The following is a 67,545-nucleotide window of genomic DNA, read 5'->3' as shown; positions in this document are numbered from 1 at the left end:
TAAATGATGGAATGAAAGAGCATCTATTATCCTTGCCAATTGAACTGTAATCTTTCTAAATGGCTGCACTATTTGGCTGTCTTCTCGTTTATTAAAATTTTACTACAAAGTCTAATAATGACAAATATATAATATTTGAAATAGAGAAACCAAAACATTCCAAGGGACATTGGCCCCCCAAAGGAATCCCCTATAATTTTTGAATAATGTGTGCTAAGACCAAGGTTGCTTGAAATTTTGCAATGATTACACTTCCACAAAATTTGTTCAACGACATAAAATGGTTTTGATTTACAATACCTTTCTATGAAAAGTAGTTCCATGTAGCTGCTTGGCAAGTATTTTAGTAGGCGCTCTTTAAAATTTAGAGGTATTGATATTTGTTTTGAGTTACTAGTCTTCTAGCTTTATTTTTCTTATTTGTTTTAAATAATTAACTAACTATAAGCTCTTTGTTAGGATATTAATATTTGTTTTAGAGTTACTAGTCTTATGTTTTTTTTTTTTCCATTTATTTTAAATAAATAATCAACTCTAATCTCTTTTTATTGGCATAATAAGGTAAAAGCTAAGAAGCATAATATATAGAGAAGACAAAACATATAGGTGACAAATATATATCCACCATTCTAAAAGATGATTCCAAATCATCCACTACTAATTAAAATTATATGAACCACCTACTCCTTAACATATAATTTATATAAAGCAGCAAATAGCTCCATAACCATAAGCGAATATCTCAATCTCTTTTTTATTTGAGAGGGGTTGCATGTTTAAAAGGTTCCAAAGAAAAAATATGGTTTTCCTTATAGGCTCTCATCTTTTTCCAATGCATTGGTTCTATTGTGTGTGGTGGCTAATTCAAACTTCTTCTTTATGCAATCTTGTGTAATTACATAAGATTAAAACCATAAATATATATATCATGAAAATTTGGACCAGCAGCTATTGGGAAGAAAAAATTCTAGAGATAGGTAGGGATGATTTCCAGGTTTTGCATCAACTGACAAAGAATATTAATGCACTATTTATATCCATTGTCAAGTTTCAAGCCAAACCTTGGTTTTTTTTATTGAAAGCACAAGAATGGTCTTTCAACAAGAATGTATGGTTTTTCTCAAGAGGAATGGGTTGAAAGTCAGGAGAAGGGGCACTACCACAAATTCATAGCACATTACAACTGCATGACAACAAAGCTTCAAGTGGTATGTGGTATAGTCTTCAAGGAAAAAATGTTTAGGCCTCATATATCTTTCATCACCAAAAAACTATTTATGGCCTTATCAAGTGGTAGCTTTAGTAAGGAGAGAGGAGACGAGTGAGAAAGAAACACAATATAAAACTTTTAAAACTTAAGTCAGAAACAAACTTCTTCTCTACACCACATAACTATTTTGTATATTCTTGACCAATTTATTTTAGTGAAGGTTTTAAATTTTCCCATTTGACTCTTTTATATTTCTTCTACTATATACAACAACCAAGCCAATGGCCAAGAGATTTTGTTAAGGAAAATAATGGAAAAGAAGAAGTCACTAACTAAATCAGCATAAAGGATTGCTGCTACCACCAATTCGGTAGCACACAACACTATCAAATACCAAATTTGGTGTTAAATCCAAAGTCTATAAATGCATTGTGTCTTCTAGAAACTAAAATGTTTCAAAGAAATGTATATATATTATACCATCAAGTAATAGAAAAAGCTTAGAATGATGAATTTTTAACATTAAAACTTTAACAAAGGGTTGGAGAATCTCTTCTACTCTCACGTAGTATAAAACAAATGGTTGTACCAGCCTTTGAGTTTTCCATTCCAGTTTCATCCTCATCAGACTCTTTTACAAAGCTTAGAAAACCCAGTCTAGTTTTCATCCATGTTTCACTAAGCAGATTAATCTAGTTTGAGTGACAATACAACATTTTAAAATGTCTAGAATTGTTATTCTTGGGCACTAGTGAAGTTTAAAGGGTTTTCACAAGTCTATTAAAGATCAGTTAAAAAGATATGAGGCTTTCGATCAGTGCTCCTCACTCAATCTAGATATAACCTAAAATAGTTGAAATACATAATGGAAAAGAAAGAGGAAAAAGTACCCACTCATGTTCAATCATTCAATATGGGATGATAGACATTTTTTATTTTTAAAATCAAAATTCACCATAGTCCATATAACTAGAAAAAAATTAAGTTGCAAGGTACACTATACAAGTTCAAGCGGAGTTAAAGGAGTTAAAGGCATTGGAATAGGAGGACATATAGTAACATGAATAGTCTCAAACAAATGTGGGTTAGAGTAGCTATCAGGAGGCATACAGGCTATGATGTGTAGAAGGATAAGTCAAGGAATAAAACAACTTTTCTCTTTAATCTTTCAACATTCATACACATTGAGAAGAAAACAAAATGCAATAATTGCAGACATTCATACACACCGAGAAGAAAATGTAATTCAATAAGTGCAAAGAAAGCCAGATTTGGAACTTGGTTGAGATAGTTGCTAACTACTCTCAAATTCTTTGCATCTCCCTAACAATTCATCGCTGAAAAATTCCCTACTTCAAACCAAACAATACTATAGAATTATGAAAATGCAATGATAGACAATAAGAAACAAACAGTTGGCACAAAACAAAAAGATCCGACTTACTCTGCAAGTTTCATAGTTTCAAACAATGTCGAGTTACAATGAATGGGATGCATGTATATCGGGAGACAGTTACAGAAAATGGTTTCGGATGGCATTGTTATCGCACATACAGTTGCACTAGCCTTTAATTAATTTTTTAAAATTATTATTCTACAACATATAAAATTAAAAATCAATAAATTAGAAATGTCTGGCACCCTTGATTTTCTCATCATGGTCAATAGGGAACATTGGATTCTACCACTTAAAACCAGATATTTCACAACAGACTAAGACATAACAAGGATAGTTGCAACTATTCAGGCATGAAGGCTCCTATTAGAAACCACTTCCATGATTTAAGCCCAATATGCTGAAAACACATATTATATTTCAAATTCATTACGTAGTCCCATCTTAACATCCAATCAAAACCAACTGAGTAATAGGTCTTTTATTTATTTTTTTAAATGATGAGTTACATAGATTTGAAATGTTGCACAGTTTGAGTGAGTCTTGTATGAGACTAAAGTAGCCTCTTGGCTAATTAGTACTTGCCCATAGGCTAAGTACTATTGTGACACTTTATGGATTTACTCCCTTAATAGGTGATTAAAACTACATCTTTCTACCAATCAAAATCTATAATTTTTTCTATTTTATTATAAATTTGATATTTCCCATTGTATAACTACCATATTTTAAAATTTATAATTTTTTGAAAATTACTTTTTGATTATGCGATTAGCTTAGCAAATTAAACTCTTATACACAATTTTTGTCAAAGTATATGGTAAATTAGAAGTAAAGTTGCAATGGGTTAAAAATTTGAAAAAATCTAAGATCATAAACTCTTTGACTAATATTAATATTCAAAATCATTAATATATATTTTTAAAATATAGTTTTGTTTATAAAATAGTAAATTATATATTTTTATTTTAAAATTTAAATTATTTTAATGTTTTATTTTTATTTTTCATAAAAATTATCAAAATATATCTATTATAGTATAATAGTGTTTTATATTTATATTTATATAATTATATAAATAAATATCAATAAAAATTATAATTATAGAAAATATATTTGATTTCTTCCAAATAAGATGTAGTTTATCATCATAATATTTTGTGAAATATTAATAGTTAAATACATCCAATGAAAAGGAACTAAATTTGTATATAATTTATTATAAAAATTATAATTATAATTAACTAAGTACTAAAGACAAGTACTTGGCCACATATGTGGAACTTGTTGCATTGGCTTTCCTGTATTATTCAATTAGTTCACCGATTAAAGATGACTATTTTTGAGCTATTTAATTTTTTGTTATTTATTTATAAATTTTATATGTTAAAGATATCATCTTTCTAAAATTTAATTGGTTAATATGATTTGGTCTTATATGACCCCTTTTTCTTGAGCCTTCCACCATCTTGCTTTTCTTTAGGAAGATTTTTGAGATAAATATTTTGATATTTTGATATTTCATGTGTAGTTGACAAATGCAATATATATAAGATTAAAGTTAATCTTCTACTATCTTTGAAATTACAACATCAAAATCAATCTAATTAATCTTATAAATTAAACAATTTTCATGAACACCTTACTACAATTTGAAATAAAACTCATACAAAATTAAGATTTAAAAATAAAGTAAAAAATCAATTAATCTTTGTTATAATTCTCTAATGAAAATCAATAATTTATGTAACTAAATAATCCACTTGAACATAATCTTTAAATATTTCATTCGAAAAATAACATAAAGATAACTTCTTAAGGTTTAAAGTCTAACCATTTCACACTTTTAGCTTTCTCATACTCATAAGAGATCACATACTGTGATGAAAATAATATTTTCACACTTGAATCCACAAACAAAATTGATTTTTGAAAATGTAATATTTGATTTTATATTTTAACATTTTTTCACATTTTAGATATATGCAAATTTTTTCACAACTAATTATTAATGGTTAGATAATCTAATAATATACAATCTCAAAAGTTCAAAATATATAATAACAATACACATGAACAAAAAATATATTCAACAAATATTTTACATTTTTCCTTTTAATATTTGAAATGGAGTGAAATTATTTTTCATTTAATTGAGCCTAAATCCGATTGACAGTATTGTTCATTTTTTTTCCTAATTTTCATATCTTAGATATTAAGATTAAATTAAACTAGTGGTTAGAAATGATAAATGAAACTATATAATTGGATATCATTTATCATCATTTTTTTGACTAATGACTAATTTATCTACTTTCATTTGTTATAGAGAATATTAATTTATATACAAAGTAAAAACTAATAATTTCAACCAATGCTAAAACTTTAGTAGAATTGGATGGGCAACGACAAATTTATTATTATTAAACTTTTGTGTTAAACTTAATATTTAACAAATATATCAAATTGCAACCATGTCATAAATGAATTTGGTAAACCTTATTTTAAACTAATTTTTACTCAACATTTATCTTAATAAAATATTTAGACAATTTTGTATGATAATATTAGTAAGATACCTATCTTTTATAATATAGAATTTATTTCAAGATTTTTATTTTTACTTTGACCAATATCTATTTAACGTATTAGAATAGATTGTTTTTTGTTAAAGTATATTTTTTGTGGGTTATAATATGAATGAGTAGCATCAAAGAAATCTTTGAGTGTTTGAAAATAAAAAATAATGGATGGATTATTGTATTTTTGCAATTAATGCCTAAAGAAGAATAAATAATGTCTAGAAAAATATTCGAAACTAGAATAGGAAATTAGTTGTTGGTATGTATGTTTTTGATTAGATAAACAGGTTTTACAAGGATCCTAAAACCCAATAGTTAAAACATATAAGGCTGATAATAAGCGTGAAAGCTGAGCCAAAAAAGTATAAGTTTAGAGGTTGATAATAAGCATAAATCCAAGCCAAAAAGTAGAGTTATAAGAAAAGACCAGGAAAAAAGACAAGTAAAACCAAGGCCTAAATCTAGAACAAAGGCCAAAAGACAAAGAAAAACAAAAGAGTAGGCGAGAGTTATTCCTCGCTCTTTCACTTCAGCTCTTGCATAACCTGAGCAGCCTCGAAGGCCAATTGGTTCTCCTTCGCTTCCAGCTGTTGTGCCCTTTGGTCCCCTTGGTCCTGATCAGGAATGGTGTTGTCCTTTGCAGAGTTGTCCTCCATTTTGGCTTCATCCCTATCTTTTCCTTCCTCATCATCCTGCATTTGTCTATCTTTGATCTAGCCTGTAAGAGAGATGATGTTGTTGTTAATGGAGCTTAACAAAGAGAACATCTGATTCACAAGGTTGTTGGTATGTATGTTTATGGTTGCATCAAAAGAAGAATAAATTGTTGGAGGTAAAATTATTTGTCTTGTTTGATCATATCAAATAAGTTTGTATCTAAATTTTCTTTAAAAATAATCATATTGGAAATTCTTTAAAAAATGTTGAATTTAGATTAATTGAAATGGGGAAGCAAGGTAAAAGAGTGTTAAAGGAGAATGCATGTTTTTTTATTATTATAAATGATTCAGAAGAAGAAGTAAAAAAAGAAGAAAGATAATATAATTTTAATTTGTGAAGATAATTCTTTGAAAGAAGAAGTAACATAGGTAAGGTGCAAATCTTTAAATGAGATTAGTGTTTATATAGATACAAATGAAAAAATAGAACAACAATTAATTTTTTTTTATGATGTTAAGAAAATAAATGATGAATTAGAGGAGAAAATAGAGAGACTATAAGAGGAGAATGAATTATTAAAAGATGAATCAAATCAACCACTTAGGGTTCATTTGGTTGCTAGAATAGGAATAGGAAATTAGGAATATGTTTTCTATTTTCTATTCGGCATGTCAATTAGAATGGGGAATATGAATACATATTCCCATTTTACCCCTAAAATGAGCTTATGTCCATTCCAAAATATAGTTATTATTGGAATAGCCATACTTATTCCCAATATGCATTCTTATTCTCAATTCCTATGCCATCAACCAAATAGGACCTTATTGTAAGAAAAGCACGCATAAAGACAAAATCATATGTGGTGTTTCATGTAGTATAGATTATTTGGATTTACCAATCAATAAGTGTGACTATGGTGAAGCTATTTGTGACAAAGAAAGTAAGAAAGAATATGAAAATGTGGCATCAAATACTATTAGTTGTGATAATAAGAATGTTTGTTGCAATATCATGAAGAAAATAGGTTACAAAAGTAAAGGGTTGGGAAAACATGAATAAGGAAATATATAACCTATTGAATCAACAATAAGACCAAAGTATGAAGGACTAGAGTATACAACATATAAAAGAAATGATAATCTTAGTGCAAAAAAAAATTGTTCAATGTAAACAGTAAATGTAACATGTTTAAATTGTAACAGGAAAGGACACACAAAAGAAAAGTGTTGGGAACAACATTTATGCAATCTTTGTGGTTTAAAAGGTCATTGTAAAAAGAAATGTTAGAATAGAGAGTGTAAAAATAAATCTATGGAAAAGTTCTTTAAAATAGAGTTTGGATGGAGCTATGGATCAAGTTGGAAGATGATCATAGGTATGATCAAAGGTTTATTTAAATACAAATATTAAAGTGTGAGCAATAATAATAATCTATCAAAGTGTGAACTCTCAAGAAAGATTACAAATGGTTTGAGAAAATTGGATCATTGTCTAGCAATACATCCATTAAAACTAAGATTTCATAAAATCTAGAGATAGTTTTCCCATCAATGGGATAATATTTGTGTCACATCTTTGAAGGGTTTGTGGTAAGCCAAAACAAATTGTTTGGGTGAAAAACCTAAAGAAAATACAATTGTATTAGTTGAGGGAAATGCCAAATGGTTATGGGTGAATTGATTAAAAATACAAAGCATAATGACAAGAGGAATAATTTTTCCGAAGTGATAGTGATAAGGGGAACCAAAATTCTATGTTGTAAATGGGTACCTAAGAAGACTTAATGTCAAAACCCATCTTATTTGAATTATGGAAGACAATTATTTAAATTTATTGTTGTAATAATTTCTCCCACATAATGAGACATTAGTGGTAGAAATTAAGGGGGAGTGTTGAAAAAATTCACATAAATAATTAGTTACAACTAAACTACAATTCAACTCCCACGTTGGTCAAAATTTGCAAATTGCTAGGTTTTCTTAATCTGCACATTTCCTAAAATCTTTGCATTAGTTAGACACATCTCATGTGGATTGAGCCTTCTCTCATCATGCAATTTTTCATGTGGAGAATTAGTGTAGAAATTAATTTGATTTTACCATTTCAAATTCTAGAAGTTGTAAACTCCTCTACAAATAGAAGCAATGTAGTTGCACAAATCAATCAATAAAAATCTTTTCTCCTCCCATATACCTTTGAAAATATCCTATCTTATGCTACTTTTCATATTTCTTTAGTTTATTTTTTTCTAAATTTGTTAATATTTCTAAGTATACAAAAAAATCAAGAGTTGGAGTTTTACTAAATATGAATTAAAAATTCTTTTCAAATACTTTACATTTGATGACTATTTACATGTATTAATATTCATATTTTTTTTAAAATTTAATAATTATAAAATAAGCATCATATAATAAATAGATGAATTTTATTTTATTTTATGTACAGATATATAAATATAATATTTTTTTTGAAATTAATTTAAAAAATTAAATTATTCATTTATTTAGATACATATAAAATGCTTGAAAATCATTTTCTTATTTTGAACACATATTTATAGAACTTTGTATAACAAGAGGGGATGAAATACTCATAGGTTTGTCACCATGCATACTAAATCATATGAAATAACAATGTATTTAATTCAATCTAACTAAACCTGTTAAATATCAACATCATAAACAATCTAACAAAAAATTGTTTAATAATAAGCAACCCTTTTTAAAACCAAAACCATCCCCATATATAAATCAACTCTTTCTTTCTAATCTAATCATTTATCATGTACCACTTTAAATGTCTATTTTTTCTGAACATGTACCACTATATATCTATAGCTTTAAATTTTTCTTATAGATTCACTTGTAAGTAACAAGACATTTTATTTAAGAAAATTCACACAATCATAGATGTCACAATCATATTGTATCATTGTATAATAGTCCAATTATAATAAAATAAAAAATAGAGTGAATAATTAATATGCTAGAGAATTTGTCCTCTAAGATCTAACATAATTAACTAAAATACCAATGTTGGAAATTTCCGGTTTAGTACTATATACATCCCAAATTTACTTACCTCCACTAGAATTTTCCTGTAAAGATACTTTATTTAAAACCTCTTAGGCTAAGAGCCCGATCTCATCTCTTATGATGTTAGAGTCTTCCACTCAAAAAAACTTAGTATCTAGTGTGCTTATTGAAAATCGTTCAACTTCACTAAAATAATTTTTTTAAAGAAAAATGATATATAAATTATTGACAATACAAAAAAAACAAATATTTCCAAGTGAGATGTAAATATGTATCCAGGATACAACATTTATAAGGCTGAGTCAAATTCATAAAGAATAAATCTATCTTGATGATATAACTAATCTATGTTTTTGCTTAAAATTCAAGGGTGAGAGATTTTTTCATCCATAGTGAAGACTACTCATTAATGAAATAATAGCTTCCATTAAAAAATATAGTTATAGAATGATTTATGATTCTAAGCTATATTCGCCCCTTTAGTACCAAAAACTATATCTATATAATTTTACCATTATATAGAGAGAAAAATATACTACTATAGGTCAAGCCTATCCAAGTTTCCCACCCTTACTCGAAAGCCTCAAAAGTCTTGAGAAAACCCTCACAATGATCACATTGAGCTTTAATTCTTAGTATTAAAAAATCTATTGTGAAGCTATGCATTAAGAGACCATGTAAGATTTTGTTAGCCTTGTGAAAATTCCTATTGCAGTGACTAATTATTAATCTTCTATCATAAATGATTATTAAACTGCCAAAAATAAATTCCTAGCTAATATTGGAAATTAACACAACTAAAACTTCACTTATAAAATATGGAAAGAAATTCACAACACAAAGAACACAATATTTTTTGACAAATTATTCCTGTAAAAACCCCTAAGGGAAAATCGGCTCTACAGATGAGGGAATTATATTCACTTCAAAAAATCAAGAGATACAAAATTTCTTTCCTTTCACTAGCAGAACTTAGACAACCTCCTAATTTCTCCTGTTGATATTTCTCCATTATTATCCCCAACGCTATCACTATGCCCTTGCTAACACTGCAAGACTATTTTCTATCACTGCAAACTCATTTTATAACACTACAAATGCTTCTATAAAACTTGTTCTCCAAATGCACCCTCTTTTATACTACTCCTATTGGAAAACCAATGGTCAAGATTGATTCTCAATCAACAGTCGAGATTGAGAAAAACTTAACAACACTAATCAAGTTAGTTTCTAGTTGCTTCTAAAAGTGGTCAATTAATTAACTAATATTTGTCCTAATTCTAACAATTTTTTTAGTAAAACAATTATTTTCTAATTAACTACATATGGACAAAAAACTACCCAAGCTACCAAAACTAACACTCCCTCTTAGCGAGGAAGTTGTTTTACATGAAACCTAACTTATCTCTAAAGAAGATGAAATTTTCCTTCCCTAATTCCTTAGTCAAAATTTCTACTACCTGCTTCCCTATAGGTATGTACTATAGTTGAACAACACCACATTATACATAAGCTCTGATGACAACTCTTGTAATTGGGATTATATTACTAGGTATAGTTATTACTATTGTCAAGAGTATGGACATGTTGCTGAAAATTGGATAAGAACACATTTCAGAAGTGACAATAGTAGATGGTTAAGTCAAACTCGATGCTTTAGCTATTTGAAGACTGGTTATATAAGCATAAATTGTCCAACAAGGTCAAGAACACCAAGCAGTGATTTCAACAAATGCAAAGGAAAGGAAAATGTTGAAGAGATGAAAGTGCAAATGAACAAAACATAGAAGAAGAAGGAAGATTGCAGTACATCAAGTTCAAATGGGATCATTTCACCCAATGGGTCAGGTGATCACACCACCCATAATTAAGCAATTAAGAAGTATGTGTGGGACTAATATTTAGATTATATACCGTACATCAGCTTCAAGGATTTAGTTCTGAAAAGATTGTATATGCATGAAGAAAGATGCAAAGTGTTATTTAGAACCTGGAAGAAATCTTTAAGTTTTGTCAGTTTGCATGTCGCTGCCGAACATGAAAAGTTTTACTTAAGCTGCTAAGTGAAATTTAGTTGATGTCAAGCTATCATAGGTGATAGTGTTAGCTAATCTCTTAGTTTTTGTTGAATGTGAATAAAATTACATTAAAGTTGTGTGAGTTGGAATTACTATTGAAGTCGAGATTACAACTATGTAAGCATTGAGAGTTAATTGCAAAGTTTTAAGGGCTATATGATCAATTTTAAATTCATTTGACATCATTCAAATTTGGAGAGAGCATGAAAAAATTAAGGAAAATTGAATAGATCATTCCAAGCATTTGCAAATTGGATTCAACCACTGTTGGACACCATTCAACAGATTTGCAAAGGTATTTGTCATGTTTCAAGCTACATAGTTTGAATTTTTACAAACCCTAGGTAATCGATACGGTGTCTAGTTCTTCTACTATTAAGGTTAAAGAGGGAAAGGAAATTTTAAATGTTCAATTAATTAGTAATGATATCATACAACAAAACTTTAGGACAATTTGTGACATTGCATACAAGAAAGACCTATCTAGTGTGCTGTCAATGATACCACCAAATGTTTTATTAATTCAAGATGTAAGATGTTGTTACACATGTAAGGTGGGTAGCATAGGTGACATGGAGATCAGAGACCTATATGGAAAATTATGTGAAAATAGAATATTGGAGGAGGAATATAAGATTGTAGAAAGAAAAGGCTTAACTTGTGCCCTAAATTTCCCCAACACTTTCAAAATAGAGTGGATAAAGATTATTTTGAGCAAGATTAATGACAACTATATGTGGTTAGAGGATGGACCTACCAAGATTACCAAGAGGATTGTGTAGAGGGTAAAAGGATATCCAACCCTAGACAGACCTAGGACCATGAGAAGTGATGTAAAAGAGATTATTGAGAAAAATATAGGGGCAGTGTGGAATAAGGGAGGAATGATACTTGACACCATCATAGATCCCCTAATTTATTTTGTAGTACACAAATTCTTTCAATCTAGAAGATTGAACAATGTACCTTGTATTGTTGTTAATGTAAGCTACAAGATAGTCAAGAAGGATCATTCTTATGACCTTCCGAGTTACAATTACAACTACGATAATTATGGACTTGAAGACAACCTCTGTAATAAGGAAGAAGAACAAATTTTTTAAGAAGCTCAAACAAAAATTTGGTGAAGGAAGAAGAAGAAGAAAATGAAGAAGAAGATGATGATGAAGGTAAAGATGTAGTTTCCCAAGCACCACTAGCCATAGCTCAAGGTCAAGGAGAAGACTGAGGTGGAGTGGAAGCATAAATTGAAGAAGGTGTTGAGGGAGATGAATCTAATGATTCACCTATAGCCATAGAGAAGAAGAGGAAAGATAAAGCTCCAAAAATAAGAAAACCAAAGAAGGTATTCAATCCTACACAACCTAAGCTTGTAGTTCCTACTACCAGGGCCAACACAAGAGCTATTGTTAAGAAGGATCAAGAAGTAGAAAGGCAAAATGGAAAGAGAGCTAGGACAACTAGCAAAAAATGCGAGTCTAAGAAGAATCAAAGGAGAAAGTACTTTTCTCCAGCCAAATTAGATGAAGAAAGGACAAAATCAAATGACAACATCCAATTCAAAGTGGGAAGTCATAGTCTTTCTTCTGATTTGGACAACTTGTGTGAGAATATAAAGAATAATGGTGACTTATTTGGATTCACACATGTTGAGTTTGATAAAGTTGGAAAGGTTGACATGAACCAAGTAGAAGAGTCCATATATGCCATGATGGCAACATTCAAGAAGACTCCAATTGAGCTTGCCAACTTTATACCCAAGAGTCTATATGATAGAGTTGAGAAAAATAGTAGTTTAGTCTCAATACAAAAAGACAAATAAGAGAGACTACACTAGCAAGTGTGATGCTAGAATTGGATAAGGAAAAAATGACAAAGGCTAATAAGAAGTACACAGGGAGATTTGCTCCTAAATATAGGGCATTCAATATTTTGCAAAATAACTTTGAGGATGTTACTTAGAAGTCCATTCAGATATGGAAAGTAATATATGGACTGATAACACCTAAGGTAATTGAGTAAATACCTATTGAAGTAGGTGAAGACAAAGGTGAAAAAGAAGTAACTGAGGTTACTAAAGATGAAACTAAAAAAGATACACATGTGGAAGGCACTAAAAATAATATAGATACATAGGAAACAACTAAACTTGATCATCAAACATAATAGATTATACCAGATATACTAGTGTCGAGTGCTAGTCCACAACATGGGTTAGATGTAAACATAGATATAGTAAAGATCAAGGATGTTTTTGAGACTATATCTCAGAACATCAATCCCCTAACAGAGGAAGATATGAAGAAGATATTACTAGATTCTACCACCAAGGTACAACTATGGAGTCATCTTGTATTGGTGAGTGTGGATGAGATTGACAAGGTAGAAAAGACATCTATAGAGGAGGGAAAAAAGGACATAACTCAAACCCCTCAATTCATAGTGGTACAACCTACATTACCCATTGTAGTGTATCAAAGGAAGGAGACAAATATTAGCACAATGGTGTAAAATGTGTTAGTATAAGAAGTTTTCATAGAAGCATAGGAAGGGACACAAGTTCAAATAGGTCAAGAAGATAGTCTTGTACCTACAACAAAAACTAAAGGTGCAACTAAGATTGAAAAGAAAGAACAAGATAGGACTGAAGAGTTAGTTCTGACTACCAAGCCTAAGGAGCAATCAGCAATATAAGCATTGGTTACTTTGCTAGAAACTACTACTCCTCCAAGTCAAGCTCTCCGTAGGACGAGTGTAGAAGCTACACCATTGTAGTCATCAAGGCCTAGTCCTAGAACATCCAAGGTAGATGAAATTACATCATTTGGTGATGTTAACTTAGATAAAGTGATTATGTTTCCAAAGTTTGATCTTGTAAAAATCACTATTGAAAAGATGAGCATACTTCAGGATGCTCTTGCATAGAAAAAGAACCAAGAATTTCTCAAAAGGGAGCATAGGTAGAAGCAAGCATTGTAAGATATCAAGAACATCTTTCTTGATGCATTCAAGCTATCTGCACCTAAAGAAGACAAGCCTATCATGGAGTAGTTCAAAAACATAGTAGAAAAGATTAATAATATAGACCTAGATTCAAATTTAAAACTACTTGAATGGTCTGATAGAAAATTTCAAAGCAAAGTCAATGAAAAGATATCCATTGTCATTGCACTTAGTCAAGCTGAATTAGCAACCAAGATTAACAATGTAAAGAAATCACTTCTCAATTCTCTAGCTCAGAGTCAAAATCACTTCAAGAATTTTATGAAATCCCAAGGTCAGTTGGTAGCCCTACATGCTCAAGATGCAAACACTTGGGCTACATTGATCAATATCTAGTCCATGTTGACCCCACACATGGAGACACTACATAAGGAACAACCCTTTGTAGAGACAATGATGAAGAAAGATCCCCATCTTTCTACACATGAAGGCTTATCTCACCTTGCTACCAAGTTAAATATCCAAATCAAATAATTGGAGGTAGCATGTGATAACTAGGATGTAGCTCTAAAGATAATACTTGAGGTCCATAAAACTTTCTTGGATAAACCCACTTTACATTTATAACCCTTTGACATAAGTCTCAAAAAGGGGGATAAATAAGTAAGGCGAGAAATAAGTTTTGGGGAGAAATAAGAAGAAGAAATAAGGAAATGGGAGAGAGATATTATATATAACATTTTTGAGAGAGACAACAACTCCAAGGAAAGAATGAATTCAATTTTGGGGGAGACCAAACAAAGGGGGAGTCAAAGATAGAAATGGAGTACATCACAGTTTAACATATGTATATTTACTCAATAGGAGTATTGGTTCAAATTTAGAACAACACAATCAACATAGGGGGAGTCATATGATTTTGAGGTATGACTGTTAAGTGAAGTTTTGCAAAATTTTAAAATTTTGAATTTTTTTACATATGTCAAATAGAGGTAGCCAATATCTAAGTGATGCTCATAAGTTAAGATCATTCATGCATGACAAGGTGTTTTTTCCACTCATGTCAAAGGGAGAGATTGTTGATCTCAGATTGGTTTTGACATATGAGTGTTTATACACTTAAGTCATTTACAAGTCAAAACGTAGTTCATGCCAAACAAGTAATACATGTCAAGCATAACATGTTAGATAGTGCATACTGAGTGAGATACTCAGTAAGTGCCAAGTAAAGAGTTAGTGTTGAGTAAATAGTTAGTGCCAAGTCACTCAAGTACTAAGTAGTTAATATGTTCTAAGTCCTTCAGTTGCCAAGTGACAACACTGAAGTTGCAGTTGATGCCGAGCATCAAGGACTTTAGATGCCAAGAAAAATAATTTATGACATAGCTTTTTGTAATGGCACAAACTAATAAGTAAACCATTTTAGAGCCAACTTAAGGATTTTTTTACAAAAGAACAAATTTTAATTGAGAATCCCTATGCAGTACATGCAACCAATTAGTTAAATGGATCAATTAAGTAGATAGATGGATGAATTTCAATCATTGATTCATACCTAGCCCTAAGTCACCTAGGTCTTCTCAAGGAGGAAAAACCCTAAACATTGTATAAATGTAGAATGTGAGAGAAGAGAAAAGTTTTCATGCAATACTGAGCATTTATGGTGGCTAAGAAGTTCTGAATTAAGATAAATTGTAGAATATTAGTTAGAGGAGAACAAAGGAAAGGAATTAGAGGATAGAAGTGATACATTTGATTAGAGAGGATCAAGTACACATCAATGAAGAGGCGATCTATTATCTAGAAACAAAGTGCTAACTAAAAGATGATTGCTAAGACATTCTAATAGGTGAATTAGTTAAATCTCTTAACAGAGTAGTCATAACAGGCTTTTGTAAATCCTTTAATAAGGTTATTACTTCTTTGTAAGTTGAATTCCTTTGATTAGGTACACTTCTAACAAGGTTTTGAAATTCTTCAACACGGTAACATCTAACAATCTTGTAAGCCTTTAATAGGGTAGGCCTTTTATAAGGTAGATCATGTTTCATGATCAAACATTGTAACCTTCATTAGATACACTTTACACATGTAGTAGTGAAGATTTGTGGGTGTCATCCCCACCCTAGTTTTAGCTTCTCATTGGAGGGTCTCTGGGTAATCATATCTTATGTCATATGTGTTGAATGTTTATTTGTTTTCATGCGATAGATGTATATGCTTAATTTGGTATTCTAGTTTACATGCACAATTGTAAGATGGATATGTGGTGAATGATTTTATGGTTGATATTTTGAAGTGCTGATTCACCCCCCTCTCAAAGTTAACTTTTCCTATTGTATTTATAACAATTATTCCTCTATTTTTTGGTCAAATATTTTCAACCAATTGGGGGGATTCTTGAATCTTTAACACTAACACCCAACAATTCATCTTCAATTGAAAGTTTTCCTCTCACCATCCTCTCATTAGAATCATGTGGAAAGCCATTTCCCCCTATATTTGCTAGAACATCTAGAAATAACGTAATAAATGAATTTTAGATAGAATTTTTCTCCTCGGAGGTTATTACCTACATAACTATGGGTCTTATAAGGTAACGTTCTCTCAACTAGAAATGGAAACTTCCCTCTCTTTCTACACAACTTGATAGGAAATGGGAACATATTTTAAATATTTCCCACTTAGTTTTAAAAAATTGGATAATACTAAGGTTCTACAAAGGAAAGGCACATAATGGAGATCACCTCCCACAAACTAGTGGAAAATTAATTTTGATAGATCTAAAAGAAATGCAACTGTGACTACGAGGTTGTTTTATGGGATGATAATGGTAATTGTATCAATGATTATATAAGGAAATGTGGTAAGATGTCAAGAAATATGGTGGAGGCCATGGTCCTCTTTTAGGGTTTGGAAAAAACTATTAGCATGTGTGTTCCTAAATTGGTGATTGAGGGAGATTCACTTCTTATTATTGAGTTCATCAAAGGGGTTAGAAGGATGAGTTGGCACACAATGACACTAATTAGGGGCGTGTAGATGTTGCTGACTAGGTTTGTCAATGTTTTAATTCAACATGTGTACTAGGGGGGAAACCCAGTAGTGGACATCCTAGCAACATACGAGCATGGAGTCATAAATCAATGTACTTGCAAAAGGGAATGCGATCTTTTGACAATGATTTTATCTCTTGTAAAAAAAGAAAAGAAAATGTTGTCATGATGACCTTTTCAAATTAGTTGAATAAGCTGATTGGAGATGAGTTGACACCTTTTACAATGGCTAGCCTTGTAATGATGTATTTAATTTGGACTATATTGTCAATAAGTACATTATTTATTAGTCATTATGATGAAGGCATGTTCAATACCAAAGGCAAGATATAAATATATTTTTTACAAACCCAAAGTTTGTGACTTTTTAAAAATTTTGAAGTACACTTAAACATCATTTAGAGAATGGATATTGACAGGGTGGTAAGTGGATATGGGAGGGTGGATATGGGGAGGTTGGGAATATAATTTGTTTCACTTTTGTGATAAATACAAGTGTTAGCGCATTGTTAAAGACCTTAATACTATTGTGATTTGGTGTAAGTTAGGAAAAAAGTGTTTTGTTTGGTTTCCTTACCTTTGGTAGTAGGGATTATTTAGCTATGGGTATGTTAGAAGCCTTGGAGGATTTGGTGGTGGAGCTTAGAGATGAGGAGGCTATGGAGAGTAATCTTGCTCATATTGAGCCACCAAGGATTGAGGAAGTTATTAGAAGTGACAAAGCTACCAGGACTTATCTACGTGAAGGTGGGTTGATTCCTTTTATGGGAGAAAAAGGTTTCTAGATATTTTTTTGAAACTTGGAAAGACAAAACGATTAATGTTAATGGGCTCTCATTTGAAATCACTAAGGATTTCATTGGTAATGGCCGCTGGCCTTGTCTTGGAAGAGAAGAATTTGAGGAAGCAACTGAGGGTTGTAGATGAGAATATCTTGAGGAAATTATTTTGATTTGATGAGGCTCCTATTCATTTTTGTGGTGGGTTTATATGAGAGAAAATATCTAAGCCATGGAACATTACCTAGTATGCTATAATGAGGTACATTACTCTTGAAGATGGATTCAAGGTTTTATATTATTGCCACTTTCCTATTCTTAATCACTTTAGAAATAAAGAGATTATTTCCTTTCCTTATCTTCTATGACACTTCATAGAGGACTCTATCTAGAATGTGTGAAAGGACAAGGATGAGGGTAAGAGTTATGTCATTTACCACCAAGCCATGTAATGTTTCACCTCTTTAGGTTCCATAAGGGTCTTAACCCTTAGGCACAAATCTTAGCCCCATCCCCACAAAAAAATCTTCTACCCCACACACCTCATTCCCTTTTGGTTAATCCATGGAAAATAAGGGCCTCTCTTCCACTGTGATGAAGATTAAAATGAAAAAAATGAGGTTCTTGATGTGGACATTTTTCGAGCCACATGTAGAAAGAAAACCCCTAGGAATAGAAAAAAGATTAAGAGAGAAGAAACACTCTACCCCCTACCCCCTCTCCCCACCCTCACCATGTCATTATATTTTTCCTAGTTTCAACACACTTGATAATACTGAGAAGAAAAATTAGCCTAGGTCTAAGAGGAAAGCTACAAAGAGGAATTATGGGAAATAGGATGAGGAGGAGACTGCTAGTGTAGACAAAAGTGAGGATACCACTACAACTGGTTTATAAATCCCTATGCCATCTTATGTGTCAAACACCTTCAAGTCTAAAGCTAACACCCTAGATTCTAAGGTGGAATATGAAATAGGGGATAGAGGGATGATCATCTCCCCAATTAGGAACCATTGAATAAGGGCACTAGGAATTTGTGTGAATGATGATAATGCCAGACTGGAGGAGACTATCACTTCCTTGACTAAGAAGAATGAGGACATGGAGGATAAGTTTGATTGAGTGGAAAACTTCTCAGCGCGTGTCATGTATTTTGTGGCCACTTCACTTCACCTCCTATACGATGATAAGGAGGAGCTAAAAGATGTGAAGGAATTGGAGGCTGCATAGTCCCTCTATGGCTTGTTGTTGATGAATGGCTATGGGTTTTCTGGAGAATTTAGATAATAACAAGAAGGATAGTTAGCTCCTAGGCCTTTTTCTTTTTATTTTTGTGTTTTAATAATTATTATTGTCTATTGTGCCCTTAAGGCCCTTTTGGTTAAAACTTGTTGGACATTTGTTATGCCCTAAAATTTAAATTGGGAAAGTATTATAAGTAATTTTGTTAATATATTTTAATCTTTGAATGTAGTAGCTATAGATATATAGATATGTTTTTGATTAAGTAAAATAGGTTTTATAGGGATCCTAAAACCTGAAAGTATTACAACATATTAATAATTAAAGTTTATAGAAAAGTCCAGCTAAAGCAAAGTAGCTTAACAAAAGCCAACCATAAAATTTGCCTACAACTAGAAACAAAAAAAATAGTAAAAAAATATCAAAAAGAGCCAAAAACACTAGGAAAGAACAACATCCTAACTATTAATTCTGCTTGTCAAGAACCTACAGGGACTCTGTAGCTTCAATAGTTATCATGTTGTTTGCGCCCTCCTAGTCCTAGTTCTGAGCATCCACCTGGTCCTTGTTCTAAGCATCCACCTAGTCCTTGGTCTCTTTCAAATTGTCCTTAGCCTACTTATTATCCTGGTTATCCTTCTCTATAATTTTCCTGCCAAAACTAACATTGATCAGCGATTCACCCAGGCTGTTAATATTTTCATTCAGGATAGTCAAGGTAGTGATCGCCTAATTCGCAAGGTTGTGGTGGAAAAATTCCATTTGTTGGACTCTTTTTTCAACCTTTTTGATTATGTCCTCCTGGTCAGCCATGTGATCCTGGGCATAGATATGTGGTTGTGTTTCATCTTGGCTTCTATCTTGATTAATGTTCCCCTAGTTGTTGCATCTATATTGGTCTCCTTCCTGGCCTTTTCTCCCCTTGAGTTCTTCAATTTCATGGAAGAACCATTTGATAGACTAGAATTTGTCTACCATGATGTTCCTAGCATTGTTCAAAAGGTTAAGCCCAATTTCCCTAGCATTATTTGAAATCATTACTAGACTGAGGTCAATGAGGTCCTCATAATGGATTTTCCCATCAATGTCCTCCATCACTTGAATGTTCAAAGGCTCCCTGACGATCCCCAATTTGGCTTTATTCAAATTAAAATTCCTCTAAGACCTCCTCCTATTTTTTGTAACCACCTCCCCACACTCTTTTTTGAGAATGTCTACAGTTGGGAAAGAAGTGGGGCCAGGGCTAGGAATCTTATCTTTAGTGTGAAAGGCCTCTTCAACTTTCCTTTTCTTAGGATTCCCTAGCACGTCGACAGAATCCTCCTCCTCCTTTTCACTATCCCTCCCCTTCTTTTCCTCCTTCTCATCACCTTCTTCATTCCCCTCTTACTCCTAATCAATGTCCTCTTCCTCCTTACTATCCTCCTCCACCACTTGAGGCTCAGGCTTACGGAGAATGACGGGTAAACCCATTGGGCTCTTTCTGCAAGGGATGTAGACTGAGGGTTTCCTATCTTCTTTGGATTTGGACTCATCTTCCTTCAATTTTATGCTTTGCACTTCCTCAAAATTTGAGCTCCCAGTTTCCTCGAATGCACCCCCAACATCATCAAGGGATTTTCACATGGTTTGAGCCTTCAGATGCTCATAAACTAGGAGGAGCAATCCCTCATGAAGGGCAGGATTAGTAGTGGCTTTGCTCTTAAAACCCTCGATACCCTTGCTCATGCAAGTAAAAAGATTGAAGGGAAAAGAAATTTTAATTTTATGCCTAAAGTGATTAACAAAGATAAAATGATGCGTTCTTATCCTATCAAATCTAGGGTCTAGGGAAATATACTCAATGATGATCTTGAGAACATACCTCCATAGTTTTTTTATAGACTCCATGTCATAGTATGTCTCCACCTTGATGAGATTATTTAGCTCCTTTTCATCCTTTACAAAAACTTTAACAACATTTTTTGACATTTTCTTATCTCTAAAAAAATTGGTTCCTTCCAGAGGAATTTCAGCAACCCGAGCTGTCAACTTTGCATTAACTTGATGGAAGACCCCATCAATTTTGACTCTCCCATTTTTCTAGGAGTCCACCATGACCTTGGTTATCCCTACATCAAAACCATGAAGCTTCTCCAAGAATTGAGAAATCCTGCCATTTTCCAGTTTACGCCAAACCTTCAATTTCTCCTTCCAGTTCCCCACCTCTCCTAATGGCTCCCTTATGTTTCTCTCTCCCACCATGATTTCTTCTACAACTAAAATCCCCCCTGCTCACAATTTTCTTCTAGACCTTTTCTTTCTTCAGATTATGAAGTACAAAAATGTTATCAAGAATACCATTATTAATGGTAGTATTCAAAATAGCCCATAAAACATGTCGTATGTACACGCTATTATGATAAAAGAGTTTTGCATAATTTTTAATAACTCCCCCTCTTACGTGAAATCTTGCAAATCTTTCCATCATTTATTTTGAATATTTCAAGTACTTTCATGGATGCAATCTTGCAATAGGAAATTATTTATTGTCACCTAAAAGATGCCACTGACGTGCCATGTCCTCTTCACATTTTTGGTGACCACTTCATTAGCAAACTAGTCAGTAGCTGAATTAGCCTCGTGGTACACGTGACTGATATAGGTCTTGTTGAACTTTCTTAGGTCATACTTTAATTCGTCAATTACATTCGCAATGGTCCATGAGGGCTTAGCATGACCATTGAGATAGTTGATGATGTTTAAAGAGTCCCCCTCTAGCCATAGGTTCTCAATCCTAGAAGCCAGGGCTAGCTTAACAATGTGACCAGCGACACTGGCTTCAGTGAAATGATTCATTTGATGTCTAAGTGGGCAGGAAAAGGCCGCAACTCCTCTCCCATGACTATTCTTGATGATGCCTCTATTGCCCACAAGTCTTGGGTTTCCTTTAGCAGCCCCATCAAAATTGGCCTTGAACCAATTTTCAAGGGGAAAAGACCACCTGGCCTCCTATCTTTTCCTATCCCTATCCATTTTCCTTTGTTTTCTATTCCCTCCATCCTCAATGTTACTATCCTTGGTGGTGGTGAAGTTCTCCTTCATTAGACCTTCAATTTTCTTTGCAATGACAAACTCAAGGGCTTCCCTGTCTCTGAAGATTTGGTTATTCCTCTCTTTCCAAATGCCCCAAAAGAAGTGTGGAAGGGACTAGGAGCCAATCATATGAGAGATTAAGCCATTATGTGAGCTCCTCCATTGGCTGATGAAATCTTGAATAGTGGCTGGAGGACACTAGCTGATCCTAGAATTCCTAGCAAGGAAGTTCCAGACTTTAGAGGAATAGGGACAATGGATAAACAAATGATTGACCATTTCTAGATTCTGCTTACATAAACTACATCTGTTGGGGATAATCTAACCACGCTTTGCAAGATTATGCAAAGTAAGGATCTTGTCTTGGAGCAGAAGCTAGAAAAATATATTTATTTTAGGGGTAAGACCAGGGATCCAAGCTTTTGCCCAAGTGGGTTTCTTCATTCTATCCCACAAAGAGAAGTACCCAGAGGTGACAAAGTAAAGGCCATTCGAGTTACCTCCCCAAATGGCTTCATCCACTTTATTATTTATTGGAATCACATTGAAAGTAATCATTAGGGGATTAAGATCTAGAGATATCAAAGACAAGTCCTACCATCCATTACCTATTCTGTAATCACTGACTTTTAGACCATATCTTCTTATGCATTGCTCTGCCCATCTACCATAATTAGGGTCATCAATGAGAGGTCCCTAGCTGGTCTAGTTGTCCTGCCAAAACAAAATATTCTCACCTTTGCCAACTTTCCATTTCGCCTTGAACTTAGCCAATGTCATAGCCTTTAGGATCCCATTCCATATGTAAGATCCTTGAGGTATATCAACCTCTTGAAGGAAAAGGCTTAGCAAATACCTACTCAAGTACTTTTAAGTCATGATTTCCTTCCATTCTCCAGTACTTTGAAAAATGCACCATATTTGTTTGGCTAGAAGGGAATTGTTTAGATGTTTGATTTTTTTGATACCAAGGCCTCCATAACATTTGGGAAGGCAAACATGGTCCCAGGCAACTAAATGATATCTTTTATGTTCTTTGACCCTTGACCAGAGAAAGTCCCTCTGAATCTTCTCCATTCTGTTAGCATGCTTAGCCAAGATCCCAAAGAGACTTAAGGAATAAGTGGGGGGGTTTTGGAAAATAGATTTCACCAAAGTGCATTTGCTTGCCTGGCTGAGAGACGCACCTTTCTAGCTCACAAGTTTCTTATTAAATCTATCTATGATGCTATTCCAAAAGGATTATGGGGGTTCGAAACCTAAAGGCATGCCAAGATAACTTGTAGGAAGGGTACCAATACCACTTCCTAATATTCGAGTTATTTTCCTTTGCCTCTCCAGCGGAATGTTGATGAAGTAAATAGAACTTTTGTCCCAATTGATAGCCTGGCCGGATCCCCTGGTATAAGTATTGAGCAAGGCCTTGAACTCTCTGGCCTCCTAGACTATGGCCTTGCCCCCCAAAATAGTATCATCCACGAATTTCTAGTGGGTGAAAGAAAGAGGACCAGATGAAGGCTTGAGTCCTTGCAATCTTCGGTCTTGTCTATTTCTTAAAATAAGTCTTCCTAGACAATCAGCCAAAATGATGAAGAGAACAAGGGAAAGAGGATCACCTTGTCTCAACCCTCTTGAAGGGAAAAAGAAATTTGAAGGGGAGCCATAAACTAAAACAGATAAGGAAGGAGAAGAAATAAATTGAGAGATAAGTTTACAAACCTGGGAGTCAAAACCAAAAGCTTGAAGGACTGCTGACAAGAATTTCCAATCCACCCTATCATAAGCTTTGGACATATCAAGCTTAAGAAGGAAACCTTCTCTCTTTCTAGCTTCAAGAGAGTGAATCACCTTGTGCACAGATATATAGATATGGTAGGTTAGATTTTTGGTAATGACTTTTAGCTGACTTTCACCTAAAAATTGTCTTTGGGTCAGCCCTTAGTTTGGAAAATTTTTAATATCAAAAAACATAATTTATGTGTGATAAGTTATATTCTTATAGTAGTTATTGTATTGAAACAATGGCATTGTATAGCCATCTATCGATAATGTAATAATCATTAAAGTATTGCATTCTAATTTTGAATTTAGTTTGAATATAATTAATGCATGAATCTTTTTATTCACTTCTGGTATTAGAGAAATAATTATCTTTGTGATTTCATTTTTCATTGTTTGGAGTGCTTAAGCATGTAGTAGATGGTATAAGCCTTTGAGAAATGAATGTATTCATAGTGATACTTTAAGTGATGTGATCTTTTAGTAGAAGTGTCCAAAGAATTAGATAAGTGTGTAGAAGAAGTATACAAGTCAAGGGTGATCACATTCATTTTTTGTGATTGTTAAATAGAGAATGATGCTATTCTATAGAAAGGCTACTCTAATACTCTATTATATATAGTGCTATTTTGGTTTATATGTGCTAAAACAAAATAATCACCAATAGTACTTGGAGGTGATGTGTTGGGTTTTTATCATATGAACTAAGCCTCAAGCATTGTCTATTTTCTATAGAGAATGAAAGTCACGTGACTCTAGTAATTGACACAAAAGAGAAACAAATAGATGAGAAAGAAGTTTGATGTGCATAAATATCTTGTAAAGGAAATTACTAAAAAATTTCTTCTAGCTACAAGGCTTGATGCAATAGAGGCAAAAACACTTTCTTCATCCCAAGATAGCTTCTTGCTGAGCGATAATTATTGCATGAGAAGCAACTAGTTTTGTCCCTATAAAGCTGCAACTCGGCATATTTTTCCCTGAAGAGCAAAGGGGGATTGGCACCATGATTGTCCTCCTAAGGAGTGGAAAGGGGGGGAGGTACTTTTGAAAATGATCTATTTGACACATAAGGAGGTGTTAAACACACTCAAAGGACATGTGTCTTTTGAGAGGAAATATGTCTCATGTGAAGATATATCAGTGATGATTTTTTCTATAGAAATTGAGGATGCATTAGATATACTAGAAGGAGATGTGGAATTTTGGAGGAAAGGCATCTCTTGTGCAACATTAGAGGAGGCATTAGATACATTAAGAAAAGGCATGAAATTTTGGAGGAAATGTGCCTCATTATGTAGGGAAGGTGGGAGTACTTATATTATGAAGATAGTGAGCAGATCCACTAATGTGGTCAATTCATTATTTTTTGAGCAAAAAATGAGGATTGGTGAAGGCGCTTCATCAAAGTCTCTAGAGGGATAATTTAAAACCTTTCCTATTTGCACTCTTTTCTAGATTACTGTAATAAGGGGGTGAATGTTGTAGCTTTTACATTAATTAGTTAGATTATATTAATAACATAAATTAGGTATGAGAAGTTATATTCTCATAGTAGTTTTTTCTACTAGAATAATGACTTTTTATAATCATCTAAGAGCAATTTAATACTCACCAAAGCATTGCATTCTGATTGTCAATTCAGTTTGAATATAATCAATGCATTTCTCTTTGCATTCACAAGTCATGCCAAAGAATACAATGCATTGATGCTTGATTTTGGTGGTATTTACCTATGCATTAAAATTTATATTGAGATATTCTTTATCATGGTCCAATATTTATGGTTGTGGCACTCACATCAATACTTGTATCTATGATACCAAGCATAAAAGACGACGATAATAGATAATACTAATTTGGTCACAAATTTAACCACATACAAAACAACCATTGATTTATTTGAGCAATAATAGAAGAGACCCACAATAGAGATGTGTTTAGAAACTCACAATGCATAATATATTACTTCCCCTATTCAGTGCATATGTATCAGAATCACTATTTTGTTTGGTTTTTGAACCAAGCACGGCATTCAAATTTAAAATAAAAAACTTTTAATCCTTCTTTAAGAAACCCTTTAATCATTTCTTTCACACCTTGTTTTGAAGTGAGAAAATGCATTTTCTATTTTTTCACATTTATATTAAATTTTTATTTAAGACAATTAAAAAATATAATTTTGAATTCAAAGAATGAAAATATTAAATTATATGACAAATTTTATTTTATTTTCTTAAAAAATGTTTAAAAGTGACTTCTTATGCAATAGTGATTGTAGGAAACCTCGACTAGATAGGTAATTGTGGTTCCACGATTGATGATCATGTCTCCACTACCATCAACTTCCTGCACGTCAAAAGTTCTAGCAGGAATATCTATGGCCTTGCTATTCATGTGATTCCTATAAAAGGAATATACCAGAAGAAAAACATTGCACCATTCAAATAAGGTTCCATCGTGGGCATACTACAAACATATAAAAGTCAGTACTCCCAACAGCTTAGAGCAATCCATTTCTTTGTTATACTAAAATGCTATATCTGTATACATAGAGCAAGGTGAATTTATATAGGTAGTTTAAAACTCTACAAAAATCTACCCATGGAAATTTGGACAAGTCTATCTTCATGACACGACTTTATTAAACACTATTAAAATATGTAATAACAAGACCAGGTGAATATCACGAATAGTTTCAATTAAAAAATATCTGCCATTGTTAGACATAATTATTCTTTGGTTCCAATTTTAATTTTTGCTAAAGCACATAATCAATTTAGACAAGTCAATGTCGTTCAACTTAAGTGTTGTGTAATTAATTGTGATATTGCTATCACATTAGACAAATTAATGTCATTCAACTTAAGCATCACGTAATTAATTGTGATATTGCTATCAGATTAGACAAGTCAATGTCGTACAACTTAAGCGTCACGTAATTAATTGTGATATTGCTATCAGATTTGCCAAGTCAATGTCGTACAACTTAAGCATTGCGTAATTAATTGTGATATTGCTATCAGATTAAACAAGTCAATGCCGTTCAACTTAAGCATCACATAATTAATTGTGATATTGCTATCAGAATTTAACTATGTGATTTTGAGTCAAACTTATTGCATTCAACTTAAGCATCACATAATTGTTAACACCAATCGAACAAATAGAATAATAAACTACGATTATTTGTCTTATTGGACTTTTTTTTTTCCTTCTCCATTTCTTCTCTCGTTACGAAATTTTTTGTAACTACGATTATTCGTCTTTTGGGTCATACTAAAGTAGAAAGGTATTTTCCTTTTAGATGTCCTACATTATCATTTCTTACGTTCATTAAATTTTATATCATACTAAGTAATAGATAGTTCCACTAGCGAAAACAATTATATTACCTTCCGTTCACATGGCAGCATTGGCATAAGAAAGATATAAAATTATACAATGTATAGATTCTTCTAATCGAATATTAATATTACTTTACTTATATAAAATATATTTATCTCATCTTCGAGAGTCAGAGAGAAAGTTATGTGAATCTTGTTTCTTTTTATTTAAAAAGATAATTTTTGGTCTATTTTATTTTACTGGTACATTCATTTTTTAAATCTATAATTTATTTACGTGTTGTTTGCTTAAAAAGATTATGTTTATTGTTAAAGAATTCAGTCCATTAATGTTTGCAAGTATTCTACAATAGTATCAAAAGGTGAAGTCTAATTATATAAGTTTACTCATAATTGTTATCATTCACTTTAAATTTAACAAAAAATAAAATAAAATTGTGTTTTGCAAATTGCAAAAGTAATTTCCTTCCATTCCATCAGACTGGATAAATGGACATTGCATTCCCTCAAAATAATGTTGTCAGATAGTGCACGTGATATTTAAAAGCTCAAAGACATAAGAAACATTGAAAGGCAACTATATCAGATTATATATTATATGAGGCCATGCAGAAAACCTAAAGAGAATATGGTACAGAGCATAATTATATTGGAAGTTTTAAGAAAACTATCATAAGAGGAATAAAAGGAGAAGAGGCAGACGAAGAGAAAGCAGATTAAGAGGATGATTCACTATTCAAAGAGAATCACATTTGGCGGGCATGAAGGAGAGAGTGTTCTGAGCATTGTCGTACAGGATGTGGAAGTTCTGCTGCTGTACATTTCCAAAGATGGACATTTGGCTGGAGCCACCCATGGCGAGGCACAAGAGACCGAACTGCTGAACGAAAAGATTGTCGCCTAGAAGCTCGTAATCCACGCCCCCTTCAAAATTGAAGACTACGGTTGGTAGTGTGATGTCACTGGATGTCTGGTAACACAGATCAAGCCCCACGGAAGAGCCGTCTGTTGGAGTCAAACTAATGGCCGACTGAATTGCTTCCTCCACTGGGTCGTACGCAGCCTGGACTAGATAGGTAAGGGTGGTTCCTGAGTCGATGATCATGCCTCCGCTACCGTCCGATCCTAGATCAAATGTTTCGGCCGGAATATCGATGGCGTTGCCATTGACGGTAATTCTTGTAAGAGGAATATACCAGAAAGAAGAACTCGCACTGTTCGTAATGAAAGAGATCGTCTTAGCTCCGTTCAAGGAAGCGCCGTCACCGAAAATAAGAGGGCTTGTTTGCGAAGATGAGTCAGTTCTGGAGACGAGACAGTAGGAGAATTTGTTATTTACCTTGGAGCCCAACTGAGAGATGAGCGAGAGATCACCTCTTCCGAGCCCCATAAGACCGTCCGCATAGAGACAGATGAAACCTTGGTTGTCATGGCCGCATTCAAAAACAATGCCCGCAAACAGGCCGTCGCTGGCGCTGCCAACGGAAACGGACTCCTTTGCCAGGTCACCGATTGTTTGAGAGCCATCGCCGTAGGTGTACCTAAAAGCACAGTCTGGATTGCATGCAGTTTTGAAAGTACCAAGAGCCTCACAGAGAGAGTCAGTGCATGAAACATTAGAGTAGGAAGATGATTTGGAGGGGTCAAAGATTGGCGTAGATTGAGAGCAGTCCTGGCAAGGCTCGCACTTGGTCCAAACAAGATCACTTCCCGTGTCAACAATCGCTTCGAAGCTCACAGGGGGTGTTCCCACAGCAATGCTCATCAGAAATTCTCTAGTCCCAGCTTGAACGGGCATTTCAGCATCTAATTGTGCCCTGGCTATCTGCTGCTTTACAAACGCCTCAATCGCATTCATGCGTTTCTTGCTTCGATCGACAGCCGAGCATAATCCCTCGGTAGAATTGAAGCCCCCTTCTATTCTGCGAGTCAGATTGACTCTAAATCCGGACTCTCCCAGAGAAGAAGATGCCACTATGGGAATACTTAAACATATCAAACCCATAACGCTCATTAGCTTAGAACACTCCATTTCTCTTTTTCACTAAATTGGGCTGTCTCCTAGAGGACAACAAGTGACTTTATATAGGCACATTGTAACACTGAAGAACTCTGTAGTTTGCCATGTTTATGTCTTTAAGAGTGTGAACACTAGGAAGACACGTAACAGATTAGACAAGTCGAATTCCTCACGTAATTGAAGTGATACTTTAACGATTTAGACATTCGATGCTTGTTTACCTTAAACATCACTTTCGTTGGTTGCGATCTAAGAACGCCCCGTGATTGGTGAGACCAGCCGATTATGTCGCATATTCACAATCATGGTTTAGCGATTTGAGGTATGAGCCCACAAATTTTATCAAGTCCATCGTCGGTCATTAGTCTTCCTTAGAGTCTCTCATTTTCCACAAACTTTTGGAAATACAAAGATTTCCCTTCGTGGGATATGATTTTCCACAAAGGCTACAAATATTGTAAGTTACAAATATCTGCCTTCATTGGCCATAATTCCAATTCGATGCTGGTTCAGCCTAAACATCACTTTCGTTGGTTGCGGTATAAACATGCCCCGTGATTGGCGATTCGACGTATGAGCCGACAAATTTTGTCAAGTTAATCGTGGGTCATTCTTCTTCCTTAGAGTCTCTCATTTTCCACAAACATTTAGAAATACAAATATCTCCCTTCGTGGAGTATGATTTTCCCACTTTCGAGGGCATAACTTTCCCTTACTCGTTTCTTCTCATCCTTGAATTTACATGTAAGGGCTCTTTTTGATTTACATGTTATGTTCTATCGTTTCAGATTTTTTTACTAAAGTAGATCAAAAATAAATCTTTTTCAGTTTTCATGATGATGGATCGATATGAGATAATGACTGCTATACAATATAATTAGCTAAACACGCTATTTTGAGTATGACTGCTCGCTAGGAAAGCACCATGTCTCATCCACCAATAGTTTTTCCGCGGCTATCTAGCTGACTCATTTCTTTTCCAATGCGTCCCATCCATCATAGCATTTCCATATGCCATCCCCCGTCGCATTCAAGTCGCTATTTCTTTGTCCTGCTTACTATCTAGTGTGCTCCAAGTTTACTTATGGTAAACTTGGTATCATTTTTCTTTGTCCTGCTTACTATCCAGTGTGCTCCAAGTTTACTCATGGTAAACTTGGTATCATTTTTGTGAGTTGATTTTTAATGAACTGAAACACTATATTAAACACTATATGATAAATTTAAAACTGTGAGCTTACAATGCTCAAAATTAAATCAAGAGATAATAATAAAGTTATTTTAGACTAAAGATTTAAACCAAATATTAAATAGAATGACCAAACTAAATTAAGAGATTAAAATTAAATATTAGTGATCAATATAAAATTAAGTTATTTTATTTATTTATTTATAAAAAATTAATAAAATAATAATAGTGTCACATTCATAATGTTAGCAATAAGATTTACTCTAACCAATAAAGATAAATCAAAAGCTAGGAAACTTAACTATTCGATGATAGATGTTCATGAACAATTTTAGTTAAAATAAATAGAAATAATTTTAAAATATTTTAAAAATAATTTAAAAAGTAATTTCCATACATAAGTTAATTTTTTAATTTCTATTTCAAATATTGGTAAATGAAAAAAGAGATATTATACAATTTATTTTTAATTTGTTTTAAAATTTATTATATATTTTTTGATAAATAAGATAATAAATAAATATATTTTTTGAACATTATGCTTATCACGTTTTAACATATAACAAATCAAAAGATATTTATGTTAATATGGTAATTTAGAACATTATTTTATTGATGTAATTAAGTCAAATTCAATTTACAAAACTATTATAATAAATTATTTCACTAAGAATTTAATATACAATTTAGTATATTGTAAATTTATTTTACCCTTATACATTAATTTTTATTTATTTAGATAAAATGGTTAAAATCTCCTAAGAAAGTTAGTCGATTTTTAAAAGACTCACTACTTGTCCCACTCAAAAGTATATAAAATATTTATATTCATCAACAAGGTATTATCTCCAAGAGTCAAATTTTGAATAGAGTTAAAAGGGTCATTAGATAACTCTTATTACACTAATTCAAAAAATGATTATCCAAAAAGATATTACCATGACTCTCCATTATAGTATCATCCATACCTATAAAGCCATGAGCTAGTTATAAAACTAATTAACAAAAGAAAGATTCAAAATTTATTAATTTTGAATATCATAATGTTCTCATCATCTCTAGTTACTACTACATTTACTAATGTTGATGTTTCTTGATTAAGATCCAAATATAGTTGTTGACTATTTTATTGATCGATTAACACTGCAAAAACATGTACATTTCACAAATCAACTTAGATAAAACAAATATAAAAATTGAATATTCAAAATTGACTAAATCTTACTTCATGATTTTTTTACCATCCCCCATTTGCATTGCATCATCCATTGGTGTATGGTTGAGATCAACAAAATATGGAAACATATGCTCTTCTACTTTATCATTTAAATTTATAATACACACACATTTAAAACATAAACTTAATGAACCAAATAAAAATTAAAGATTCAAAATAAAATCCATTTAATAATTTTCATACCATATACAATTTGCATTCCATCCATTGTTGTTGATGTTTGGTTGGGATACATACAAAAGGATAACATATGTCCGTTTTCATTTCGAACATTGGAATCTAAAATAACATTCACATTTAATTAGAATCAATCTAGATAACATTTTCAAGTGTAAAAATATATAATGTAACTAGTATATAAATATTCACAATGCCAATTACCTGAAATGGATTGTTGAAATGTTTTGTCAGAGGTAACATTCACCATTGATGTGTCATCTTCACACATTATATCTAATTTGTTTGAATATTATAGAAAATATGTTAGATACATGATAGATTAATTTTCTATCAACAAATAGATAAAGAAATTAAATAGTTAAAAGATACCATCTACGAAGTGTGTTTCACTTGTTATTGTTTGGTTTAGATCAATTGAAAAAGGTAACCAACACTGTGGAGTACATTCTTGATCATACAAACCTACAATTCAACATATAATCAATATATTAAATGATAATAAAAATTATACTTCTATAAATTAACAAAACACTTTTGAATGAATGTACTCACCTTCTTGTCCCCTGATTCTAAGAGTTTTTTTTTTTTTGTATTGCTATACCTGAGTGATTAATGCACTTTTTTTTCTTTTTTCTTTTTACATCCTCTAGAGGGGAATTGAAAGGTTTCTTGCTCAAATTTTACACTTATGTTTTGACAAATGGTATTACACCTTTGTTGAGTAGAATGACATTTGGGCATTTTTCTTGGACTGAACCATGGTGTTATTCGTCTCATAGAAATGTTTTCTGACCTAGGTATTGCTTTAAATTTGGAAGAGGAAGTGAGTGATGACTCGACATCTTTTCTAAATCTCTTAATACATTCACTAAGATGTTTTTTCTTGTCAAATTTAGTTGGTAAATTTTGGAGCAATGAACTCACATAATCAATGGAATTTTTAAAGTCTTCATTTTAAACATCAAATATGTTATCTAGATTAGGAAAAAATATGAGTAAGTCAAAAAATACTTAAAGGAATAAACACTCTATTTTCAAATGATGATATTAAAATTTGCCTTTTTTTTATCTTAACCAATGATAAATCCAAGAGCATCATGATCTTTGAACATCACTTTCGTTGGTTAAGGTATAAACGCACCCTGTGATTGGTAAGACCAACGATTATGTTGCATATTCAAAATCATGGTTTAGTGATTCGACGTATGAGCCCACAAATTTTGTCAAGTCAATCGTGGGTCATTGATAGAGCGCTAGGAGTTTTTTTTCTATGCTAGGGTTTTCTTGCTTCGTGAAAACTTTCAATTTTTTTTGTGTATGGCCTTTTGCTTGGACTTACCTTCTGTCAACACTTGTCATACCACATTTACTGTGGGAGCTTTAGGTTAGGATATAATGGCTCCAGCCAGCGGTGAACCAGTTGTTTCTGGTGTTCACGTTGCTGCTTCAGATTGCCATGGCGCCACCACCGAAAAAATGCCCGCACAAGTTTGTCCCGAAGGTTTTCCATGAGGTAATCCTAATATTGTCCTTCCTTTGCAAGAATTTGATGCTGCATGTGACTGGTTAGAACAACATACCTTGATAGAGTATTTTGTTGGTAGGACTCCCCCTGAAGCTATGCTCAGAGAATGGGTCAACAAAAGATGGACTCCTCATGGAGTCCGCCTTGACGCTGTGCAAAACCTTACCAAAGGTTTTTTTTATTTCACTTTGCTAACCCATCGCAAGCAGACGCGGTTTTTACCAATGACCCTTGGTTTGTGCATTCCTCTCTGCTTGTTTTTCAAAAATGGTCTCGAGGCTTTTCTGTCTCGGATGATAAAAAGCTTAGGATTCCTGTTTGGGTTGAATTTCCAGGTCTACCCTTTGCCTTGCTGGCCTTTTATTGAGTCTATTGCCCAAGCACTTGGAAAAGTTGTTACCAAGGAGCCAAAGAAATTTTTTAATGCTCGCCCTCAGCAGCGTGTTTGCATTGAAGTTGATCTTTCTAAAGATCTCAAGGATTCATTAGAAATCTAGATTGGCACTGAAACCTTCGCACAGAAGGTGCTTTACTTGAACCTACCTAACACTTGTTATAGGTGCCAGTTTGTGGAACACAAGATCAGGGATTGCCCTTTGGCCACACCTAGGGTTAAACCCCAGCCTAAAGCGATGCCTGTTAAGTAGGTCGAAGGAAAAAAAGAAGAATGGGTTACTGTTGGGCGCAAAGGCAAGCCTGCCTTGAATCCTTTGGCCCCCAAGCCATCCTATGCGGCAGTTACTACGATTCCTCCTACTTCCACCGAAGTGTCAGCACCTGCTAGCGTGGAGATGCCAGCGACTTCTATTGCACTTGTTTTGGTTTCATAGGTTTCAAACCCTACTGGTTTGCAGGGGATTAAGGCAGCCGCCAGGACCTTGTCCTTGGCTGGGGCTCATTGTCCTCTTGCTGTCTCTTCCATAGTACCACTAGCAACAAGGCATTCTCGTAGTCCTCCTAGACGTGCAGAGATATCAGGGGTCAAATAGTAGGCTGTAAGTCTAGAGGATTTCCCATCTGACTTTCACCCGATTTCTACCTTTTTGCAGAATAGTGACTCCTCTCTCAAGGACAAGGATGATATGGAAGAGTTTTCATGAAATTCCTCTCTTGGAATGTTCGAGGTCTTACAGACATCTTGAGAAAATTCTATGTCCGAGATACCCGTCATAGACTTGTGAATTTAGATTTTCTTTGCCTGTAAGAAGTTAAGATTTCTGGTTTCATGCTTTATCTTGCATGCCGCGTCATTTGGCAGGATAGCGTCATGTTTTCTTCTCAGCATGAAGCTGGCCGAGGTGGTGTAGTTACTCTCCTGTCACCTTGCCTTCATTCTACTATTATTTCACACAGTTCTGACCCCACACACCGTATTATTTGGCTTTTGCTATCCATTAACAATCATTCTTTTGGAGTCATTAATGTTTATGCCTCCAATGATGTTGTGGAAAGGGCTCAAATGTGGGTTTGGCTTGCTGACAACCTGTTGCCAGCTACTTGGGTCTTGTGTGGAGACTTCAATATGGTTGAAGTGGCCTCTGACAAAGATGGCATTCTGCCTTTCCATTGGACAGCTGGGGAAAGAGAAGCCTGGTTTTACATGCATCATAAATTGGGCCTCTTTGATCCCAATACTAGCCGCTATCATGATAATGGGGCTTGGCACACTTGGTTCAATTTAATGTCTTGATCGTGCTATGATCTCGGCCCAATGTTTTTTTTACTTTTTTGAACATCGTGATCTACCTGTCATTCCCCTGACAGATGTGACGTTGTCAGACCACTATCCCATTTGTTTTGGCATTTCTTGGCAAACAGCTGTCCCCAAAGTGGTTAAGTCTCAATTCTTCCTCAACACGTTTGTGCTATTGCATGCCTCCACCATCTCCCACATACAACATGTCTAGAATTTGGAACCACGTCCACATTCCCATCGAGGTTGGATTCAATGGTGGAATAATGTCATTACCAGAACAGCTCATTTTTTGTGCATCTACGAGCGTCAGCTGGAAATTTTCAAAAAATGATCTTATGAAGCCAACACCCTTGCCCTCAAAAAATCCTCTGAAGTGCTCACCTTTAACCCCTTTGATGTGGGTCTTCAACTTTATCTTGCCAAGCTTCACCATGAAAAGCAAATTGCTGATAACTATGCTGCCTGAGGAGCTCAAATCAAAGCCCGTCTCCACTAGTTGGAGGTTGGCAACAAAGCCTCGAAGGAGTTCTTCCGGGCTCTCTGAGTCTGTCATACCAATGTTGGGATTAAAAAGATAAAATAGGGAACTGATGTTCTTTCTAGTCTACCAAACATACTGCAAGATTTTGTTCTTCACTATGAGAACGTTTTTGCTTCGTAGGGCCATTCGGTTGCTCAGGAGGATGCTCTCAGAAAGTGTATTACTGTTCTCCAAACCACCTCGCGATTGAGCAATGCACTTTCTGTGAGCAACTTCTTTCCCTCCAAGACCTTAAAGAGGTAGTTTACTCCATAGCAAATGAAAAATCCCCTGGGTGTGATGGATTTCCCTATGAATTTTACAAACATCTTTGGGAGCAAATTGGTCCTGATCTGCACAAAGTCTATCTTGAAGCATACCATTCTAAAAGCTTAGGAGCAATCATAAATAAAGGCAATATTAAATTCATACCTAAAGCTGGTGATCCTGAGGACATCTGCAATTGGAGGCCCATCACCCTCCTGAATGTGTCTTATAAGATCATTGCTAAGGCGCTCTCTCTCAAAATCTGCCATATGCTTCCTCTAATTGTGCAGCCTGAACAAACTGGCTTCATCAAATCTAGGTATATTCTTGACAACATCGTTGCTATCTAGGAAGGTATGGAATGGGCCCGTAAGTCCAAGCATTAGGCTATCTTTTTAAAGATAGATTTTGCTAAAGCCTATGATCGCATTGAATGGCCTTTCATTTTGGCTATGCTTCAGGCTCTGGGTTTTGGTTCCAATTTCCTTCAATCCATGGAGATGCTCTTTGGTGATGCTAATGCTTGCATCACCATCAATAATTCGCAATCTGAAGCTTTTGGACTTTTTCGTTCCATCAGACAAGGTTGTCTGTTAGCTCCAACGCTTTATGTCCTTGCTGCTGAAGGTTTTGGTTATTTACTTGCTCACTCTGTGTCTTCAGGGCTAGTTCATGGCATTTCCTTGCCTGATTCTTCCTTCCAGTTAGTCAATGGTCATTTTTCTGATGAGTCTTTTCTTACTCTTCTTGAAGATGAAGAAAACATAAAAAATGCTTTAAATTATCTTGACACTTTTTGTCAAGCCTTTGGCTCTGCCATTCAATGGCATAAAACGCTCTGCTACTGACAGTCATTTTTTCCAACTCCACATTGGCTCAGCCAATTCCAATGGAAATGGGTTACTCATGGAGAAATTTTCTGCTTTCTTGGCATTCCCTTTGCTTTCCAGGCTTCCCCTATGGAACTTTGGAATGCGGTGCTTACAAAGATTAGCAAAAAGCTTGATTATTGGATCACTAAGCCACTTTCTCTTGCTGGTAAATTCTAGATTCGTTCTAAGATTTTGGCTACCACCCATGTGTATTATTCTTCTTGTTGGGCTCCCTCCAAAGCTTCCTATCTCAAATTAGAATGTTTGCTCAGAGATTTTCTTTGGGCCTCTGGTTCTGACCATCATGGTTTTCACAGAGTTGCTTGGGATTTTTGTTGTCTCCCAAGGGAATCTAGGGGTCTCGGCCTGCTTTCCACTCGAAAGCAGGGCCTTGCCCTCTTTTCTAAATGGATTATCAAAGCTCTTTTTGGAGATGAAGCCTGGAAAATTCTTGTCAGGCATTGCATCTCTTTAGGCTTCCCTGCTAACAGACCGACGTGGAAGGGGATTGGTTTTTAGACTCTTCTCACTATGCATGAACCAGTGGTCATACAGGGCTCTTTTGTTATAAAGAGCATTTGGAAAGCTTGGGAAGCTGTTAAACCTTGGGTTCATTGGGCTAGTGATGAGTTTCATAATGGGTTGTAATTAAATCAGCAGAACATTTGGTGGTCTCCCTTGTTTGCCTTCCAAGGTATTCCTCTTGCCAAGACTCAAGGTGCCAGTGCTCTGTGTTTCTTTAAACATGGCATTCGCACTACCAAGGACATTTTTCCAAGAGTCACCATGAATTTCAAGTCTTGGGAGGATATGCAAGTTCAACTCCCCCTTGTTCATGCCGATCGCCAGACTTATGACCTTCTGTTGTCTTCCATCCCTGTGCACTTACTTCATAAAGTGGGGATTCAGTCTGTTCAACCTTGGTGGTATGATTGGAAGTGGTTTCCTGCCACTCCATTTACCAATTATAAGCCCAATATGGGATATAGATGGCTTTCGCCCCACCTTCCAATGGTGGACACGCTTAATCAACGGTGGCATTTGCATTCTTCTCTTTCTCAATGGAGAAAATGGTTCAACACCATTTGGAGTGCCATTACAGAACCTAAGATTGCTCACTTTTCTTGGTGCCTTTCCTTCCAAGGTCTTCCCCTAGGGCCTCGACTCAAGCACATTAGGGTTCCTGATCACAGATGCCCCTTCTATGGCCAACCTGAGGCCTTTTTGCATATTTTTTGATTTTGCAAGTGTGCTCAGAATTATTGGCACTGGATTCATGATTTTTTCAAGCCTTTCAGGCCTGAACCTTTTTCATGGCACTTGATCCTACTGGGTGATTCCCCCAAATTTCCTCCAAAGTTTTCCTCGATTTGGCATACTTTCAGGATGGAAATTTTGTTTTCTCTATGGAAAGATAGGAATGCAGTTTTATTCCCTCACAATTTTTTGGATGTTAACATTGCAATGTACACTAAGGCATGCATTTGTAACAATGTGATTATGCAGATACAGGTGCAAGCTAATAAAGTTGCCCTGGAGGTTGCCCACTTACAGGAATTGTTAAACCACTAGAGCAATGCTCCTTGTACCATTGCCAGAGTGCCTCCGGATGCCTCGGCTAATGCCTCCTCATCTCACAATTGTCATTCTAGATTCCAGTCCTCTGGCCACCATTTGCACATGCCGCACTCCCAGGGTCCCCGCCACTGCTCTCCTAGCAGTGGTCATGGCGGTTGGAGGTGTCGCTTCGCTTCCCCACCACGTGGTGGTTCTGGCTGGTCCGCAGCTCCCCCCACCCCCCCTGGGCGGGGTTTTGGCTGATCTTCGGCTCCTCCCCCTGGACAGGTGCACTCTGACAAGTTTCCCTAGCTGACCTTGGCAATTTCTCCTCCACAGCCAGACAAGAGGGATGCAGAGATTGCAACTACCCCAGATCCTGCAGATGCTGCTGACGGCTGGACTGTTCCTAGTCTGCCTCACAATCCCATTGATGCATGGGGATTTCCTGATAAAGATGATCCTCCTCCCTCTGCTGGTACTGCCTTGGCAGCATGAGGTTGTTTTAAATGTTTTTTTTTTATCAATATTTTATAGTTTTTGGCTGCGGCCATGTTGTTTATTTCAGCTTTGGCCGATTGAACTCTTTTGAGGGGTGATCTTGTATTCCCTGGCCCTTTTTTGTGAATTGTAATCTTAGTAAATTTTATTAATTGAAAAGGAATATTCGTCAAAAAAATCGTGGGTCATTATTCTTCCTTAGAGTCTCTCATTTTCCACAAACTTTTGGAAATACAAATATCTCCCTTCGTGGAGTATGATTTTCTCGCTTTCGAGGGCATAACTTTCACTTACTCATTTCTTCTCATCTTTGAATTTGCATTTCATGGTTATGCTGAAGTAAGAGCTCTTTTTGATTTACATGTTATGTTTTATCATTTTAGATTTTTTAACTAAAGTATATCAAAATTAAATCTTTTTCAGTTTACATGGTGATGGATCAGTATGAGATCCATGGTACAATATAATAAGCTAAACATGCTATTTTGAGTATGACTGCTCACCGGGAAAGCACCATTTCTCATTCACCAATAGTTTTGCCACTGCTGAAGGACCCCCGAAATAACGGTTTTGGCTATATAGGGACCAAAATGCACCTCCATAACTAATTTTTTTTAATTTTTTAACAAATTAACATTCATATAAAAATTTATAATTAATTCATATAAGTGCATTTTGGCCCCTGTATAGATAGTGCCCTTAAAAACACCCAAATCATTCTTGGAATATGTGTTAGAAAAAAAGCACAAGGCATAGTTTATATAAGATCTTACCAAATAAACAAGTTCCACTAAGTGGCTAAGTACTTACCTTCTAGTTAAGTGAATAAGTATAGTTATTAGAATTAAATACAATACTATAGAATATTATACCACTGGCCCACAAGTAAAGATCACATAGTAGTTGATTCATTAAGTAGTCAAGAATGTGTAGGGACCAAAAGGAATTTTTAAATTTAATAGTCTATAAAAAATAAATAACACTTTTGTCATACTTTTATTTTTCAAAATAATATTTTGCCAAGTTTTTGCTTGTTCCATGATCAATGTAATGTTTGGATAAACTCCTTTTATTTTGTTTGACTATTATTTTATCAAAATCATAATAAATGTTTAATCGTTTTTATAAAAAATTCTCAGCTTCATTTATTGGCCTTCAGTGTATCTACTTGGGTAGGTTTTAAATAAAGTGTTAATATGGGAATGATTGACATTTATTATTTGTACACCATTTGATCTTTTCTACTACCATCCATAGTTGTATTGTTTTTCTTAGCTATTGAGGCATTTTCAATAGAATCAACTTCACTAATAGAATTTAAAACTACTTTGATTCAAACACTGTCATCATTTGAAGCTGTTGTTAAATAGACTCCCCAAAATTTAGCCCAAAAATTTGAATAAGAATATAGAATGACAACAAGATTTTTCCCAGTCCATTTAAATATCTAGAATCATCTATATACACCACTAATTTGGGGTGGGTTTTATAATTCTAAGAAAAAATACATCAAGAATAAAACTATGGCCATCTTTATTGAATGTGATTGCAAGATATGCATATAAATTTGACTTTGGGAGGAAGCTCTTAATTTTTTTGAATAAATGATGGGCATTGGAATTGCAACCTTTGGCATGCAATCTATAAAATGTGGAACTATTGAATTTTGGAAAATGTGGAATCTCAAACAAAGCACCCCAATTTGTATGGAAAATTTCCCTAAAATCTATGTAATCTTTTGGAATCACAAGAAGCTCTAAAAAATATTTGAATTGCATCAAATCACTAGTCTTTCAAAATGATTTGAAATGACAATTACATACAAATTTTACCAAAATACTTATTCAAACTAAGATTAAAGTATTTCACCATTTTAAAAAAAAATACTAAACTACTTAAAATTATTGGTGTTAAAATAAAATATTGGACCTTGTAGAGAGATTTGGTGTTCACATAGATGAAATGAATCGATCCCTAAATAGAACAATTCTAGAAAAAAGTTAACATTCAATTGAGAGAGGTGGCTAGTATGTCTACAATTGGTCATATGTTGAGTGTAGCAATAGTTGCAAATGTGGATGACTGGAGGTAGAAACAATGGATGTCACTAGTTCTTGGGAAGAAATAATGGATGACTATAACTTGATAAGAAATAATGAACAATTGTAACCTAGGAAGAAATAATGACACCAAATGTGAAAAACCTCATGCAAAGAAGAAAGTATGTGTTTGTTAAAGCAAATTGACCTAAACTAAAATGTAAATTAATAATCTACATGTAAAACCCAATTGAATTTCATTTTATCTGGAATCCTCATTTTGGGAAAATGGGATTTAAAATGTGAATTCCAAATAACAAGTATTTGAGGGGAGTTGAAATTCTTCTTTTGGGGATCAAATCGGAACACCAAATCCACATTTCTCCAAATCCTAATTCCAATTTTGTGCACCCAAACAAGAGATTTGAAATTTTATGGGATTAAGAATCCCAATTCTTGTCTAATTCCAACAATGAAATGAGGCCTAAAGGTCTCTTTGTACTTAGAAAATTTGTTGTCTTTGGATGATAGAAGTTCCATTTGGGTTTTCATATATTTTGTTTTTAAGAATAATAGTACAAGAGCCTGTTGGCTTGTAGTTTAATTAGCATACTAGAAGCACATTAACAACATATTGACAACATTAAGTCTGTTAAAATTCAAGTTCCACAACATAGACTTACCTCTATCAAAAATGAGTTTTTGAATGATACTGAGAAATGTCTATATGTACCACTTGAACAATTAAACATTAAACACTTCACTATTCTACTTATCCTGCTGCTTCTTAGTCTTTACTATAAAATTTTCAAAAACTATAACTTGCATTTCATAATGAAAACATTATCAAATGTAAACATTCATCACAATTTGACACTAGGATTTTACGTGGAAACCTAGTTTAGGAAAAATCACTAGCGACATGTCTCTCTTTTTCACTCTTTCAAAGTGAGCTTTATTAGGAGCCAACCTTGTTAAAGGTTACAGTACACACTATTAAATGTGACTTGGTTAGAGGATTTAATTACCCTATTAGGAGTAGCCTTGTAAGAGGACTTTAATCATTCCATTTAGAATGTAACCCAGTTAAAGGATTTATAGTGAAAATTAAGTCTTCAAATGGCTTTAGGGTCAACCTCTATCAAAAGGATTTCAATACAAACTGTTTACAATGATAAGAAAGAAAATAACAAGTTTGATTTGTGTGATTACAACTCATTTTCTAGGTTCAAATCTTTGTTTAATCCTTATGTTGGTTTACTGATAAGCCTTTCATTATCATCTCTGATCTTAATCTACTTGGTCACCCTTCAAGAAATCAGTCCACTCTTCCCATCAACACTTGAACCTTCTATTCTAATTCACTTATCAACAACAACATGGTATTTGCAAACTTTCTCCTTGAGTTTTAGGTTCATGCTCTTGTGTGTTTCTGATCAAAATTGCTCTATATAACTCTCTTCACATACAAATTCACTCATACACACACTACGTAGGCTCAACTAGGCTTGAATAAACATGACACTAAATGTTCAATTTTGTATCTCCTTAAACAAGTAATTCGTGCTTTACCATTTTCTACATCCACTGTAGATCTTAGGGTTTATGATTTGATTCAACTTGATTTGATGCATCTATTTATCTTCTTCATCATCCTCTAGAAACTTCTCTAGAATTCATCTGTTAGGTATTTACCTAATCGGCTTCTTTAATTTAATGATCCAACTCATCAATATTATCTTTAATACATTTTACATCTCCCAAGAAATCAACTAAGCTAGTTTGATCTTACAATTTATTTGAATTTATTCTTTTACTATCACTTGCAAATCTTTAAAATTTTGATACTCAGTCAACACTAAAATACTTGGTCATTGTAAAGTCTTCTAGCTCAGTATCAACTAACTTGCTCAGTCAATGCTAATGCTTATTCAACACTAGATTTTCTTGGCACTAACTATAGCTCAGTGGACACTAGCATTACTCAACACTCCTTAGCATTTTATTCTTTTTATCAACTTAGCTTAGCTTTCTCGACATAAAAAAATAGTTTTCTTTATCAAATTCTATCTAATCAAATTTCCATTATAACTTTCTTTTCATAACTTCAACGTCTCCTCTAGATGCTATAATTATGAGTAATTTCTCAAATCCTCTTCATTAATCAAATAGATATGACATTTAGATCAAGTAGCAATCTATCTCATCCATAGATTTGACATCAATGACAAAGCAAAAATTGTTCCAATTGTAAGTTTCCAATAATCCCCCTCTTTGGCATTGATGACAACATCTCAAACATCTGAATACTACTACCATACAATCCAAAATATTTCACTTCCATGAGTGACCAATATTCTTAGATACATTCTAGTTCTCATCAATGCATAACTTTCATGATTCTCTCCCTCTTAGGTTTATATTTATCTCTTTTCTCAGTAATCTCTTCCTTAATACTCCACATATTTAGATCTTAACTCTTCTTAGTAAACTCTCCCTTAGTTTTGACTTCTTAGTAATCTCTTTGACAACAATGCCAAAGACATGTAGCTATCTTAGTTTCAAAACTCTTCATGCATCTAAATTATGTAGATTTCACATGTTTGGTTCATACTTGTCATCTATCTATAATTGATATTTTTATGTTGTATTGAAGTATTCTACCCTAGGCATGTTCCAAAGTAGAGCTATATTGCACAACTGTATAGAATGTTCTAATTAGCACATGTGATGCAATTACAATACACCTTGTCTTCTTAAGTAGCTTTAGTTAGGGGAATCACCCCTAGTTTACCTCTAGGATATACATGAGCATCTTTGGGTAATGGTTTTGTGAGTATGTCAACAATCTGTTCTTTTTTATTCACATATTCTAGCTTAACGTCTTTGTCTTGAACTAATTCTCTCAAGTAGTGATACTTTACAACAATGTACTTTTTCTTAGTATGCATCACTAGATTCTTTAAAATGTTGATAACACTTGTGTTATCACAATAGATAACTACTGCATCTGTAATTTCTTCTTCGTGTATTTCAACAAATGGTTAATCCACATTATGTTTGAATAATTCACTATAGCTATCATGTACTTGGCTTCAGGTGTTGGTTGGGAAATATAATTATGCTTCTTCCTTGTCCGTGACACCAATCTCTTTCCTAGAAAGAATGCACCTCCACTAGTTCTTTTTTTGTCATCAATATTTCCAACCCAATCTGAGTCAGTGAAAACCTTCAGTTCAAATTTATCACTTCACTTGTAATATAGTCCATATCCTTTTGTGCCTTTCAAATATCTCAATATCATTTTCACAACCATCATGTGATTCTCTTTAGGATTTTCTAAAAATCAAGTAACTATCCCAACTACCAAAGTAATATCTAGCTTGATGTGGACAACATATTGCAATTTTCTGATTATGGTTTTGTATAGGGTCTAGTTCACACTAGTAGAATTATCATCTTAGATAGCTTATGTCTTGAGGACATAGGTGTGAGCACTGGCCTTGAATCTTCCATACCAAAAGTTTTTAATATTTCATTGATGTATTTGGATTGTGAAATGAAAATACAAAACTTCATTGATATAGTTGTAATCCAAAAAAGAATTTGATTTCATGAAACATAGATATTTTAAATTTCTTTTTTATTTCATCATTAAATAATTTACATAATGCTTCTCATTCTCATAATATGATATCATCAACAAATATCTTAGATAATAGTACTTCTTTGTTCTTATGATTTCTCAAATATAAGTTGTTATCATTTGTCCTTTCAAAACTAATTTTCACTAAATAATTATGTAGTCTTTCATACCATGCTCTTGGGGCTTGCTTCAATTCATAAAAAGATCTATTTAGTTTACATACCATGTTCCTTTTGTCTAGATCTACAAATCCTTCAGGTTGTTCAATGTATACTTCTTTCTCTAGTATACCATTTAAAAATGTAGATTTGACATTCATTTGATCTACATTAAAATTCTTGTCACTTGAGTATGCAAGAAGAGTTCTAACTCCTTCAAGTCTAGCCACAAGAGAAAGAGTTTCTACATAATCAACTCCTTCTTGTGCATAACCCTTACATACCAGTCTTGCCTGGTTGTTATTACTTCACCATTTTCATTGATCTTGTTTCTAAAACCCCACTTTTTCCCAATGACATTTTTGTCTTTATGTCTTGGCACTAAGGTCCAAGTATTTTTTTTCTCAGTCTAGTCAATTTCTTTGTTCATTGCATGAATCCACTCTTCATTGTCTATGACATCATTTATTGACTTTGGCTCAAAACAACATAATAAGCATGTATCACCTTTGAGTCTTCTTCTTGTCATTATACTTTATTTAACATCTCCAATGATTTGATTAGGTTTTTAATGTCTTCTCACATATTTTTCTAACACATTTAGTTTTTTTCTTAGTTCTTCTTTAGGTTTATCTAGAAAAATAATCTTAGGTTCATTTCCTCTTCCTTGTTTAGGTTTTATTGCAGCTTTTGAATTCTCGACATTCACTATCTGATTGTCAATATTGCCTATCTTTGACCCGACATCTTTAGTCTATTTCTTGACACCCACTCTCTACTATTCAATAATTTGCAATTGCATTCCATCATTTCCTGTCTAATGGGAACTTCCAGCTTGACTTGTCTATTCACTTTGAGTACTGAGATCATTATCATCCACATAGATGAATGCACTATAGTCTTCAGGTTCTTCATTATATGAAGTATCATCTCTTTTTAAAAACTTATCAACTCTGACATTTTCAATTTTCACAACTTTTTTATAGTTAGAATTCAAACACTTATAAGCTTTGCTTTTAGTAGAATAAATTAGGAATATGCCTTTATCACTTTTTGCATTAAGCTTTCCTTTCCTCCTATATTTCACTATACAGAATATATTACCAAATATTTTGAAATATTTAACACTGGGAGCATAGCCATACCATAGTTCAAAAGGTATAGCATTTGTACCTTTATTGACTTGAACTCTATTTAGGGTATATACAATAGCACTAACCGCTTCTCTCCAATATTTCTATGACACATTCTTCTCCATCATTAGTGTTCTTGCACAATTCATTATTCATTTGTTTCTTCTTTTAGCTATCCCATTCTAAGGAGGGGTCCTTGGTGCTAACATCTGGCTTCTAGGGTAAAAGTACAAAGTTGTGTCACCTTTCAGGCTGACTTATTAGAATGACCAAATTTGAGTATTTCTATCTAAAAACCATTTTTTTCAAATATATGATCTAGATAAAGTCATTCTAGTTAAGTTATATATGGTCTCACACTTTTCCAATTGGAAATATCTATCAAATATATATTTTTATACTGGTTTGTATCCAATTACTAAATAAATAAAATTATTTCAAAAAATTGACATTTCAATACATGTTATTATTTTTTATGATAATTTTTAGATAACATATAAACACCATTTTATAGAGCTTAGATTCAAGAATATTCTCATATAGAGTTTACAATATTTTAATTAGATAAAGTATATTGTAATTAAAAAATTCTACAAGCATGTATTTTAACACATGAAAAGATATTAATTTTGAGAAAGAAAAAAATATTAAATCATATCAAAATTTTTAAAAAATTATATGGCATTCTAGAGGAGAGAGTCCTCTTCTAGAATTGTAATTTTTCTCCTAGTTAGAATAGATTTGTTTTCAAAAATGTGGTGTGAGATGAAAACAATCGATTTAAGGTGAGTTGAAATTTGAATATTTATAAAAGAGAAAACATATGTCCAAATTTGATTTTGATTGTTTTAGCTCTATATGTTATCAATAACATAGTGTGAGATCAAAGAGAAATAATTTTATTTCCATATAGTTTTGTGGTAGGAACTAGACCCCTAATTTTTAATGTTTTTCAGTAGCTAAAAAATTATCTATAAAAATTAGAAAAATATATCAATTCTTATTCCAAATAGTTATTAAAGATTATAATCCTAAACTTCATTTATTTCTATACATTTCATTAGTCTACTTCATTTTCAAATTCAAAATAATAATACCAATTTTATATCATTGAAGCTGAACAAGTATACTTTTGTTAGCCTTTTCCTTTACAAAAGGGTGACTTAGGTTTATGCTTTTACCCTTTGATTCATCTATCATTATAGAATGTATTGAACTCATGTTAGATGAATTGACCACCTCTATCAGATCTTAAACACTTTAGACTCTTCCTTGTTTTGTTTTCAACTTAAGCTAACTACCACTTGAATAACTGAAAATCATCAGATTTAGCTTTAAGAAATATCATAATCATCATTATAGAATATTAATCTACAAATAGAATGAAATATTGATATCCACAATAATTTATAACACCAATTGGTCCACATAGCTCAGTATGAACTAGTTCCAAAATATCATTAGCAGTATATGTCTTACTCTTGAAACTAGACCTTTTCATCTTTCCCATTTGACACTATTTATACATAGCATTGTCAGGCATCTTTAGTTCAGGCGATCCTCTCACTTTCTTCATCTTTCTGATATTCAAAACATTTCCAAAATTTATATAACATAATCTTTTGAGCCATAGCCAAACATCTTTTTGTAGTGCAAACATACATGTCTTACTTGATAGGTCCAGATAGAATAAGTTACTTCTTGTTTTCTCACTAGCTCCAATCAACTTACCATCACTATCATGTATCTTGGCCTTTTTTCTATGAAATTTAACTCTATAACCTAATTTTTTCATCTATGAAATACTCAACAAATTGTAGTTAAGTCATTTAACCAAGTAAACATTGTCACATGATATCTTGTCAGCCAGTTGAATAATGTCTTTACCTTTTATAAGACATGAGATATCATTACCAAATTTAACACATCCACCATTGTATGGACCAATATCTTCAAATTTTTCTTTATCGCCAGTCATATGATTGGATCATCCATTATCAATTATCCATCTATCACTTTTGTTCACATAAGAAATTAATGTAGTTTTACCATCTTCATCATAATCTTTTATTACAACATAGACAACGTCATCATCATTGCTCTTAGATTCATTATCAGTCATTTCTCTAGAAATATAACAAGATTTCTCTCTTGTAGTCTTTGTCATCTCTTCTTTCTTTATACTTTCTCTCCTTCCTTTCATCCTTATCTTCTCTATCAGGACATCTAGCAACAATATGACCAACTTTATTGCATGAAAGAAAAATGATAGGTAAATTACCTTTGTATTTACCTCTTCCCCTTCCAAACCTTTTTGCAACAAAGGCTTTAAATTCATCAATCTCATCATCCAAACTATCACTTTCACTCTTCTCATGTTTCTCTTTCTTCTTGCTAAGAGCAAGTTGTGACTTGATAGAAGATTCAATTGTAGTAGGTGTGTAGTTATCAAAGTTAGACATCTCAAAAGTAGTAAGTCTACGAATTACACTTTCTAAAGTCAAGTTGTTACCTAGTGTGCATCTTAGTTCTTAGATTGTAGAGACTATAATGGCATAGATAGAGAGTAGAGTCCTCAATACCTTATCACTGTTTCATCTTTGATTTCTTCATTTACACCTCAAATAGCATTAACAACCTCTTTGACTCTTGTGTAATATTGTACTACATTCTCACCTTCCATCATTCTCATGTCATCAAATTTACCTCTTAGTCTTTCTAATTTACCTCTTAGAACATTGTCATCACCTTCATATATGGTCTTCAAAATGTCCCACATCTTCTTTGTAGTATTGGAGTCTTTTAGGTCATCAAATTTAAATGTAGCTTAGGGATGATGCAATTGCACAATATTTCTTGGTCATGTTCTAACTTTTGTTTGATTTGTTCAGTAGTTAGAGGAAAATCTTTTACTTCTACATATTCATTGTCTAGAAATTTGATAGCAACATCACTAATATTAGATATGTGCAGCTTCATCAAGGTCTTCCATGTAGGAAAGGTCTCCTTGTTCAGCTTGGGGTACATCTCTCTTGTTTGTCATAGTCTTTAGCTTTAAGTACCTTCAAACTTTTCTCTTTAAGAAATGAGCTCTAATACCAATTGTTTAAAATGTTTAAAATAACTAAGAGAGGGGGGTGAATCAGTTACTCAAGGTCTATATGTACCACATGAACAATTAAACATTAAACACTACACTATTCTTAGATTATCTTGTTGTCTTGATCTTTACTATTTAACTATCATTGCACAATGAAAATATTATCAAATGTAAACATTCATCACAGTTTGACACTACGATTTTACATGGAAATCCAATTTGGAGAAAACCACTAGCAACATGTCACTCTTTTTCACTCTTTCCAAGTGAGTTTTGTTAGGAGCCAACCCTATTAAAAGTTACAATACACATTGTTAAATGTGACCTAGTTAGAGGATTTAATAACCCTATTAGGAGTGGCCTTGTAAGAGGAATTTGATCATTCCATTTAGAATGTCACCCAGTTAAAGGAATTATACAAACAATTAAGTCTTTGAATGATTGTTAGGTCAACCTCTATCAAAAGGATCTCAACACAAACTATTTACAATGAGAAGAAAGAAAATATTAGGTTTTATTTGTGTGATTACAACTTGTTGAGCTATCATTTTGCATGATGCTTAATGAGAGGAATCCTTTTGAACTCCTCCCTTGAAAAGTTAATCTAGGATCAACTCCAAGGTTTTGGGTGATCTTCCAACCTATTGGAATCCACTTAGTAGAAGATAAATTTGAGTGTTCACAAGGAGTCCTTTCTTGGTTCTAGCCAATTCCAGATAAGATGTGGAATCTGCATGTTATCTCAAAACAATAACCACACAAAAAGAGAAATATATTTTTGTATTTTTCTATTTATAATGAATGCAATTTTAACTATGAAACTATATGAATTCCTAAATTAACCAAGTGTTTATAAAAGAAAATAATGAAGATAAGGTAACAAGAAGTTTAAGAAAATAACTTGAAAAGTAAATCCCTAATGGACATAAGCTATGGAAACAACACATCTGTGAGTGAAGCCTTTGAAAAGATCGATAGGTAACCAATGAAAATAGGAGCAATGCTTCCTTAATTCCATTAATGCAATTGTTAATGGGAATTCAGTAACCATAAGATCTTTCACTTTTCATCAGATTGCAAGGCCACAAAAAGTGCACTTATGTGAGACAAAAAGTTATGCAAGAATAATAGGGTGTTCTCTTCTCCAACTAAGTATGTCAGAAAAATTTGTAAACACATAGAAAATACTAGAATTAAGAGATTGCTCAATCCAAATAGTGCAATAAAACTATTGGCTCCATTACATTCTATGAACATACATTCACAAAATATAACACACTTGGGCAACAATATCTACACTTTGAATGAAAGCACCAATAACATATATTATTGCATCAAAATAATGGCCCAAAATACATATTTAGTTCCTTAATTTATAGGAAATATTCTTCTCAATTTGTGTTGAGAGTGAGATATTTCTTCATGCAAACATATGCTTCTAAACTAATACAAAAAATCTATTTATGTACCATCTGACTCTCTAATTGGTGCTAAGTAGGACACCACCCTTATTTTTATCAATTAATGGGAGCATGAGCCTTTACATATCTTTAAAAAAAAAGCATGAGAGAATATTAAGAAGAAATCCATTAGATGTTGTAGGTGTCTCTAGAGATGCCAAAAATAGAATCTCAACCTTCTTTGGAGGTTTGTAGGAGTTGAACTACCATCAGAATTCATTTTTGATGCATGGAAAGCTCTAAATTTAGAACTAGTAGTTAATTTTCGGTGCTCCTCTAACTTCTTCAAAAAAAAATTGGTTCACCTTTTGAGAAGTGCACCTTGGGAGAAGTGCATCTTGCACACCTTGTGCTCCTAGGAAGCACACCTTGGAAGAGAAGTCCAAAAAATGTTACCAAGTGTCAAAACTAAAATTCTAGCTTCTAGGTTTTTTCCTCCTTCATACCAGAGCTATGTCTTGGTATTTGCTCTTGAATTTCTCTATAATCTTTGTCACTTGGGTTGCATGCAAAAAATATAAAGAATCATATTTATCCTTTACCTTTTTTCAATAGTTTGCCACCTCTATATGAGTCTCTACAAAATCTACCAATTTTCGATCTAATTCAAGCAATGCCTCTTTGATCTTAAATGCCTATCTAATATCCTCATCAGTGGAAGCTTCTTGAAAAGTCTTCGAAGATTGTTCAACAACTTCTTTTATAGTTATGAGTTTATCCCTTGAATCATCTTCAAAAATGTCAAGGCAAGCATTGTTGTAATGTCTCTCTACCTCCAAAATCTACTCTTAAGTTTTATCCTTGAGCTTATGAATATCAACATGCAATGTTTCCATTACTTTATTACCATCCACAATCTTCTCTATCGAATTATCTATCTTATCTAACTCATTTCTAGTATATACATCCATCAACATCTAATACCTCTAACCCTTTATTGATTGTAACACTTGCAAGTCTTTACCTTAGGTATGTACTTTGTCCATTAACCCAAAATCCTGGTTCAATATAGAAACCAACTTATCTACATTATTCTACATGTGGTGTAGTAGTTTAAGATTTCCTTGTATAATTTGCATGCCTTTTTCTTCAAAACTTCACCCCCATTGTTGGCAAGCCTTCAAATATGGATCTAATTTTATACTCTCCTTATCCCTCTTATCAAGTACCACACCTAAAGTCTCCTTAGGATTTTCAAGATCCAATGGACCAAATATTTCATTCAAATAACCTCTTAGAATTTCATTCCACTTCTAGAGGCTTAACAATTTAGACTCATCCTATTTTAAGTGCCTAAACACTTCTTTGATTCCCATAGTGACCATTCATTTGGCAGTATCCATAGTGGGTTTTCCAAGAAAGACCTCTTTGATTTTATAATCTTTTGGGGTCAAATCTTCTATATCTACATGTAGAGGAGGGATAGAAACATGGGAAAACAAGTCCTAATTTTGATCACTCATAACAAAGGCCAATATTTGTGCATCACCTATGGGTGGCTCAGGTTTCTTAAGAGCTTGAATTAATTCTGTCATTCCCTCTTCCTCGGTATAATACAGCTACCTTTTTTGTCTAACCATCACCTCTTTTCTCAACCATCTTGGAGTATCTTCCATAGGAGATTTATCCTTATATGAAGAAGGAGCTTGTACTGCTAGGCCTTTTCCCTTGTCACTCCTTTCTAAAGTCTTCTCCTTTTGTGAGAGATCCATGTTAGGCATGTCTATATTTGTTGAGTCTGTAGTCCTCACCTTAGTATCTTGGGAAATTTGTTAAGGTTCCTCATATATTTTTCCCTCCTCTAATACTTAATCAATGGGTCTTTTTTGTGGCTCTTCTATCTGTTTAGCTTGTACTTGTTCTTCATTACTATCCAAACAAGATAAATCTTGACTTGGTAATAGTGGAAAAATTGAAAGTCCTTGTGGATGAGGTAGCAATTGACTCCAATCCTCTTGTGGAGGTTGATTTTTTGGGATATCCCTTATCTTATCACCTACCAACTTAGTGCCTACAGGAATGAAATAAAAAATTGACATCTTAATGAAATCATCCCCTTAGTTCTCTTGTTGATCAATACATTGTTGTAACTCATCCTTTGAAATTGTAACCTAGATAGGTTGTGTAGGAATGGATGGTAGTGTTTTCATGGATCTTCTTCTATGTTCTACCTTTGTGGCCCTAACAAGATGAGTCCTTTGACTCAAGGAAAGGTTATCCTCTTCATCTTCATCATCCTTTTCTTCTTCCTTCGAATAACTTTTGAGACTGATGGAAAAGGAATAACCTTTCTTATCACCTTTTGTCTCCTTTTCCTTTTAATTGGAGTTTTCATCTTTCTTTTCTTGGGAGTCAATGGTGAGGCTTCTTCCTCTTATGTAGGTTGAGATACTTCCTATGCTTCTGCTTAAACTCCTTACCCCTATTCTAGTAGTGGCACTAGTGGATTATGCCTAGTTTGGATGACTTCTACATTTTCTACCCATTCTACATTCTCTGTCCCTTGGTTCCCAAGTGCTTGAGTTGCCTCCTCTTTGGGCTCAACTTGTTGAGGGGAAGTTCTTTTCCTTTTATTTTTACCCTTTTGTGCCTTGAAGTATCCAACTTCTCTATCAAGTTGATGTACTACTTCCAACCTTATTAGAGACTAAGTTGTGAATATTGGCACTATCACCTTCACTCCTCTACCTTTCACTAGGTGAGATATAGCTTGGAAAACCATAATTTGTGGAATTGGATCCAGCTTGAATGGTATCTTGATCCATTCCTTAGTTAAATGGATGACATGCCTTGCCCTATGATTGATATCTACATTCATCATCGGCTGATCATTTATCTTATCCTGGCTATACAAGGGATATAAGATCTCTTCAGTATCTTGTTGTATGATCTTTAATGGGACCTTCATTTTTAAGGCACTGCCTACCAAATAGAGGGTCATCCTACAATAATTTTTTATTCAGGTTTCATATTCATCCACTACATTCATCCAATGGTCCTCTATGGCATCTACATATTGGAACTATTTTCCTGCCAAGTACTGAACTCTGCTAATGTTATCAAAATAGGGGCAATGAGAGCTATAATCCTCTAAGGGATACTAATCTAATTCAGACTCAAAAGTCATGATATCCTACAATTTTTAACACCAAATGGACCTATAGTGATGGGCCATACCTAGGTCTTCTTATGTTTCTTCAAGTTACTCTCTCATATGTAGATGAGAGTTGTGCAATCCCTAGCAATATGAGTCTATCACATGTATACCTAGGGAGATTCTTTGGATTCGTAGTCATACCCACTACCCTTAAATAGGTGAATGTCTTGAATTGGATGTACTAGGAACCTATTTTTGTAATCTTTACCATTGCCTCTTCTAAAATCATTTTTACATAATATCCCTTAATGAATCGAATGATTGCAAAAATGAAGGCATCATTCACTATTCTATATTCCTTGCTATGATCTAAAAGCTTTTTCCTCACCAAATAGGGGTATACCACATAAGGCCATATGTTAGCATCTTGCAAGTTGCCCCTTTTGAACTACCCTAGATAATTTGTTGCTCTTCTAGCTAACAGATATACCAAATAAGATGTCATATAGAACCTTTTGTTATTTTTGACATTCACCAGTTTTTCATCTAAATTCTCACTAAGAATTAAGGCCTAGCCAACTAGCATCTTCATTGTTTTGATGGTTTCAATGAAGTGTACCATCCATTTATTCAAGTGTCTTGCTATTGGTAATCCCATGATTCTACTCAAGAGCACTATAGAATGTCCAATATCATCTTTCATATAACCTCTCATCATATCTACTTTTTCTATCTTTTGTCCAAGAGAAGTCTTATCAATGAGATACATGGATTCAATAATTTCTTATGCTTCCTCTTCATGCTCTCTATACCACTTTTCTACTTAATGATATTCCAGTCTTATATACTAATCTACCGTTGGAAGATGGAAAAATCTCTCGACATTCTTAGGCCTTAGATCTAGGACAATCTTTCTATTTATGCTTTTTACAACTCTCTCCTCTGAAACATAGTTATCTGCCAGTACCATAATCAACTCAGAAGACTATACTTAAATTGGGTGTAATGATGTGTTTACTAGTCTTGATCTAATGAGTGTAGATACCATAGGAGACCTCTTGGTTGGTTTGTTGCATGGGACTAAGAATGTGTTCTAGTCAATATGGCCTAGCTTAGTGTCTTAGATTTTTGAATATGGATCTTAGAAGCATGACTTCGATGGAACACTTTAAAATTTGAAGACCACTAGTTTCAGAGCCATATTTGTAGTGAGGGAGGATGAGGAGGAAGCCATTCAATCTACCCAAAGTAGATATCCATTAGTTCAAAAGGTGGAAACAAATAATTCAAACAAACCCTAATAATAAAAAAATTGACCTAGAACATTTTTTAAAAAAATATTAAAATACCTAAAAGAACCTATAAAACACCTCTACTAGACAAATTTGGTGCACCTTGAACACTCTAAGGGTGCACTAGGTGCACCTTTCCCCTTTGGCACACCTTCAACACTAAGGGTGTGGACCTAGCTCAACTTGAGGGGTGCGCTAGGTGTGCACCCTTACTATGTGCAAAGTATTTTGAAGTGTGAAAATAGGGTGTGCATATAGCACAACTTGTGGGGTGTGCTATGTGCACACCCTTACAATACTTAGGGAAATGTTTTCCTTTAGAAAGGTGTGCATGTGCACACCTTAGATAGGTGCACATATGCACATCTTTCACTTAGGTGAAAGATTTTGTGTTTTAAATTTTATTAATTTTTTTGTTAAGTTTGTGCAAAAAAAGGTGTGCACCTTGTGCACCATGGATAGGTGCACAAGGTGTGCACCGATTCCTTGGTTTCTTTAATGTGTTTATGTGTTGTGTGTAGGAGATGAAGCACACCTTACAATGTGTGGAGGTGCACTTGCAGAAGAATAAGAAGACACAATGAGATAGGAGGAGGAAGGGGTCCCTGGCTTTTATAGCCCCAGGATGGAGCACACCTTTGGAGGTGCACTCCTATGCATGTGTACACTTCCAGAGGGAAGTGCTCCTACACTAGCACCCTTTAGTCACTAGCACACCTTGAATGGTGTGCTAGGTGTGCTAGTTTGCACCTTTTGACTCCAAACTTACCTTTCAACTCAAATATCTTAGTTGCCACATGTCTTCACCTGTCATTGAATCTTCCTAACATAGCTCTTACGCGTCATAGGAATCCGTCATAACCGTTTTAGTCATGTTCTCCTTATACACAATTCAAGATGTCGACACATCAACATTTTTTGCAAGAAACACATTTTACAAAAAAAATAATAAGAATGGGAATTATCCAAGGTTGAGACACCTTATTCCTAACACATGGTAGAGCCATTTAATTGACCCAAAATTGTCAATCATATTATTTGAGAATATCTTTTATTTGGTTTGTGAGCTTTGCATAATCTTATTCCCCATAAAATTTATTAAATTTTGGTTGTTTTTTGTAGGTTTATATTGTTTATTCCCTAAAATTATAACGATGAATTTATTTTGTTTCTATTAATACTCATTCTAAGGTTTTAGTTTTGTCACATTCTATACAAAAGTTTCTTATTTCATGGGGTTGTGTTGTTATTTCTTCATTGTAAGATCTTTAATTTGTCATTTCTTTATATGTCAAAATATAAATAATTTGTATAAAAATATCAAATTTCTAAAATAAGCACATCACTTTCATAGATCATTTTAATCTAGGTGAATAGTACACGTGTTCATGATTAATGCTACTAAACATTTAAAGAATAATTTAGGGGAAAAGTGGCATGGAATGCTCAAAAGGTGACAAGGGAAATTTTAACTATACTAAGATGGGAAATATTTATCTATTAGATGGAGGATCAATGGTTTGAGTCAAAATCCAAAGAAACATTTTCCCCCTTCAATCTATTCCACCAAGTGATTTCCTTTTGAACAACATATAGATTGGGAGAAATTTTTTTTTGAGGTTTTCAACAAAAAACTTACATGTAAACTATTAATTTTATTGGTATCTCACTTTGTTGGTCAAGGTTTTTGCATTTTCTAAATTGGTATTCTAGATTCCTTGGTTGAGTACATAGTTTCTATAATAGAATACTCTCTCATTAGAAAATTTATGGTTCCTTACCCTAATATTAATTTTGGAAGAGAATTGGATTTTTATTAAATAATAAAAATGGTCAATAGATGGTCCTAACATGGATAAAGGATTCTTTATGTCTCTTTCTATATGAGGATGATATTTGTTTTGTTCTGGAAAGGGAGTCACATATTATCAGTAGTTCATCACTTTCTTTGAAGAGATGGAAGTTGATCTTTTCCCATCTAGAATAGGTATATTAATTCTACTCCAATTTGATTTTTTCTACCTAACCCTCCACTTGAGTATTTTAATGTAGAAAGTATTAAGTATATTGTTGATATTTCATTTTCCCATTACAGACTTATCTTTAAACTTGAAAACATTTTTAACTCCTCTATCTTGTGATTGCTACAACCTAAATCTAGAAAACAAAAAAAATTTGGACTCCCTTGAGAAACATTACATGGTAGAAACATATTGCTTTGATTTTGATTTTCCTAGAAAAAATTGCACTTTTTTTATTGGAATTAAATTTCCTTTTTCTGTATTCACTTGCATAATGAGGTCATATATTTTACAATACTGATGTTGAACTCAATTTTTTTCATATCTTGACTTTGAGATTGGTTTTGACTTGGAATTTGATTGTTGCCTCGTCCACTTGAATTGGTTGAGCTATTTCTTCCATGTCTATATGAGTTTCTTCCTAACCTTGTGAAGTTAGACATGCCTCTTCTTCTACCATCAGTAACAATAACTTGTGACTTAAAAGAATGCTCCAAGGAAGAGTTAGAAGAATGAATAATCCTATGCTCATGAGAAATAATAGAGCGATGGAGGTCATCTATAAAGAACTAAGAAAAAAATTCTTCTATAGTCACAACAATAGATTCAAACTTTATAAGTAGGCTTCTTAGAATCTTTTAAATGATTCTTCTATCTGCAATAATGGTTCCTACTTTCCATCCCAAATAAATCATATGGAAAGTAGGGATGTCCTATTTTAGAGGCTTCAAATGAAGCCCAACCTTCAAATGAATGTCTCCCTAGGAGCTTCATTTGAAGCCCCTATTATAGGTGCTTTGAATGAAGCCCTGTGCTTTGTGAGAAGTCCCTAGTATAGGGGCTTGAAATGGAGTCTCTTGTTTCATTAGAAGCCCCTAGTAGCTAGAAAGTACCTTCATTAAAAGCCCCCTTTATGCTACTCATTCTACAAGTAGGGGATTCAAATCAAGGGGACTTTATTGGAAGCCCCCAAAATACCAATTTTTATAAATTTCTTAAATTTTTTGTAAAATTTTGTCCTTCTAAGGGCTCAAACAAGAGAAAAAAAGGACTATTTTTTACAACTAAATATACTAGATTGTTCGACTCTGAATAGGCTTTCCATTGACTATACTTTTAATATACATTGTGTTTATTGTGATGTTTAATTTGTACTTTTATTAAATATAGGTCTTTTGGCCATCTCACAAGTTCGAGTTTTAGGATTCAGGAAAAATAGAAAATGAGAAAAAATAATTGAAAAATACATTCTACCAAGATATGTGTGTTACCTTTCTAAGAAAATAAGGGAAAAATCATTTTTATCTATACAAGACAAATTATATTAGTCAAAATCAACCCATGTCTAATTTATCATTAACATCACTTTGTCATTGAATATAATCTACAATTTTTAATGAGATTGAATAAAATTGACTAAAATCCCTAGGTATTGATGTTACCATTTTAATCTTGAAAGAATTTTATCATTATCATATTTAAAAATAAAGTTATGTTGATCAAAATGTCCATCACTCTTTAAAAATGCTGATTTTTCTTATATACCCCTTCTCGAAGGAGATAATATATAGAAGTCTAATCACTTTAAAAAATAAAATAAAAAATAGTGTTAGAAACTAGACATAAAGTTTTACAAATCACTAGTTTACATCATCTCCAAATTCTTTGTGGGTTTTTAGTAATACACATTTGAAAGTGAAGATTTGTTTTTAAAAATATATTTCAATGTCAATGTTGACCATAAAGTGGGAACCATTTTTGTGGCCTAACCCTGTAGGATGTCAATATGTCTATAAAGTACTAAGAATTTTTTGCCTTTTCTATACTCACAACAATATATTCAAAATTTATAAGTAGGCTTCTTAGAATCTTTTCAACTATTCTTCTATCTTCAATAATATCACCATGAGATCTATTGTGATTGACTAGCCCATTAACTTCAGTAAAAAAGAATCTATATATTTAGAATCTTTCATATATATAGTTTCAAAGTCTCTTCTTAACATTTATAGTTTTGGAATTTTCACTTTATCCATACCTTGGTATGTAGTTTCAAGAATATCCCATGATTTATTTTAATTTTTTAGTATTGAAACTTTTGGAAAGATGCTCTAATCTACTTCCTATAAAATGTAGAAAAGAGCTTAAATATACTCCTTCTTTCTATTATTCTTTAGCAAATCCTTAACTACCCAAGGCAATGTTGCATATGCTATTACATCTGCAGGTTCAACATATCTATTCTCTACAGAACTCCAAGTATCATGAGAGATAAACAAAACTCTCATTGTAATTGACCAATATTCATAATAATTTCTATTAAAATGGAGAATTTGGGGATTTCAAAAAAAATTACTAGAAGAAGATTCTATTAACTTGGATTTGACACCAAATGAAGGAAATAAAAGTATAAGAGAAATTACAAATACAAAAATCAACTAATAGACGGACTCAATTGGTCAATATGGAGATTGAGCTCTTTCAATTAACTGGTCAATAGAAATGAGAATTACTCAAATAGAAATACACAATTGAATACATAATAATATAGAAACCATACAAACAATAATGGTCTTATTGAAAATAGAGTTACACCTCTTATATGAATGAAAGCTACAAACTTAAACAAACTTGCTATTAAATTAGAAATGAGAAAATGATTTTTTTCTATGTTGCCTAAGAACTTACAATTATAGTCAATTTCTTATCCTAAGAATCTAAGATCTTCTCTTTTATTTCACATGGACTATTGACAATATAATAAATGTGATTTATAGTCCAATAGATATTGGATATGATAAGTCTCATAGAAATCAAATAAGGATAATGAACATTAATTGTTTCTTAAATTTTTTAACATTGCAAGATGCTCTTTTGAACTATGCATGTGTCTCAGTGGTTGTGATTACAATTTCCAATACAAGGATGAATTTGGGCACTCTAAAATATCACTCCATTGTTACCAATATAAAATATATAATATAGTAATTACAATCTAACCATCAATAATTTTGAAATAAATACAATTATCCTTCTTCCTCTTAATGAAACCTAGTCTATCTAAAAAGACTTTAAACATTTGGTATATCTTCAATGACTATTTTAGACTATATAATTATAGTCTTAATGTAAAGACTAAGTGTTGTCTATGCATTTCAATTATGATAATTATATCTTCAAAATCATCATGCAATAAATTATTCTACACATTTACTACATCAACATCAAAATCATAGTATTAACTATTAAATAATAAGACTCTAATACAATTTAAGGAAAGAGCGAGCCTACAACACAATGGTAACTTGTGACGACTTTATGTGGTAGGTCTTTGGTTTGAGTCTACATGAGCTTAACACTTCATAATAATTAGTTTTAAAAATAATAATTAATCTAGGCTTTGACCCATTACCAGTAAAAAAGAATTGTATACATTTTAACTTAACAATAAGATTCTATAAAAAAATACTAATATCAATCCCTCTTTCAAAACAAGAGATGTGAAGCATCATAGTTCCTACCTAACATAGTTTTGATGGAGTAGAAAAAATTAAAGTTATGTTAAAAATTAAATAATTGAAAAATATATTTAATTTAATAAATAAATATATAAAAAATAGTAAAAAGTATAATATTATAAACCTAACTTAAATTAAATTAGATAATGTAATTAGTATACTAAATTATATAATTTCAATATAATTTATTAATTAAATTTTTTATATAAATTTAGGCCAAACTTACGAAAGCTTATATTTCATTGAATCAAATATAGTCATGTTTTACAAAGTAATTATAGTTATAGTTTTAATATCAAATGTTACATGTTAAAGGGATTCTTTAAAAGTTGTAATTTTACTAGCATAGTTATTAGTTATTTTGCTAAATTTATTAGTTATTGTGCACTCTTTTACCAATTTTGTATAATCCTAATTTTGGAATCTTTTGGATTAGAATAAGAGAAATTAAATTTGATTCTATTGACCATTTATAAAACTAATAAATTAACCATTTATTACCAAAGCTCTTGTTACTCCATCATTAAGTCCTAATGTTAATTCTAAATGAAAAAGAAATAAAATATTCTTTTGCCTAATTAATGACACAAAATCAATACATTTATTGGTTCACTAGTAATATGGAGATATAAAAATGGATGATAATAATTTTCAATGCTTTTAATAAACTTCAATGCCACTATGTCTAGATATAACACCAACAAATAACTTATTATTTGCATATTGGAAGTGAAGCCTCATCCCAACAACAATATTATTTGTTTTTACCTAGGTCTATTGAATCTTCTTCTTCACATGATATGATCTCTCACAATACATGAATAATAAATATAACATTAAAGTAATAAGATTAATTTGGGACAAAATATGAAAAAAATAATTAATTCAAAATCTTACATATCTTGTAATCTACCCAATGGAAAAATTTGACAATTTCTATCTCAGAACTTGACATGAAATGCAATATCCACGGAAGAAGAAAACACATTATGCAATTGAAAGTTAAAATGTAATTATTTTATTTGATCCACTTTCACAATACAAACAAGTACTATGACTATAATTTGGTAATTGTATGATTATGACCTATTCATGTTAGATCTTGGAGTACTTTGTCATTATTGTTGTTGGTTAGGGAAGTGAAGAATGAGCTTATAAGTGTAAGAATTTTCCTTAGGGAAAAATCACCCAAGATCAAGAAACTTAAGAAAAAGCATAGAGTAGACCAATTTATGATCAAAATAACAAATATGATATTGAAGTCATGTAATGTCATGTGCATACACACTAGGAGTACCTAAATAAAAAGGTCTCTAGAATACTTCCAGAATGACTAGGAGTTAGTACACTAATAAGTCCTACAACCAAGCACATGTCCACAAGGAGTGGATTATCCTCCATTAAGCACAGTAGTAAGTGTGATGATGAGAGGATAAGCCTACAAAGGTGTAGCATGTAAAATTATGTTGTAGACACCATGTTCTTAATTAAGAGTGCAAATAACTATGTTGTCTACATGACAACTTAGTTAATTATGAAAACTCTAGTGTTGTAGACACCATGTACTGAATTAGAGTTTCTTACTTCTGTGTTGTCAACATGACAACTCATAAGAGTACACAAACTCCTAGGTGTCAAACTAATAAATAATCAAATAATGCATTGACCTAAGTAAACTTAAGTAAAGTGTAATAAGTAAATACTTATTTATACTAACACCCCCCCTTAAGTGTGAGTTAGGGGAATGCACTTAAGCTCACAAAAGCTAGGATTGAAATGTATGATGGGTCCTTGCTACTAGGCCATGTTAGGTACCCATGAACAAAATGCAATGCAATCTCTCATAAAGCAGAGAAGGAGGGAAAACCTCATGGGAAAAACCCTCCCCCAAAAAGAGAGATGAAAAATCAAGATGCATGGATGGATGGAGTGATCAAGACCTCCCCATTATGACACACATCATGTATATACAATAGAGAAGTATGAGAAGAACACAATCCCAAAAAAGGAAAAGGTTCCCCCCACAAGAGAGAAGAAGAAAATAGACAAGGTAGTCCCCCCCAAAGTAGAATGTTGATCAGTGATAACTTCTCCAATGTAGAAGTTGATCCATGACTATTATATAATGTTCCTCCCCTTTAGAAGAAACAATATCATAGTTACGTATGAGATGCTTCCACTATGTGTAGAAAAAATCCAATTGATGAATGGTTTTTCTTAAACTTGTTCAACTGTCCTTGTGTCGATACTGATTGTCACCCCTTTCAACACTACTAAAAAGAAAAAGTGTAGATCTAGCAAGGATGGATGTAGAACCTATCCCAAAGAACCATGTGTCTACTTGAATGATAAAGAGACTTTTTTTAATTGTTGTACATAAGGATCCACAACAATATCAACCTGGAAAGACTGATCATGTAGAGAATGGATAGGAGGGTTAGAGTGAGCCCTTGCAACAACTGAAGAAGGATCTTCTTCATCAAAGAAAAGATGTATATCATCAATGATGTCTCCCAAATTTGTTATGTATGACTCCATAAAAAAACCTAAAATATATACTATGTAGTCATCCCCTAATGCTAGAACTAAAAGACAAGGTGTACCCAACTATACTAATTTGCATGGAGCTATCACTGTAGCAATGTATGCATGTGGAATGGGCTGATGTTGTGATATTGTGCTATATTTATCAATAGGATCCCATATATCTAAATCTACCGAATCACTATCAATTTCCACTATGTATGAAGTACAAAGAGGACTAGAGGATAAGCTAGGTGAACTTTCCTCAAAGTGAACATTCCTCTCTATAAAATTCTCATGAGTCGTAGGATCCATAAGTTTATATGCCTTAACAATATCTTCATATGTAATGAAAGTACAAGGCCTTGGTGGTAGTGCCTTGCATTCCTTCGAAGATATGTTTTCTCATGCTAAACAACCAAAGACTCCGAAGTGTTTCACAACTAGTTTTCTACCACACCATGCCTCAAAAGGAGTCTTTCCATCTAAGGAATTATGAGGAGACCTATTAAGTATGTTATTGGAACTTCTTATAGCTTTGACTTCAAGTGATAGATCAAGAGACTTCGCTTGAATCATGCAAGTTGCCATAGAGTTAAGAGTTCTAATCCTCATTTTTGCAACACTTGTCTCTTGTGGACTAAATGCTACTAGATTCTAAAGATCAATACCCTTAAGTTTACAAAAGTCTCTAAGTCTTGAGTTCACGTATCTACTTTTATTTTCCATATGAAGAACCTTGATGGCTTTCCTTGATTGCTTTTCACATGACTCTTGAAGGCTAGAAACTTATCAAACACTTCATTCTTGTGATCAAGAAAGTAGACCCATGTGTGGCATGAAAAGTCATCAATGAAAGCGAGAATGTAGTGACCCTTGCTAATTGATGTCACTACAAAAAGACCTTCTAGAACTGTGTGAACCAACTCAAGAGCGACTGATGCTCTTGAAGACTTCCCTTTATCAAAATTCTCCTCTAGATGCATATCCATTGAACAAGTTGAACATTCACCCTTAGAAAGGTTGATTGTAGGTAGACCTTTGACCATGTTGTTGGAGTAAAGTTGATGAAGTAAGTATAAGGCAAGATGATCACATCGCTCATGCCATAATGTACTTTGTGATTGAGATTCTTTCAACAAGGCATGTGAAGGAGACTTAGGCACAAAGTGGGAGAAAGAATAAAGCCTTTTGTGATGATTGACTTTACCCGCTACAACCAATGAATCATATTTAAGATTATTCACCATTATTGAATTAGGAAGGAACTCAACTCTATTGCCATCTCCATAGTGAGTGATTTGGTAGATTGAAAGGAGATTAGAGCTAAGGTTGGGAATATAGATAACTTATTTAAACTCTCCATTTTCCATCTCAACTTGTCCTTTCCCTTCAACTTCCATTTTTGTATCATCTCCTACAAAGATGTGTGGTACCTTAGACTGCTTCAATGAAGAAAAGTCTCCTTTTGAAAAACCCATATGATATGAGGCACCTAAGTCAAGAATCCATTCCATTGAAGAACTTAAAACAACAATAAGTGCTTGCACTTTTCCCTTTGAAGTGGGTGGAGTTGAATCCTTGGAAGTATTTGGCATATCAATTTTGTTCTTGCTATGTAAATTTTCCAACTCATATATTCTCTTAGTCTTGCAATGATGCTTATCATGATCCCGTGTCTCACAATATGCACAAAATAGTTTATTCTTCTTGTCATTGTTTCCTTTCTTGTTCGAAGAAGAATTGACTTGTTGTGAGGAGGTAGATTGTTGTGTCTTTGATTGTGATTTTTGCTTCCACTACTTCTTCTTGCTATTGGTAGAAATTTTTCCTTGTCGATTTGATTGGTTCTAATTAGTAGCCACCAATGCCTTAGTTTTTGGTGACTTGAGAATGCTCATATCTATCAACCTAGATTGTTCTAACATCAACATTCCTGAAAATGCATCAAATGTAGGCTTAGTGAAGGAACTTCCCATTGTCAACCTATGAGTGTTGTAACTTGGAACAAAAGATGTATATTTTGAAGGTAGCCTCTTCAAAATGTGATGAATCAATCGATCATCCTTCATGGGATTACCACAATCTTTAAGTAGTGATCTCAATTCATTGGCTTTGTTGATATAATCTTAAATTATGTCAAAATTCTTAGGACCCAAGAGAAGTAGATCATCCTCAATTTGGTATCCCTTTTCCTCATCCACCTTACCATACAACCCTTCAAGTTCATCCCAAGCAAGCTTGGCTTCCTTAAAGCTGGAAATGTGGAAGAAGAGATCTCTATCAACACAACTTCTAATAATTCCTAAAGCTTGGTTGTGTTTAATTTTCCAATCAACTAGTGTTGTAGCATCAGTGGGTTTGGTAATTGTACCATCAACATATAAATTTAAACCTTTTTCCATTAATCTACTTCATACAATATCTTTCCATGTAGAATAATTGTGTGAAGTTAGAAGTGGAGTTTTAGGTGAACCCATGATGTCAAAAATTAAAAGAGCACAAAAGAGAGACACAAAAACACAAGAGACACTCTCCTTATTGACTCAATCAAAAGACCCCCCCAAAAAAGATGCTTTTGGCACTTTATATGTAGTGTGTTTACAATAGGCCACTTGTCAAAATGGACAAAAGTGGGCTTCTATTTTTTTTCTTTACAACTATCTTTTGAGGCTCAAATCAATCACTAAGCAATGTAGCTCAAATGTACAATAATTTTGAAAAGTAATCAAAGCAATATAATGTAGAAAAGGACCTAATTTTGAAAGTGATATTTCTGTCGACAAAACCTTATAATCTAATTGTAGATTTGGAAAATAGACAAACAATTAAGCACTTTCAAAAAAATAGAACTTGAAAATGTGTCTAGATGAGTTAGTATGAAGCATTTGAAGTTGCAAAATGTAGGATTAGATAGGTATAGCTGCCAAAAAATGCAACTTTTAAAACATCCATGGACCAAAATCAGAAAAAAATAGCACCAATAAAAAGTTTAGGAAATTCTACCCAAAATTTGAAAAATCATACCTAATTTGGAGTCCAAATGACTGAGATATGGCCTCCCAAAGTTGTACTTTCAAATCAAAACTACATTTGAAGAGAGAATTGGGTCGCAAATTGCAAGGTTAAATTTGATTGTCAAATGGCCATCATAGTAGTTAAATTTTTCTTAGAAATGATAGTCAAATGACCATCAAATTTATCATAGTAAAATGCTTACATCAGCAAAAACTCGAGCACTGGGTAATGTCACTATTGACATGTCCTATATGGACTGTACAGATGATACTAAAATTTACAACATGGAAAGGTACAACTTGACATGTTTTTTGACTATGCACCTATGTGGTGAGGCCTACATGGTGGGTTGATATCACCTTTAGCTGAGATGACATGTACATGAGGCTGCTAACTGGTTTATCTAACATGTGGGTTTGCATGGCAAACTACTGGCATGCCCACTGACATTATTGAGGCGAGTGTCAAGCTAGTGTTATGCATGAACATGGAAATTAATGCTATCAAGAGATTGTTTATGGTGGTCAAAGATTGTTTGCGGCTGCCTGAAGTCTGGTCACTAGGAGACTTAATCCTCAAGAGCTAGAATTATGTGATGTGTCTACCAAAAAAAGATAGAGGAATATTCCAAATTTGTAGTAAATATTCCTTGTGGGGCCTAAGAATTCACCACCCGTTCTTGCAAAAAAAACTTCTTTGTAGGCCTAGTAGGCCTAAAAAAAATTTCAAAAATTTGGATAAAAATTCTAATGAAAATTGCAGAGAAATAAAATATCGATCTAAAAATAAATTTGCAAATCTAAATAATGATCATATTGGATTTTCAAATCGGGCTTTTAGGTGCCAGTTTGCAATTATTTTTTTTCTTTAGATTCAACTATAGCCTAGGGTAGGAAAATTTATAGTCAAATTTCACTGAATTGATGTTTTGGAATCAATGTTGAGGTTCATTTTGGCTCTAGATGCTCCCAATGACTGAGATACTCTAAATCTGGGTCGTCCAAGAGGTGAAGCAAGAAGATAGTCTCAAATGGCTATGTGAAGAGAAATTCCCTTAGCTTTGATACCATGTATGAATTTACCTCAGGGAAAAATCACCCAAGATCAAGGAACTCAAGCACAAGTATAGAATAGACCAAAGTATGATTAGAATAACAATATGATATTGAATTCATGTAATGTCTATGCATACACACTAGGAGTACCTGAATATAAAGGCCTCTAGAATGCTTCTAGAATGACTAGGAGTCAACACACTGATAAGTCTTACAACCAATCAAATGTCCACTAGGAGTGGATTATCCTCCATTAAGCATAAGAGTAAGTGTGATGATGAGAGGATAAGCCTACAAAGGTGTAGCACATAAAATTATGTTGTAGACACCATGTGCTTAATTAAGAGTGCAAATAACTATGTTGTCTACATGATGACTTAGTTAATTATGCAAACTCCAGTATTGTAGACACCATGTGTTGAATTAGAGTTTCTTACTTCTGTGTTGTCAACATGACAACTCATAAGAGTATGCAAACTCCTAGGTGTCAAACTAATAAATAATAAAATAATGCATTGACGTAAGTAAACTTAAGTAAAGTGTAATAAGTAAATACTTATTTACACCAACAATAAGCCTCCTCATTGGATTTCTCCTAAAAAATGGATTTCTTCTAAAAAATATTTGATCTCTAGACTAGGCACTTTATATTTCAAGATATACTTTTTATGTAATCTTCCATTTATGGAAATTTGAGGACATAGTTCATGAGAAGTGTTAGAACTTTACTAAC

General features: G+C 33.3%; 1 pseudogene; it reads right to left on the bottom strand.

Annotated features, from left to right (window-relative positions):
* Nucleotides 1-27,924: 27,924 nt before the first annotated feature.
* LOC149568329 (aspartic proteinase nepenthesin-2 pseudogene) lies at nt 27,925-29,220 on the bottom strand (annotated as a pseudogene).
* Nucleotides 29,221-67,545: the final 38,325 nt, after the last annotated feature.

This window comes from Cupressus sempervirens, chromosome 3 (assembly GCF_028749045.1).
Source record: "Cupressus sempervirens isolate cs-2001-9-10 chromosome 3, ASM2874904v1, whole genome shotgun sequence".
NCBI classification, from domain to species: domain Eukaryota; kingdom Viridiplantae; phylum Streptophyta; class Pinopsida; order Cupressales; family Cupressaceae; genus Cupressus; species Cupressus sempervirens.
This window is presented reverse-complemented; position numbering and strand designations above follow the sequence as displayed.